This window comes from Lathyrus oleraceus, chromosome 5, assembly GCF_024323335.1.
Source record: "Lathyrus oleraceus cultivar Zhongwan6 chromosome 5, CAAS_Psat_ZW6_1.0, whole genome shotgun sequence".
NCBI classification, from domain to species: Eukaryota; Viridiplantae; Streptophyta; class Magnoliopsida; order Fabales; family Fabaceae; genus Lathyrus; species Lathyrus oleraceus.
The window spans coordinates 371,873,776-371,945,864 of NC_066583.1; the positions used below are offsets into that span (position 1 = coordinate 371,873,776).

Below are 72,089 nucleotides of genomic sequence, written 5' to 3' on the forward strand. Positions count from 1 at the left end.
GCATTGTGGATCCCATTGGTCTCTATTATGATAACAATGGTGCTATCGCACAAGCTAAGGAGCCTAGATCTCACCGACGATCCAAACACATACTTAGGCGTTATCATCTCATTCGAGAGATAATAGATAGAGGAGATGTGAAAATATGAAAAGTACCTACACTTGACAATATAGCTGACCCACTGACAAAGCCTCTTGCGCAACAGAAGCATGATGGTCATACTAGATCAATGGGCATACGGGGTATGCCTGATTGGCTCTAGTGCTAGTGGGAGATTGTTGGTGTAAGCCCTAGAGGCCAATACTTTTTGGTACTTGTATCGAATTATTTATTAATAATAAAAAGCATTTTCTTTATTATGGTTGATTAATAAAATCCCTGGAATAGATAGTCCGTTTAATGTATTAAGTGTGACTTAATCATGAGAACACATTAAACATAAGGACACTATTCTTAAAGTATCCGTAGTCGAGCTTTAGTGTGAAATGGGATAATATTAAAGCATTAAGACTATTATGTTTGTAGACTGATGATCACATCTCATGGATCATGGATAAAGAGTTATCAAGTCTTAAACATAGGTATGAATATTAGGAGTAATATTTATACCGGATTGACCCGCTATGAGAATACTATATAGAAAGTTATGCAAAGTGTCATAAGTTACTCTCATGGTGATAATAGTGTATTCCACTCTTCGACCTGAAACCACTATGGACCCTAGATGTAGAGTGTAACACCGCGATAAAATATGATAATTATTTAATTTAAGTTTAATAGTATATTATGATGATAATATGAATGAGAGGGTATTATTTTTCAAAATAAAAGATAAACCATTCATATATATTATTATTAGTATATTTATTAATTTAATTAAATAATTGGAATATTATTGGATTATTATTATTGGAATAATAAAGTTGGAATTGGAACGATTTTTGGAATCAGTAAAGAGTCCCATTTAGTAAAAAGGTTTTTACACGTGAAAACAGAGAAGCGACTAAAAAGTGGAAAAAGGGCAAAAAGGAAGAGCAAGAGAAAAAGGGTTGAAGAAGGGAAAAGCTTGAAGTTAAAGGATTTTCCGGATTAACTCAGGTAAGGGGGGTTTATCGTCGTTTAATGGGCATTATGGGTTAACATGTAATGGGTAGTAATAAGCCATTGAATTGACTCTAATTAGGTTTTGATAAATACCCTTGAATTGTGATGAATAAATTACGTTAAAACTGTGAATGAATCTATATTGGGGTGAGTCGTAATTTCCTGGACGTGTAGCTTTTTACGGAATCGAAATCGGAGGTCCGGAAGTCCTCCAACGGCGAAAAATGCGGGTAATTCTGCATTCTGTTCGTTGTTAGCGCAGAAACAGCTTTCTGTTTTGCGTTAACCGGTTAACCCAGGGCGTTAACTGGTTAACACTGTTATAATTTGCCAAAAAGCGTATTCTGTCTTGCGTTAACGGGTTAACCCAGGGCGTTAACAGGTTAACACTGTTGAAATACTGTGAGAATTGCATTATGTCTTGCGTTAACAAGTTAACCCAGGGCGTTAACCGGTTAACACTGTTGAAAAACTGTTAAATTTGTATTCTGTCTTGCGTTAACGGGTTAACCCAGGGCGTTAACCGGTTAACACTGTTGAAATACTGTAAAAATTGTATTCTGTCTTGCGTTAACAGGTTAACCAAATGCGTTAACAGGTTAACACTGTTTGAAAAGTGAAAAATTGATATTTAAATATTGTGTATGTTTTGGAATGGAATTATGTGTACATATTTGATGATTGGCCTATATTGGTGAATGATATATTGCATGTATGATATAGTAGGGATCATTTCCCGTTGTTTTGAGCAGTATAGGTATTAGTAGAGTGTGCTAATACTGTGGTTTATTATTTGGCATGACATGATATGATTCTGTGATAAATATGCTGACGATGTATGATGGTATGCATAATGCTGTGAATATATCTATTATGTATGCAATTGTGGATGGACTGTTTATGGCTTAGAGTGTGAGCATATGTCCATTGTGGATTGTTGTTGATGGTTGCATGCTAGGTGATTTAGCGTGCATAGCATAGCCTTTATGGTGGTAGCTAATTCCCATGGTGAGGAATTAGTGAGTGAGTCACTAGGTCTCAAATGAGTGGGACTAGTGAGCTTGGTAGCCGTATCTGGGTTTGATCGGTGAGGTTGAACTATGTGTTCACGAATAGTCGGTACCGCATGCATGGAGTCTCATTTCATAATGTATGTATGGCGTATAATATGAATGGATGTATTCCAATATTATGTGTTTTGTGTTTGTGTTGAGTATGATTATGAGTTGATGTTGCCGTTGCTGAATGTGTGATATGATTAGGGTGATGAATGTGTTAATTTACTTAGCATTACATGATATTTTATAATGCTTATTATATCGATTGAGGAACTCACCCTTACAACTATGTTTCAGGTAACGAGCAGTGATTGAGTAGAAGCTAGTGCTTGGAGTCTAGTGTAGTTCCTTAGTGGGTCATGCTCTGGTATATGTAACATCGGGACGGGATGTTTTACTTTGTTTTCGCTTTTGGTTGTTGAACAATTTTACATGTAATGTGTTACATGGTTTGCATGTTGTTAGAGTTCTATCCGCTGCGAATTGTGCAATGTTTTATTTTGATTAATAAAGGAGCATGACAAGTTATTTTGGTGAATGGTGTGAAGTGTCAAGTGTGACACCCTGAAATTGCATATCTACTCTGATTCATATTTTGTTGTTTTAATTAATTATTGGGGTATTTTAGAAGGGTGTTACATTAGTGGTATCAGAGTATAGTCGGTCGAGTCGAGTCGTAATTATTCTGTTTCCCTGTATGTGATAGGTGTTGTGTAACCCTATCAGTACTTATTGTTTTAGCTTGTTGGGTTTTCAGAATAGAGATGGCTGGAAGAGGTAGAGACGATGCTGCGATTACTGAGGCTCTGGGTATGCTAGCTGGAGTACTTGGAGGGAATCCGAATGTTGTGGGATTGGGAGCTGCTCGTCAACTGAGTGAGTTCCAGAAGAACAATCCTTCAATGTTCAATGGAGCATACGATCCAGATGGTGCTCAGAAGTGGTTGAAGGAGATCGAGAGGATCTTCCGAGTGACTGAGTGTGCCGATAACCAGAAGGTCAGGTTCGGTACGCATATGCTGTCAGAGGAAGCAGATGATTGGTGGGTTGCTGCCCGCATTGAGTTGGAAGCTGCTGGGAGTGCTGAGATCACTTGGGCGGTGTTCAGAGAGAGATTCCTGAGTAAGTACTTTCCAGAGGATGTCAGAGGAAAGAAAGAGATAGAGTTCTTAGAATTGAAGCAGGGCAACCGGTCTGTTACTGAGTATGCTGCTAAGTTCACAGAGCTGTCGAAGTATTACACTCCCTATGATGAGGCTACTGGGGAATTTTCAAAATGTGTGAAGTTTGAGAACGGGTTACGTCCCGAGATCAAGCAGGCTATTGGGTATCAGCGGATTAGAGTGTTTTCTGACTTGGTTGACTATTGCAGGATTTTTGAACAGGATACCAAGGCCAGAGCGGAGAGCTATCAGCAGAGGGTTGATAGGAAAGGCAAGAATCAGAATGATCGTGGGAAGCCGTATGCAGCTGGCAAAGGTTTCCAGAGACAGAGTGGGATGAAGAGACCTAGTGGAGGAGACTCCAGTGCCCCTGCTAAGTGTTACAGATGTGGTCAGGCTGGACATCGTATCCATGAGTGTACCAGTACTGAGAAGAAGTGTTTCAAGTGTGGCAAAGGTGGTCACTTGGCTGCAGAGTGCCGGTTGAAGACTATGACTTGTTTCAACTGTGGAGAGGTGGGTCATATCAGTCCACAGTGTCCTAAGCCGAAGAAAGAGAACCAGTCGGGAGGCAAGGTCTTTGCTTTATCGGGTTCTGAGACTTCTGCAGATGATCGTTTGATCCGAGGTACGTGTTATATTAATGGCTTTCCTCTTGTAGCTATTATTGACACAGGTGCGACTCATTCCTTTATATCTTTGGATTGTGCTGTGAAACTTAAATTAGAGATATCTGAGATGCATGGGAGTATGGTGATTGATACTCCTGCGAAGGGTTCAGTGACTACTACTTCAGTTTGTTTAAATTGCCCTTTGAGTATTTTTGGTAGAGACTTTGGGATGGACCTCGTGTGTCTTCCACTAGTGCAGATTGATGTTATCCTGGGTATGAACTGGTTGGTGTTTAACCGAGTTTATATCAACTGTTTTGATAAGACTGTGATCTTTCCTGAGATTAAGGAAGGAAAGAGTTTGTTTCTATCAGCAAGGCAGGTGAATGAGGCAGTAGCAGATGGGGCAGAGTTGTTTATGCTGTTAGCGACTTTGGAGGCTAAAGATAAACTGGTGATTTGCGATCTAGCCGTGGTGTGTGATTTTCCTGATGTGTTTCCTGAAGAAGTGAATGAATTACCGCCAGAGCGTGAAGTTGAGTTCTCGATTGATTTGGTACCTGGTACTAGGCCGATATCGATGGCTCCGTACCGTATGTCTGCTGTTGAGTTAACTGAATTGAAGAGCCAGCTGGAAGATCTGTTGGATAAGAAATTTATTCGTCCGAGTGTGTCACCGTGGGGCGCACCAGTGTTATTGGTTAAGAAGAAAGAAGGTACTATGAGGTTGTGTGTGGACTACAGGCAACTGAATAAAGTGACGATCAAGAATCGGTATCCTTTGCCGAGGATTGATGATTTGATGGATCAGTTGGTTGGTGTGAGTGTGTTCAGCAAAATAGATTTGAGATTGGGGTATCATCAGATACGTGTGAAAACTGAGGATATTCAGAAGACTGCTTTCAGAACAAGGTATGGACATTTTGAGTATTCTGTAATGCCTTTTGGTGTGACTAATGCGCCTGGGGTATTTATGGAGTATATGAATAGGATTTTCCATCCGTACCTAGACAAGTTTGTTGTGGTGTTTATTGACGATATTTTGGTGTATTCGAAATCTGAAGAAGAGCATGCTGAACATTTGAGAGTGGTTTTAGGAGTTCTACGAGAAAAGAAGTTATTTGCTAAACTGCCCAAGTGTGAATTTTGGTTAGAAGAGGTTAGTTTTCTTGGTCATGTGGTTTCAAGAGGTGGTGTTGCTGTTGATCCTTCTAAGATAGAAGCGGTATCTAAGTGGGAAGCTCCGAAGTCAGTTTCTGAGATAAGGAGTTTTCTTGGACTTGCAGGTTATTATAGGAAATTCATTGAGGGATTTTCTAAGTTGGCGTTACCGTTGACGATGTTGACTAGAAAGGGGCAAGCGTTTGTTTGGGACTCAAAGTGTGAAGAAGGTTTCCAAGAGTTAAAGAGAAGGTTAACTACTGCTCCTATTCTGATATTACCAAGTCCGTCGGAACCATTTGAGGTTTACTGTGATGCTTCATTGTTGGGTTTGGGTGGTGTTTTGATGCAGAATAAGCAGGTTGTAGCTTATGCTTCGAGACAACTGAAGGTTCATGAGAGGAACTATCCGACACACGATTTAGAGTTGGCAGATGTGGTATTTGTTCTGAAGTTATGGAGGCATTACTTGTACGGGTCAAGATTTGAGGTTTTCAGTGACCATAAAATTTTAAAATATTTGTTTGATCAGAAAGAGCTGAATATGAGACAGAGGAGATGGTTAGAGTTTCTGAAGGATTATGACTTTGGTTTGAATTACCATCCGGGTAAAGCAAACGTAGTGGCTGATGCATTGAGTCGGAAATCATTGCATATGTCTATGTTAATGGTTAAGGAATTGGATTTAATTGAGCAGTTTAGAGACTTGAGTTTGGTGTGTGAGAGTACTCACAATAGTGTTAAATTGGGAATGTTGAAGTTAACGAGTGGTATTCTGGATGAGATTAGAGAGGGTCAGAAATCTGATGTGCTTTTGGTTGATAAGTTGACTCTAGTGAATCAAGGTCAAGGTGGTGAATTCAGAGTTGATGAGAATGGTGTTTTGAAATTTGGTAATCGGGTGTGTATTCCGGATGTTACCAAACTTAAGAAGAGTATTCTTGAGGAAGGACATCGTAGTGGCCTGAGTATTCATCCTGGGGCTACGAAGATGTATCATGATTTGAAAAAGTTATTTTGGTGGCCGGGAATGAAAAGAGTAACACTGTTGAAATACTGTGAGAATTGCATTCTGTCTTGCGTTAACAGGTTAACCCAGGGCGTTAACCGGTTAACACTGTTGAAAAACTGTTAAATTTGTATTCTGTCTTGCGTTAACGGGTTAACCCAGGGCGTTAACCGGTTAACACTGTTGAAATACTGTAAAAATTGTATTCTGTCTTGCGTTAACAGGTTAACCAAATGCGTTAACAGGTTAACACTGTTTGAAAAGTGAAAAATTGATATTTAAATATTGTGTACGTTTTGGAATGGAATTATGTGTACATATTTGATGATTGGCCTATATTGGTGAATGATATATTGCATGTATGATATAGTAGGGATCATTTCCCGTTGTTTTGAGCAGTATAGGTATTAGTAGAGTGTGCTAATACTGTGGTTTATTATTTGGCATGACATGATATGATTCTGTGATAAATATGCTGACGATGTATGATGGTATGCATAATGCTGTGAATATATCTATTATGTATGCAATTGTGGATGGACTGTTTATGGCTTAGAGTGTGAGCATATGTCCATTGTGGATTGTTGTTGATGGTTGCATGCTAGGTGATTTAGCGTGCATAGCATAGCCTTTATGGTGGTAGCTAATTCCCATGGTGAGGAATTAGTGAGTGAGTCACTAGGTCTCAAATGAGTGGGACTAGTGAGCTTGGTAGCCGTATCTGGGTTTGATCGGTGAGGTTGAACTATGTGTTCACGAATAGTCGGTACCGCATGCATGGAGTCTCATTTCATAATGTATGTATGGCGTATAATATGAATGGATGTATTCCAATATTATGTGTTTTGTGTTTGTGTTGAGTATGATTATGAGTTGATGTTGCCGTTGCTGAATGTGTGATATGATTAGGGTGATGAATGTGTTAATTTACTTAGCATTACATGATATTTTATAATGCTTATTATATCGATTGAGGAACTCACCCTTACAACTATGTTTCAGGTAACGAGCAGTGATTGAGTAGAAGCTAGTGCTTGGAGTCTAGTGTAGTTCCTTAGTGGGTCATGCTCTGGTATATGTAACATCGGGACGGGATGTTTTACTTTGTTTTCGCTTTTGGTTGTTGAACAATTTTACATGTAATGTGTTACATGGTTTGCATGTTGTTAGAGTTCTATCCGCTGCGAATTGTGCAATGTTTTATTTTGATTAATAAAGGAGCATGACAAGTTATTTTGGTGAATGGTGTGAAGTGTCAAGTGTGACACCCTGAAATTGCATATCTACTCTGATTCATATTTTGTTGTTTTAATTAATTATTGGGGTATTTTAGAAGGGTGTTACATAGAGTCGAGTGCTTTATTGCTGATCCAACGTTGTCCGTAACTGGATAACCATAAAGACAGTTGATGGGTACTCCACGAAGCATGCTGAGGGACATGAGTGACCTAGATGGAATTTGCCCATCCTGCATAACAGGATAAATGTCTATGGGCCCAATATTGAACTGGACAAGGATGACACGGTCTATGCCTTGTGTTCAATATAGACATAAGGGCAAAAGGGTAATTATACACATAATTATTATCACAGATGGTTTTGTCAGATCACATGACATTTTCGTGTCTTGGGTAGCAGTGATGTGTTGCTAGATACCGCTCACTGTTTATTATGTTAAATGCGTGATTTAATATAATTGCCAACGTCACGAAAACCTACAGGGTCACACACAAAGGACGGATTGATGAGAGATAGAGTAACTAAGGAATACCGTAAGGTACGGTGCCCTTAAGTGAGTTATAGAACATCGTAAGGTACGGTGTACTTGAGTAGAATACGAAATATGGTAAGGTACCATGAGCTTAAGTGATTTTGGGCATATTATAAGATATGGGCCAAAATACACTTAGGTGGGCTTTTTAGCTTGAAGCCCACACAAGTGGTTCTATAAATAGAACCCTTATACAAAAGCATAAATGGCGGTTGCATTATTTTCGTTTTCTGTCACTCTCTCTCTCTCACTCAAAGCCTTCATTCGTACCAGCTAGCACTGAGATTGAAGGAACCCGTTCGTGTGGACTGAGTAGAGACGTTGTCATCGTTCAACGTTCGTGATCGCTTCGTGGATCTGCATCAAAGGTTTTGATCGTCACAAGAGATCTGCACGAAAGGTTTCAATCGTCACAAGAGGTAAATATTCTACCACTGATCATGACCATTCGTAAGGATCTCTAAAGGAGAAATTTTAATTTCCGCTGCGTTTTGGACCGCAATTCTCCTTCAGTTTGTCCCAATAGAAGTTTCTCACATCGTGGAAGAATTTCTTCTTGCGGTGGTAGTCAAGATCAGGGGGTACTATATCAGCAACTAGGTAATTAACGAAGTCTGCATACCAGGGTACGTTACTTATTGCTAAGGAATTTTGGGGATGCTCATCAGGGCTTAGGTTATCATCTTCAAGGGTTTCTACTCTAGCTATCAGTCTATCATAGGCGAAATCATCATTTATGGGTACTAGTTCTGGTTTTAGATGTTCTAGCCTAGAAAGGTGATCGGCTACTATATTTTCAGTGCCTTTTTTATCTTTTATGTCTAAATCAAACTCTTGTAGTAATAGAATCCATCGGAGTAACCTGGGCTTGGCATCTTTTTTACTTAATAGGTAACGAATGGCAGCATGATCGGTGTAAACTATAATTTTTGCTCCTACTAGATAAGATCTAAATTTGTCTATAGCAAAAACTACAGCGAGTCATTCTTTTTCAGTTGTTGCATAGTTAAGTTGGGCAGCATCTAGGGTTCTACTGGCATAATAAATTGCATGTAATTTTTTTTCTTTCCTTTGTCCTAGAACGGCTCCAACTGCATAATCACTAGCATCGCACATTATCTCAAAAGGTTCTGACCAATCAGGTGGTTTCATAATAGGTGTTGAGATTAATACTTGCTTTAAAAGATCAAATGCGTCATTACATTTTTCATCAAAAATGAATTCAGCATCTTTCATTAAAAGTCCAGTTAAAGGTTTGGTTATTTTGGAGAAGTCCTTAATAAAACGCCGGTAGAATCCAGCGTGTCCAAGAAAGATTCGGACTTCTCTTATGGTTTTTTGGTGGTTTTAGGTCTTCTATAACTTCTATTTTAGCTTTATCTACCTCTATACCTTTTTCAGAAACTATATGTCCTAAAACTATTCCTTCGGTTACCATGAAATGACATTTTTCCCAGTTTAGCACGAGGTTCACCTCCACGCATCTCTCCAGGATTTTCTCAAGGTTAGCAAGACAATTGTGGAAATAAAATCCGCAAACCGAGAAATCATCCATAAACACTTCCATGATACCATCCAGGTAATCTGCAAAGATTGACATCATGCAACGTTGGAAAGTAGCTGGGGCATTATAGAGGCCGAATGGCATTCGTCTGTAGGCAAAAGTTCCATAAGGGCATGTAAAGGTAGTTTTTTCTTGATCTTCGGGGTGGATAGGTATTTGGAAGAATCCTGAGTATCCATCTAGATAGCAGAAGTAAGAGTGTCTGGCTAGACGCTCCAACATCTGGTCTATAAATGGTAAAGGGAAATGGTCCTTCCTGGTTGCTTTATTTAATTTTCTATAATCTATACACATCCGCCATCCTCCTTCTAATCATTTTGCTACATGTTCGCCTTTGTCGTTTTGCACGACTATGATGCCTCCCTTTTTAGGTACTACATGCACAGGGCTCACCCACTTACTATCCGAGATCTGATAGATTATACCTTCCTCAAGTAACTTAAGAACTTCCTTTTTAACAACATCACTCATTATAGGGTTTATTCTTCTCTGATGTTCCCTGGAGGGTTTTGAATCTTCTTCGAGCGAAATCCGATGCATGCATACGGATGGGCTTATACCTTTCAGGTCAAAGATATTATATCCTAAGGTTGAGGGATATCTTCGTAAGACGTCTAAAAGTTGGTTCGTTTCCTCTTGGCTCAAGGTAGCACTGACTATAACCGGACGGTTCATCTTTTCATCGAGGAACTCATATCTCAGGTTCTTAGGCAATTCCTTAAGTTCTAAGGTTGGTTTCTTAGGGCATGGCATATGATCTGGGGTAAGGGATAAACATTCGTAAAGGTCATCATCGATGTAGGGTTTCTTAATGTCATCATCTTCCCTTATGAGAGTTGATGGTAACTTAATTGTTTTTATAATTTCTTCTTGTTCTAATTCTCTAACACATTCATCAATGATATCTAAGGCATAACACGCGTCTCCCATCACAAGTGCCATAAGAAATTTCGAAAGTATAAATTCTATTTTATCGTCACCTACCTCAAATGTCAACTTTCCTTTCTTGACATCTATTATGGCTCCTGCAGTCGATAAGAATGGTCTACCTAGAAGGATTGGTATATCATTGTCCTCTTTGATGTCCATGACAACAAAATCAGTAGGGATAAATAACTGGTCTATCCTAACAGGAACATCTTCTAAAATGCCTATCGGATATTTAACAAATCTATCGGCTAACTGAAGTGACATCTTAGTGGGATGTAATTCTCCTAAGTTTAACCTCTCACAAACTGCTAAAGGCATTAGGCTCACACTAGCTCCTAAGTCTAGAAAAGCTTTTTCGATGACATGATTACCCAAAAGGCAAGGAATGGAGAAATTTTCAGGATCTTTATCTTTCTTTGCTAATTTATCCTCGGAAATAGCATTACATTCCAAAGGCTTCGGATCCTCAAGTCTACGTTTGTTGGTAAGGATGTCTTTGAGAAACTTTGCATAAGAAGGTATTTGGGTGATGGCTTCTGTGAAAGGGATTTCTACATGAAGTTTTTCTATAACTTTAATAAATTTTTGATATTGTTTATTGATCTGGGTTTGTTTGAGTCTTTGCAGATATGGTATAGGTGGTTTATATGGCGGGGGTGGTACGTAAGTTTTGTCTTTAGGTTCTTCTCCTTTTTCTCGACCTTCCTGGTTTTCAGGTTCCTCTAGTTCCTTTACTTCGTCCGTGGGTTTGGTACATTCCTTAGAAGTTTTGGGTTCACTCAATCTAGGGTTTGGTGGCTCATCATAAGTGTTCCCACTTCGTAGGGTAATGGCATTGGCTTGTCCTCTCGGATTTTGTTGAGGTTGTCTAGGGAATTGTCCTCCAGGTGTAGTCTGAGGGGCTTGGTTTAAAGCGACCTGAGAGATCTGGGTTTCAAGCATCTTAGTATGAGTAACTATTTGGTCAACCTTGGTTCCTAACTGAGTAATCAATTCGTTAACATGAATGTTCTGGTTCATGAACTCCTTGTTTTGTTGGGTTTAAGCGGTGATAAAATTTTCCATAATTTTCTCAAGGCTCGGCTTTGGTGGCACAGGTTGCATAGGTTGATTTGATCTAGGGGCTTGATAACTAGGTCTCGGAGGTGCATTATTTTGGATTGGGTTATTGTTTTTATAGGAGAAGTTCGGGTGATTCCTCCATCCAGGGTTATAGGTATTCGAGTATGGGTTCCCTTGGGTGTAGTTCACTTGCTCAGAGTGGGTTTCATTTAATAGACTGCATTCTGCAGATTGGTGTCCTTTGGTTCCGCATATCTCACAATCCGACGAAACTGCGGCTACAGTATTCGGGTTTATGCACATATGCTCGACTTTAAGGGCTAATGCGTCCATTTTCGCTTGCATCATGTCTATAGAGCTTAGTTCATGCACTCCTCCTTGGGCTTCCTTATTCTCAACTGTCGCTCATTCGATTCCCCATTGTCGCATCCGCGAAAAACAACCGGCGAAGCTCAAATAAAAAATACAACACAGAGCCGCCACTGCGCGTTATTTATCCCAAGATAGGGAAAGGAAACGCTCAGAGAAACCTGGAAAGGAAATGGTCTCGCGACCAAAGAGAAAGGGTAAGGGAGTCGGTTACGCAAGGGGAAGGTATTAGCACCCCTCACGTCCGTCGTACTCGACGGGATCCACGTTCTAAGAAAAGAAAAGGTTGCTAAACATCACACACACACAGGGAACGCAGGTGGGGTTAAGAGAAGGGAGCTCGATAGGACATCGCATCCTATGCCTACATATCTTGTCTGGAACAAGAATCAGAGCCACTGTAGTTCGGCTTACGCACGCCAAACAACACAAAATATACAAACAAGCAAGGGTGGCAAACATGGAGCCCGACAACCACTGGATGGAATTACGTCAGCATCCGAACCCAAAACACGCGCAAAAGGGCAAACGTGGAGCCCGACAGCCAATCACTGGGCTTACGTCGGCATCCGAACCAAAACACACAATCAGATAACAAGTAAACACACGCAAAAAAGAAAAAAAGTTGCCCGGAGTGGTCTCGCACGACCACCTGCCTACATACCTCGTCTGGAACAAGGATCAGGGCGATGTAGTTCCCCTGAAAGGGACTGAATTGCTAGCCAGAAACCAGGGAAAGACACACTACTAGGGAGCTGGACTCGAGCCTAGTGTTGTCATGCATCGTTTACCCTAAGTTCGGTTTTCTATCCTACTTGCATAAGCAAACTACTCCTATCCAGGAAAGAAGCAAGCACACAAGCATACAGAATAATTCAAGCATACATCCAATGAGAACAAGCATCTCAAACAGATATCCACATAACACGCACTATAACCAAACAAGTGGCTCACACAATAGGTTTGACTGCCTCAGCAAGTCGTCTGTACGGGCTGTGTTTGCTCTTAACCTTGCCATTACGAGGCTAAGGTGAAGCAGATGAAAGGATGAAGTGAGGATCAGACCTCACAGCTCTTATCCCTAACCAGGGAGAGCTTCTGACAAATGAGCATGGGTCCAGAATGGGGGAACCCTTCTATACTCAGAGACTCTGACACAATGTGCACTGCACAGGATCTTGGGCTAGGATCTCAATGCTACAACCATGTAATGGGAGCAAAGAGAAGACTCACGGAATAGTGGGGGGTAGACTGCATACCCCTACCTTCCACCAATTGCCTTATTTAAAGGACTTTCACCTGCTTGGCACGAAAAATAAACAACCACAATCATTGCCTCTTAAGGAGGACTTCAGACATTTGCCCGGCCCGGTAACAGCCGGGTCTCCCAGACTACATGAAGTCAAGAGGACCTACCTCAAGCGGTTTACACAACCGAGCAGCGGCTACCAAGCAAGTTCTTAAAAGAACTAGAGCGACTAAAGGTACCTGTACAAAAGCTAACCAGTTAATAACTCAGACAACCAATCAGAAAACAACAAGTTAATCAGTCAAACTATGCAAGCCAAGGCACACAAAGGCAAGCTATGAGCTCAAGCCCAAGCTTCACAACCTACAAAACAATGCTATGTTAGTGTACAAACATCAAACAACATCATTTCAATCAACTTGGATCATTCTCCATGAGCCTTATGCTATTCATCCTGAAAAATCAAGCAAATATTAGCAACTAGACCACTAGGCCAAGCCTAGGGTCCAAAAGCAAGAAAAATTCCTAAACAGCAAGGTATCTCCAACCAAAGTCAAATTAATGTCAAACAAAAGCCAACACAATTAGTCCCATGTCCATATCATTCATCATGTTCCTTTTATGCACAAAACAATCCAAACTAGTTCAAATGGAGCACCAAACATCCAAACAGAACTATTGCATTCAAATCCATATCAAAACAAATCCAAAAAATCTCAAATAAATTACACCTAAACAGGACATCTCCTAGGTCTAGCATGTCAAATTTTAGCTTAATTGGACAAAGGAAACCATGTCAATGAAAATCAACAAAAACAGACACAATTACATGCTCCAAATCACAACATCAACACATGCATTCACTCCAAAAATTCACAACTCAATGAAAACAGTAAAGAAATGAGTGAGACCAAAACAGGGATGTCACATCATGTGTCTACAACATTCATATCAAATTTCATGATCATTCAATACCATATGAGCATTTCACATTAAATCTACCAACATGTATCACATGAGCTTGCACAATTGACCAATCAGAGATGAAAAATAGCAATCAAATTGAAAATGCCACATAAAATTCCACAAAAATTCACATAGCATCTTAACATGTTAATGAACATCCATGCAAAATTTCATATCATTCTAACAAGCCTAAGTCATTCAAATAAATCCAGCAAGTTGACACAATGAGGTGTGACACAAATTGTCACACCTAGATTCCAAAATTCATAACTCAAACACCAGGAATCCAAAATTCATGAAATTTACATGTAAATAAGCATCAACCAGTCCACAATCACCACAAAAATTTTCAAGCATTTATTTTAGAATATGAGAATTTCACATTGGATTTGGCACAAGGTATCAAAATGTAGCACATGTTAAAGAAACCTAAGTCAAACACAAATATTACCATGCACAACTTCAACCAATAGGTCAAAAAAATCCTACAGTCAACAAGGAAGTCAAAGAAAAAATCCACACATTTTTATGATTTTTCTATGATTTTTTATGAATTTTTTAACATGTTTAGGAATTTTTTAGAATTTTTTAGAATTAATATAATTAATTAAATGTTCCAATGGCACAATGGTAATTAGTTAAAGGCGGGGGCGGTAAACACTGTATTCGAAAATTCAAATGGAAATGAAGATCAAACACATAAAATTTCCAGAAACTCGTCTTCTTCAACCCAGACATCTCAAGAACACATGATCCATGAACTTCCACCAAAACGAGCAAATGAATAACCGTTGGACTCGTCTTCTAACCTAGAGTACGAATATGAACCTAATTCGACCTACTTGTTCCTCTATCTCCTGAATCGATCGACCTAGGGTTTGTTCTCACAATTTTGAATCCAGATTTCTTCCTATATAGTCATCCATTTCACAAACCAAGCACATCACTACGATCTACAATCAACACTCTATAGAACGCATGCAACAATTAAGGCATTGGTGTGATTCGAAAAATTGCAAACCTGGAACGGCAGTGTTGAATTTCTGGTTCTTCACGTGTTTTGACCTTAAACAGATGCAGTAGTATCTTGTGGAAGATGAGTAGAATCCTTGAATTCAGTTCATGTTGCTCCTAGTGCATCAAATCGCGATTTACCATGAATGAGTGCATTTTGGACAGTCACGATTTGCACTTCTTTCCTTCCAAACTTCACAAACAGATGGAGAGGATGATGACTAGAGATCAATGCCAAAAGAAATTCGAGAATTGATCAAGGATTGAGGAAGATTTTTGGATTTGAAGGTTTTGTGTTCTTGAGGAATTTGAGAGAATGTGGAAGATTTTTGGATCTGATTTTTGGGAAATGTGATTTTTCTGTTATGATTATTGGATGATTAGGAATATATATGGTACCTTAATCCATGCTTAATTACACACATTAGCCAAATTGCATTTGATTAGTGAAATGTTAATTTTCAAGTAAGGGCAAAAATGTAACTTCCTAAGCCAGCTCATTGCCACCTCATGGACAGCTCACACACTCTCTAAATGACATGTGTGAGCTGTTGCAACTTGTCTCACTCTCATTGGATGTGTATTCTTCATTTTCACCATGTGGTAGCTTATGTTCATTTTCCAAATTCCATTTCAATGGCCAATTTTCAAACCATAAGCCTTGGCCATGTTATGATGATTCCAACAAATTTCAAATGCCATTTATGAGGTGTTGCAAAAATCCCCACTCAAAAATTCCAATTATTTCACAAGTTGGACAATTTTGCCCTTGGTCCATTTTAACTGTCTAGTTGAAAATTGACTTTTTGCCTTGACCACTTTTGAGAAAATCCAATTATGCACCATGAAAGTACATGTCAAATGGAGTTTGTGCATATAAAGAACTTGCAATTTGGACAAACCATGTGGAAATTATGGCCTCCTGATTATGGGTCATTTTTGAAATTCACTGAGCCCTAATTTTCCAACCATACATGGGAATTTCAAGTTCTTGGACATTTTGGAAAGGTGAGAACAAGATCTACAACTTTCATGTTGAACAATTTTTCATTTGAAGCTTCCTTGGACACGTGGCTTTGAGGTCCAAAACTTTCCATTTTTGGAAACTTCCATTACAAGTCACTTTCTATTTTAGGCAGTTTTTGTCCTGACTTGATTTTCTCCATTCTTGAGCTTTGAGATGTCAAATAACACTTGTTCCAACATGAATGAAGTGTATCCAACTCATTTCCACCTCCAAATCCATCAGATCATGTACAGTTGACCACAGTTGACTTTTTCAACTGATAGATGAATCTGGCCAAGCATAGATCAATCTGAGCTCCAATCTTCTGATGAAATGGCTCAAGGATGACACCCTAGCCTCAATAAGCTCAATATAATCATAGAATGAACCCCATAACCATCATAGACCACATCTCCTGATTATGCCCTGATTGGCCCAATGCAACTGATTAGGGTTGACTAGTGGTCAAAACCCTAATCTCAAGAAATCTGATCAATCTTCTGATGATGACAAACCATGATGATGATGTATCATTGTAATCAAGATGGAGACCAATCTTCTTGAGAATCACAAAACCCTAATTTCAACTTCCACATCCTCAGATGATTGATGACCAGTCAATAAAACCTTAGGCTTACACTTTGACTTCCTCATCTTCTGAACAAGACTTGGGAGGATGGCTTGCACAATGTAACCACATGATATGCAATATGTAATGCCTAATGTCCTAACAAATGATATGCAATATGTTATGCTAGTCCCAAGAGAGGAGGGCAAATTTTGAGGTGTTACAGCTGCCCCTATTCAATCCACTGTGAACCTGTCGATATGAATAGCCTCGGCTTTCAGATGACCAGGATGAAGAGTGATTGAATACCAAGAACAGACGAACAATTTGCACTCTGATGGGATATAATTAACAGCGCCTGTCAGCATCGGCGAAGAAACAAACTTGAAGAAAAATCCGTCTGGAACGGAGAAAACTCGTCTTGAAACCCAAAACATAAACGTCGACCTGGATACCAAAATAAATGGTAACACAGGGATAACCCTGGCCTGAACACCACTCATCCGCTCGGGATTATTATTCTCTCTCCTTTTTCATTTTCTTGAACCCCGGAATTTTCTCTTCTTTTTTCATTTTCTTGGCCTGAACACCTCTTCGGTCTGGATACCACTTCGGTCTGGATACCACTTCGGTCTGGATACCGGGAAACTGGCCGGATTGCCGCAAGCTGCATCGATCTAAACATCGTGAGCCTCTTCGATCTGGAAATCGGAAACTGGCCGGAGTGCCACAAGTTCTTCGTCCTGATGGTTGAGAACCTCTTCGATCTGGAAATCGGAAACTGGCCGGAGTGCCACAAGTTCTTCGTCCTGACTGTTGAGAACCTCTTCGATCTGGAAATCGGAAACTGCTTCGATCTGGAAATCGGAAACTTCTTCGATCTGGAAATCGGAAACTGGCCGGATTGCCGCAAGTTCTTCGTCCTGACTGTTGAGAACCTCTTCGATCTGGAAATCGGAAACTGGCCGGAATGCCACAAGTTCTTCGTCCTGATTGTTGAGAACTTCTTCGATCTGGAAATCGGAAACTGGCCGGAGTGCCACAAGTTCTTCGTCCTGATGGTTGAGAACCTCTTCGATCTGGAAATCGGAAACTGGCCGGAGTGCCACAAGTTCTTCGTCCTGATGGTTGAGAATCTCTTCGATCTGGAAATCGGAAACTGGCCGGAATGCCACATCGGTCCATGCTGAGGATGACAAGCCCTGAGCCGACTGCTCTCCATTCAACCCTGGCAGACAAACACTTCGTGTTTAGCTGGGGCTTATCTTCTTTCTTGTTTTTCTTTTTGGACCCCGAAATTGCGCTGATCGCGTAACGTCTTCTGATATTATTTCCATCTCTGTCCGACGGAAGCACTCCCTCCAATATCGCACTACTGGGGAATATCCTTGATTAAAACCATGATGCTAGACTCCTCGGAGTAACACCTTCACTGTCTGATAAAACCAATCCTCAAGCGGTAACCACGGCTTGAATCGCGCTGATCGCGTAACGTCCTTTGATTTTATTTCCATCTCTGTCCGACGGAAACATTTCCTCCAATATCGCACTACTGGGGAACATTGCTGATCTGACGTCATGATGCTAAACTCCACGGAGTAACATCTTCGCTTTCTGGCACAACCACCTCTCAAACGGTAACCACGGCTTGAGACTAGCTCTATGCTTGCAACAATGATGCATGATCTTTTTCTGCGTAATGCTCCATAATTATGGAAATGCTACGCGATTTATTATTTTTCTATGCAATATGCTATGCTTATTTACATGATGAATGCATAAAAAATATCCCCCTCAAGGGACTCTTCTGAGGAGCACGAGACGCTCTGCTGAGGAACTCGTCAATACTCCGATTCCGCCCCGCTGGGGAATACCACTGCTGCTGGGAAAAGGTAACCCTTGCTGGGGAAACACCTCCTTTGCACCCAATCCGCTCGGGAAACTGCTGGGGATAAGCACCACCAACACTCTGTGGGGATACAACAGTTTTTGACTTGCTGGGGATATCAGTCCCGACTCTGCTTTGGGAACCCTCACAGATACCTGACGACTTCACTGGGGAAATGCTCACAGATACTCCGCTGGGGAAAAAGCCACCTTCAGGTCTGGCAACTGGGGAAGCATCGATCTGACACCTGCTGGGGATGACCATCCTGACCCTGCTAGGGAAACGAATGCTACTCCGCTGGGGAACAGCCCATGCAATCCATAGATAGAATCAACCCGGCTGGGGATGCAAAAATTTGTCCGCTACGGGAACTTGTCCAATCCACTGGTAGGATGAACACTGCTGGAGATATATTTCATTGAAACCCGCTCCACTCGGGGATAGCAACCTTCGGGCCTGGCTGCTGAGAAAACACTGTTTTAAACCTGTCGGGGCTAACCATCTTGACTCGACTGGGGAAATCACAGACCTGGAATCTGCTGGGGAGTTTGTCCTCTAATTCTGCTTGGGGACCTCGCTGGGAAATGAGAAAAGTTGGTTCAGAACACCCGTCGACTCGTCGAACCATGGTATCCACCTCCAATCTCGTATCAGCTTTCCACTTTTGAGAATTCCCAGACTCGTCTGGACCTTTTCTGCTCCATCATCTTGTATTCCCAATCGCTCTACGCTCGACGAGACGTACTCCTGGGATGTATACCGAAATTTCAATCTTTTGACTTTGAAGAGTCTTCTTGATTAATTCCAAAGGTCATCGGACGTTTCGACGTCTTCTCATCGCTTCTCTACCCATTAATTCGTCCCTGATCGGACTCTGCGGGGAATTTTACAGACTTTCAAATCTTCCGACTTTGAAGAGTCTTCTTGATTACCATCAAGGATCGTCGTACGTCTCAACGTCTTCGTCATTCTTCATATATTCGTTCCTGAGCGAACTCTCTGGGGAATTTATTACAAAGCGTCCACATCCCAACCTGCAAGTGAGTGAAGAATATCTAACAGTTCCTGCAAAACAGATCATCAGATAAAACCGTGCCCCAGGCGTGTCAAGATTTCAACACTTGGGTCACTCAACCTTCCAAATAAGATTTCAAGCTTTCAATCTCATAAACATGCATTGGAAGGGACCTGTATGTCTTAAAAATGCAAGATTCTTTATCAAAAATATCTGGATGTTTTTGCAATCAAAGCAGTAATGAAAACAAAAACAAAATTATTTGACTGAATATGCATTTTATTGATTGAAAAAGTGTGGCTCAAATTGAGCAATACAAAGGAAGCAATTCCTGAAAAGAGGTAATTGCGCACAAAAGGAAAAACCTATCCTAATGGCAATGTGAAACCCGTGATCTCATCGAGTTCCAACTCGGTTACACCCCATATGTCCTCAGACTCTCCATGCTTTCTGCCTTCTGAACAAGACGTTTCTGATTGATCCCCACCGGGTATTATCCATGATGCTTTAACCAAAGCGCAAACAATCATGCGGGACGCAGTTGTTCGTTTCAATCCCTCTTTTGCCTGGACCGCCCTTTCGGGTTTTCAGCCCACCGGGATACCCCTTTTTTGCCCAAGTCGCCTTTTCAGGTTTTCGACTTGCCGGGTGTACAGTTTTTTCTTTTATCCCTAATTTTTGCCCGAACCTTTCTCTCTGTTTTTGGTTCGCCGGGATGCCCATTTTTGCCTGGACTATTTTATTCTTTTCGTCCAGCGGGTCAATTCATACGAAGTATTTTTTAACTGCGTCCGCATTCACAGGGGATGGAAAATCCTCGCCATCCATGGTCGTTAGCAACAAGGCTCCACCAGAGAAAACCTTCCTGACCACGAATGGACCTTCATAATTGGGTGTCCATTTGCCCCTTCGATCGTTTTGAGGAGGAAGGATCCTTTTTAGCACCATATCACCCACGTGATATACCCGAGGTCGTACCTTCTTGTCAAAAGCACGCTTCATCCTCTGCTGGTACAACTGCCCATGACAGATGGCCGCCAACCTCTTTTCCTCAATCAGGCTCAACTCTTCGTACTGGGTCCTTACCCATTCGGCCTCTTGCAACTTCACGTCCATCAGGACTCTCAAAGAGGGAATCTGAACCTCAACAGGTAATACCGCCTCCATTCCATATACCAATGAGAAAGGAGTTGCCCCAGTAGACACACCGAAGATCAATACCCAGGATACCAGTTTCCTACTCAATCACACCGTCGTTGGTGTATTCAAACGTTATCCGGGCAACAAAATCTTATTCTCCTTAACCTCCCCATCAGACATCAGAATCCGTTCGGATTCAGGGTCAGGCCCCTCCTCCGGGATCGGTTACTCTCAATCTTTCGATTTGAGCACCTCGAGATGTCCTCATCAGGGAACTCAAACCTCCTCGGTTGATAATCCTCCACGGGTTGCTGGGCGATGTAATCAGACAATACACCACTTGATTGCTTTCTGAGAGTATCCCAAATCAGTCAACATTATTTTGCACCCTTGCAACCCGTCCGGTCAATGCTAGATTCTCAAAAATCTACCTGATCAGATCCATCTCGAAAATCCACAAAGTGGCATGAATCAGCATATACTGTCTTAGTCGGCGAGCAGCCTATGCCAAAGTACATCAAGTTTTCTCCGAGCAGTGAATGTATTGTTTCACAGTCGGTAAACTTTTTGCTAAGGTAAATTGCATGCTCTTTTCGACAAGACGCGTCATGCTGACCCAATACACCTCGTAGACCCCTCGAAGGCTGTCAAGTACCAGATTAACAGTTTCTTTCCATAGGAGGTATCAGAATCAGAGGTTCCTGCAACTTATTCTTTTATTTTTCAATGCCCCTTGGCAATCATTATTCCACCTGACCGTTTGATCTTTTTTTTCAACATCTTGAATATAGGTTCGCACGTGGCTGTTAGATAAGATGCGAACCATGACAGGTAGTTCAATCTTTCTAAGAAACCACGAACCTCTTTCTTTACTTTTTCTCGGTTCAGGCATTTCCTTTTATTGTTCTTTTTTTTCTTTTTCTCTTTTTTTTTTTTTTTTTTTTAACAGGATGAACCTCGATTCCTCCCTTACAATGAACCCCAACAGCTTACCGGATCGCACTCTGATAGTGCACTCACTTGAATTCAACCTCAGTTTGAATTGTCTCAACCGGTCAAACGACTTGCCCCGGTCTGCCAGATGCCCCTCTCCTGTTTGGAACTTTGCTATCATGTCATAGCATTCAATTTCATGATGAATCATATCATGAAACAAAGTCACCATGGCTCTCTGATACAGGCACTGGCGTTCTGCTTCTCTAGAGGACAGTCTTCTCTCCATGGTAGCTTGTGCACAACGATATCGGTGTTCGACCCTGGCATATCCTGACATGACCAGGTGAAGGCATCCACATGCTCTTTCAACAAGGCTACCATTCTGCTCTCGACTTGCCTCTGAAGCGGCCCTAATTTCCACTTCCTTCCTAACCTCGGCGGTGGTTGGAATAACAATCTCAACCCGCTCTTCATGCGGCTGAATCACCTTCTCCTCTTGTTTCAACAACCTGGCTAATTCCAGCAGATCGCAATCTTCTTCGTCCTCTTCTTCAGCAAGATAGATCGAATTGTCGAAGTCATATGAGGTGTAACCAAATTGTTATCAACGAGATCCGGAGAATTATTTTGTTTCGATATCGGAACGAGACAGATCAAAAGGGAAAAATGAAAACATTGCCATTTTTATTTGTTTTTTAAAACTGCAAAAATAAATGAAAAACAGGGAACACCGTTTTTTGACTGAAAAACATCCATTTATTAATGATGCAAAAAATGCAAATTTATGAACATGAGGTGGCCCTTACAATGAACCAATACGTGTCGGGCAACACGTATGGCTTTCATGCAAATAAAACTGAAAACAGGAAATATCACTCTTCCAGATGAGTGACAGTGCTGATCTTTCTAAGCCTTCCAGCTTCCTGGTACGCACGGCTTTATCCAACCATCAAACTCGCAATTACTGTCAGTCTCTTCACCCACTGTATAGGCGTGACCCGAATCTTCAGCAATTGCACTCACCATCGCCTGACCATGCGCCGGCATGGGATTAGCATTGACATTCGGAGACGGTGCAAAGTTAATAGCCTTGGAGTCCACCAGGTCTTGGACTACGTGCTTAAAATCTTTGCAGTCCTCTACACTGTGCCCGGGAGCACCCGAATGGAATTCACATTTGACATTTTCATCAAAATTGGCTGGCCTTTGATCAGGTCCCATAGGCGCCAAAGTCCTCAACTGTACCAGCCTCATATCTTTCAACTTTTTCAATAGGACAGAGTATGTCACAGGCGGCCTGTCAAAATGCCGATCACTCATCCTCCTCCTGACTGGATATCTTGCCCTCTGAGACCTCTGCTGAAATGGCTGACGCTGCTGTTGCTGTTGTGCAAGCTGATTGTCAGCAGGAATAGTTACCGCAGCGGTGTGCTGGAAGTAACGATCCCTACTGGGTCCTCTCTGAGCGTAGACCGCACTGGTATTACCCTCATTCTTGCGCTGACCGTTCCCGAATGGCTTCTTCGACCCTGATGACGAAGCATTACCACCTTGTATTTTCCCCATTTTCAGCCAACTTTCGATTCTCTCCCCTGCCACCACAATGTCAGCAAAGTTGGTTACCGGACAGCCCACCATTCTTTCAGCAAAAACCCCTTGCAGGGTACCCATGAAGAGATCAGACATCTCACGATCCACCAGCGGAGGTTGAACTCTGGCAGCCAACTCCCTCCATCTTTGGGCATATTCTTTAAACCCCTCGTTATTTTTCTGAGACATACCCTGCAGCTGGGTACGACTCGGGGCCATATCAGCATTGAACTGATATTGTTTAAAGAATGCATCTCCCAGATCCTGCCAGCTCTTGATGTCAGCAGATTTCAACTTGGTGTACCACTCTAAGGATCCTCCAGACAGACTGTCCTGGAAGAAGTACATCCAGAGCTTTTGATCTGTAGTGTATGCAGAGATCTTTCGGACAAAGGCTTGCAGATGAGTTTCCGGGCAGGAACTCCCATTATATTTGTCAAATGCGGGCGCCTTGAATTTCTGTGGGATCACAATCCCCTCGACCAGCCCCATGTTAGACATATTCACCACCCCAGGCGTGGCATAACTCTCCAAGACCTTGATCTTCTCAGCCAGCAGCTGGATCTCCTTGTTCTGAGGTGGAGCACTATAAGGCACGAAAGGTTCATTCTGCATTGAGAATTGGTCAGCCTCCCTGTCTTCCTCCTGGTCTTCATCAAACCCATAAAACGGAGGCACAAAATTGTCCTTCTGATTCTGACCCGGTTGGCCACCAGCACCACCAAGACCACCAGCATTATTCACGAGACCCACAGTCGTCCTCTTTCCACCGTCTCGGGACCCTTGCCCCTGGTTGGAGACTCCATCCAGGTTAACCCCACTGTTTGCTGCAGAAGCCCGCTCGAGCTTCTCGACTTTGTCAGCCAAAACTTTCTGATCAACTGCAAAACCCTGCATGATGTTGATCAGCTCAGTCATCTTGTCCTTCAGCTCGAGGAGATCAGTACTTGGGAGATCCATCAGTCGAGGAGTGTTGCGCCTGGTGAAGTATCTGTGAGGACGGGTTGAGTGCAAAGGTACAACTCTACGAGCACGAGCAATGATTCCTGCAAAACAGCAAACAGGTTAATATGCATGAATGCAACGTCTATCCATACGAGGAAAATTCTGTCCTTCGATCCTGGTTTCATCGAGACCGATAATATTTCACCAATAACATTTTGACATCCAGATGTCTCTCAACCAGATTCTCAATCCATAATACTCCCCATATGGCTAGACGTAGGTTTAGTGCAGATGAATGCAAACTGAGAATGATGCAGATGAATGAATGCAATGCATTGCCATCCTCCAAGTCATCTGATCATCTGTTGCTCTGAAACCTGGTCTCTGAACTGATCATAACCATCTGAGGAAACAAATAACCACCAATCCGACTTATGGGTTCCGAAATAAACGGAAGATAGATACATCATCATCATCGTCATCATCAATCTCTGAGCAGATACCCATCATCATCTGAATCGGCCCGGGGAATCCTGAAATAAACGGATCCCCACTGATAAATAACACGGCCCGGGGAATCCTGAAATAAACGGATCCCCACTGATAAATATCACGGACAGCATTTCGGCGTCTCGGCAATAAATGGCCATAAATCCGACTCTTAAATAAGACTCTGATCCACAGAACCAAAAGTCACCATCTGAATCCATCTGATCATGCATCTGAAAGAATCACCCTCCCCTCACAGGTAAATTCTAAACAGGTCATCCTAAGGCGGATAATAGTTTCGACAATCGGGCAGAGATACTCAATGGGTTTGCCCTTTCGGGTGTGCCATTGTAGCTCTCTTAAAACCGTCTGAACCAAAGATCCGGGAAATGATCGGTCACCAGAGTCAATAGTTCAAATGAAGTAACTCAACCAAAGTGGAATATTCCCCAATGGAAAGCACTATCAGATGAACCTCGTCCGGCTTGTGGCATGTCACGTTACAACAATATGCTGATTTAGCAAATGAGGAACGTGAGACCACACTAATCCTAGGTGTATACTCGGGCCTGGGTTTTAGCCCCACTCAGAACACCCACCCCACACAGAGGAACCACCTGCAAAGAGGACGGCAACAACATGATAGTATGATGCATGCAAGTATTTATGCAAATATATAGGGTTAGAATAATAAATGCAATAAATAACACATACAAGCAACCTAAACTAATCCTAGAACGCTAGGAAGGACTCGCTTAGGGACGATGGACCAGCATAGGTCTACATCAGTTGTATCCCCAGCAGAGTCGCCAGCTGTCGCATCCGCGAAAAACAACCGGCGAAGCTCAAATAAAAAATACAACACAGAGCCGCCACTGCGCGTTATTTATCCCAAGATAGGGAAAGGAAACGCTCAGAGAAACCTGGAAAGGAAATGGTCTCGCGACCAAAGAGAAAGGGTAAGGGAGTCGGTTACGCAAGGGGAAGGTATTAGCACCCCTCACGTCCGTCGTACTCGACGGGATCCACGTTCTAAGAAAAGAAAAGGTTGCTAAACATCACACACACACAGGGAACGCAGGTGGGGTTAAGAGAAGGGAGCTCGATAGGACATCGCATCCTATGCCTACATATCTTGTCTGGAACAAGAATCAGAGCCACTGTAGTTCGGCTTACGCACGCCAAACAACACAAAACATACAAACAAGCAAGGGTGGCAAACATGGAGCCCGACAACCACTGGATGGAATTACGTCAGCATCCGAACCCAAAACACGCGCAAAAGGGCAAACGTGGAGCCCGACAGCCAATCACTGGGCTTACGTCGGCATCCGAACCAAAACACACAATCAGATAACAAGTAAACACACGCAAAAAAGAAAAAAAGTTGCCCGGAGTGGTCTCGCACGACCACCTGCCTACATACCTCGTCTGGAACAAGGATCAGGGCGATGTAGTTCCCCTGAAAGGGACTGAATTGCTAGCCAGAAACCAGGGAAAGACACACTACTAGGGAGCTGGACTCGAGCCTAGTGTTGTCATGCATCGTTTACCCTAAGTTCGGTTTTCTATCCTACTTGCATAAGCAAACTACTCCTATCCAGGAAAGAAGCAAGCACACAAGCATACAGAATAATTCAAGCATACATCCAATGAGAACAAGCATCTCAAACAGATATCCACATAACACGCACTATAACCAAACAAGTGGCTCACACAATAGGTTTGACTGCCTCAGCAAGTCGTCTGTACGGGCTGTGTTTGCTCTTAACCTTGCCATTACGAGGCTAAGGTGAAGCAGATGAAAGGATGAAGTGAGGATCAGACCTCACAGCTCTTATCCCTAACCAGGGAGAGCTTCTGACAAATGAGCATGGGTCCAGAATGGGGGAACCCTTCTATACTCAGAGACTCTGACACAATGTGCACTGCACAGGATCTTGGGCTAGGATCTCAATGCTACAACCATGTAATGGGAGCAAAGAGAAGACTCACGGAATAGTGGGGGGTAGACTGCATACCCCTACCTTCCACTAATTGCCTTATTTAAAGGACTTTCACCTGCTTGGCACGAAAAATAAACAACCACAATCATTGCCTCTTAAGGAGGACTTCAGACATTTGCCCGGCCCGGTAACAGCCGGGTCTCCCAGACTACATGAAGTCAAGAGGACCTACCTCAAGCGGTTTACACAACCGAGCAGCGGCTACCAAGCAAGTTCTTAAAAGAACTAGAGCGACTAAAGGTACCTGTACAAAAGCTAACCAGTTAATAACTCAGACAACCAATCAGAAAACAACAAGTTAATCAGTCAAACTATGCAAGCCAAGGCACACAAAGGCAAGCTATGAGCTCAAGCCCAAGCTTCACAACCTACAAAACAATGCTATGTTAGTGTACAAACATCAAACAACATCATTTCAATCAACTTGGATCATTCTCCATGAGCCTTATGCTATTCCTCCTGAAAAATCAAGCAAATATTAGCAACTAGACCACTAGGCCAAGCCTAGGGTCCAAAAGCAAGAAAAATTCCTAAACAGCAAGGTATCTCCAACCAAAGTCAAATTAATGTCAAACAAAAGCCAACACAATTAGTCCCATGTCCATATCATTCATCATGTTCCTTTTATGCACAAAACAATCCAAACTAGTTCAAATGGAGCACCAAACATCCAAACAGAACTATTGCATTCAAATCCATATCAAAACAAATCCAAAAAATCTCAAATAAATTACACCTAAACAGGACATCTCCTAGGTCTAGCATGTCAAATTTTAGCTTAATTGGACAAAGGAAACCATGTCAATGAAAATCAACAAAAACAGACACAATTACATGCTCCAAATCACAACATCAACACATGCATTCACTCCAAAAATTCACAACTCAATGAAAACAGTAAAGAAATGAGTGAGACCAAAACAGGGATATCACATCATGTGTCTACAACATTCATATCAAATTTCATGATCATTCAATACCATATGAGCATTTCACATTAAATCTACCAACATGTATCACATGAGCTTGCACAATTGACCAATCAGAGATGAAAAATAGCAATCAAATTGAAAATGCCACATAAAATTCCACAAAAATTCACATAGCATCTTAACATGTTAATGAACATCCATGCAAAATTTCATATCATTCTAACAAGCCTAAGTCATTCAAATAAATCCAGCAAGTTGACACAATGAGGTGTGACACAAATTGTCACACCTAGATTCCAAAATTCATAACTCAAACACCAGGAATCCAAAATTCATGAAATTTACATGTAAATAAGCATCAACCAGTCCACAATCACCACAAAAATTTTCAAGCATTTATTTTAGAATATGAGAATTTCACATTGGATTTGGCACAAGGTATCAAAATGTAGCACATGTTAAAGAAACCTAAGTCAAACACAAATATTACCATGCACAACTTCAACCAATAGGTCAAAAAAATCCTACAGTCAACAAGGAAGTCAAAGAAAAAATCCACACATTTTTATGATTTTTCTATGATTTTTTATGAATTTTTTAACATGTTTAGGAATTTTTTAGAATTTTTTAGAATTAATATAATTAATTAAATGTTCCAATGGCACAATGGTAATTAGTTAAAGGCGGGGGCGGTAAACACTGTATTCGAAAATTCAAATGGAAATGAAGATCAAACACATAAAATTTCCAGAAACTCGTCTTCTTCAACCCAGACATCTCAAGAACACATGATCCATGAACTTCCACCAAAACGAGCAAATGAATAACCGTTGGACTCGTCTTCTAACCTAGAGTACGAATATGAACCTAATTCGACCTACTTGTTCCTCTATCTCCTGAATCGATCGACCTAGGGTTTGTTCTCACAATTTTGAATCCAGATTTCTTCCTATATAGTCATCCATTTCACAAACCAAGCACATCACTACGATCTACAATCAACACTCTATAGAACGCATGCAACAATTAAGGCATTGGTGTGATTCGAAAAATTGCAAACCTGGAACGGCAGTGTTGAATTTCTGGTTCTTCACGTGTTTTGACCTTAAACAGATGCAGTAGTATCTTGTGGAAGATGAGTAGAATCCTTGAATTCAGTTCATGTTGCTCCTAGTGCATCAAATCGCGATTTACCATGAATGAGTGCATTTTGGACAGTCACGATTTGCACTTCTTTCCTTCCAAACTTCACAAACAGATGGAGAGGATGATGACTAGAGATCAATGCCAAAAGAAATTCGAGAATTGATCAAGGATTGAGGAAGATTTTTGGATTTGAAGGTTTTGTGTTCTTGAGGAATTTGAGAGAATGTGGAAGATTTTTGGATCTGATTTTTGGGAAATGTGATTTTTCTGTTATGATTATTGGATGATTAGGAATATATATGGTACCTTAATCCATGCTTAATTACACACATTAGCCAAATTGCATTTGATTAGTGAAATGTTAATTTTCAAGTAAGGGCAAAAATGTAACTTCCTAAGCCAGCTCATTGCCACCTCATGGACAGCTCACACACTCTCTAAATGACATGTGTGAGCTGTTGCAACTTGTCTCACTCTCATTGGATGTGTATTCTTCATTTTCACCATGTGGTAGCTTATGTTCATTTTCCAAATTCCATTTCAATGGCCAATTTTCAAACCATAAGCCTTGGCCATGTTATGATGATTCCAACAAATTTCAAATGCCATTTATGAGGTGTTGCAAAAATCCCCACTCAAAAATTCCAATTATTTCACAAGTTGGACAATTTTGCCCTTGGTCCATTTTAACTGTCCAGTTGAAAATTGACTTTTTGCCTTGACCACTTTTGAGAAAATCCAATTATGCACCATGAAAGTACATGTCAAATGGAGTTTGTGCATATAAAGAACTTGCAATTTGGACAAACCATGTGGAAATTATGGCCTCCTGATTATGGGTCATTTTTGAAATTCACTGAGCCCTAATTTTCCAACCATACATGGGAATTTCAAGTTCTTGGACATTTTGGAAAGGTGAGAACAAGATCTACAACTTTCATGTTGAACAATTTTTCATTTGAAGCTTCCTTGGACACGTGGCTTTGAGGTCCAAAACTTTCCATTTTTGGAAACTTCCATTACAAGTCACTTTCTATTTTAGGCAGTTTTTGTCCTGACTTGATTTTCTCCATTCTTGAGCTTTGAGATGTCAAATAACACTTGTTCCAACATGAATGAAGTGTATCCAACTCATTTCCACCTCCAAATCCATCAGATCATGTACAGTTGACCACAGTTGACTTTTTCAACTGATAGATGAATCTGGCCAAGCATAGATCAATCTGAGCTCCAATCTTCTGATGAAATGGCTCAAGGATGACACCCTAGCCTCAATAAGCTCAATATAATCATAGAATGAACCCCATAACCATCATAGACCACATCTCCTGATTATGCCCTGATTGGCCCAATGCAACTGATTAGGGTTGACCAGTGGTCAAAACCCTAATCTCAAGAAATCTGATCAATCTTCTGATGATGACAAACCATGATGATGATGTATCATTGTAATCAAGATGGAGACCAATCTTCTTGAGAATCACAAAACCCTAATTTCAACTTCCACATCCTCAGATGATTGATGACCAGTCAATAAAACCTTAGGCTTACACTTTGACTTCCTCATCTTCTGAACAAGACTTGGGAGGATGGCTTGCACAATGTAACCACATGATATGCAATATGTAATGCCTAATGTCCTAACAAATGATATGCAATATGTTATGCTAGTCCCAAGAGAGGAGGGCAAATTTTGAGGTGTTACACCCATGATTGATGGTTTTGAGCCATATCTTTAATGAGGGCACTAGCTTCAGGATAAGGTTTGTTCATCAGAGCACCGCCTGCGGCAGCGTCGATGGTCATCTTCGTGTTATAGTGAAGTCCATTATAGAAGGTTTGAATGATTAACTAATTTTCTAAACCATGATGTGGGCATGCTCGTAACAACTCTTTATATCTCTCCCAAGCTTCGAACAGCGATTCTCCTTGGTTTTGGGTAAATCTAGTTATATGGTTTCGAAGAACGGAGGTCTTACTCGGGGGAAAATATCTAGCAAGAAATACTCTTCTAAGGTTATCCCAAGTCGTAATGGAATTCGGTGGAAGGGAATCTAACCATGATAGGGCTTTATCTCTGAGGGAAAAAGGAAATAATCTTAAACGTATTGCCTCAGGAGAAGCTCCATTGGTTTTAAAAGTGTCTGCTAATTGAAGAAATATTTTTAAATGTTGGTTTGGGTTCTCAGTAGCGAGACCTGCAAATTGTCTCTGTTGCACTAGTTGCAACAGGGATGGTTTAAGTTCGAAATTATTAGTTGGGATGGTTGGGTTTACTATACTAGAACTAGGTTCTTCATTGGATGGTTGAGCGAAATCCTTAAGAGGTCTTTGTTCTTGATCTTCGTCCATAGCTCTCTTAATTCTATGAAAGAATAAACGTGCGCGAGCGTAACGTTCAGGTTCCGCCAGAGGGTATACTAAGCTTAAACTTCCGGTGCTGCGAGTTCTTCGCATTGACCGGCGGGAAATAGCCTAAGTCTAAACGATATAACAACAGGAAAATGGAATTGGACGAAATTGGTCCCCGGCAACGGCGCCAAAAACTTGATGCGTGCTTTTCGTAAGTATACGAACGCGTTAGAGTAATATAAAAGATTGTCGAATCCACAGAGACCAAGTGTCAATCTATCGTTATCTATTGTTATGGTGTTTATCAAAGGCAATCAAAATAGGTGTTTTTAGAGTGTGCAATGAAAAGTAAAGTATTGAATAAAGTTTAATTAATAAAGACAGGGTCGAATGTAATTCACATAATCAATTAATAATCCAAGTACTTGCTAATAGAACTACTTATGGGCAATGTTTCCTACTTTGAAAAGAACTAATTTAACGGGAACTGTCGCTTTCGCGTATTCAGAACCGAGTTGTACTCCCTAATCAAACCCTCTTATTGTCACTTATAAAAACGCACGCATTGCGTTAGAGTAGTAAACCTATTTTTAAGAAATATAGTATCTTGACTAAGTTGAAAAGTATTATAACCTGGATTTCTTAACCAAAAGAGGTTCTTACGAACCAGACTCTAAACTTATAAATGCGTCCGAAAATAGTTTTAAAATCTCTTTTCTTCTTAAATTAAAAACTCTCAATGAACTAAACAAAGCGCTTTCGCTGTTTTTGAAATAGTTAAAAACAATTAAGTTTAGATAGACGTTGGACGGCTTTCGATCTTACCCAACGGAATTGAAGTGCGGGAAAACTTAAGTTGAAAGTTAAAATAGCCCTTAAGTGCTTCTACGAACAATTGTACGGATTATCGGTTCAATTATGATCCTTACATTCTAACCTTATAAATTTAGTTAGACATGGTAAAGTAAAAGTGCATTAATTTAAATAAAAGTAGTGCGAGTGTGGAAAGTAAATAAAAGTAAAGCGAGTGCGAGGAAATAAATAAAGTAAAGCGAGTGCGGGAAATAAATAAAAGTAAAGTGCGAGTGCGAGAAATAAATAAAGTAAAGTGAGTGTGAGAAATAAATTAAGTAAAGCGAGTGCGGGAAAATAAATAAAGTAAAGCAAGTGCGAGAAATAAATAAAGTAAAGCGAGTGCGGGAAAATAAATAAGATAAAGAAAAGTAATAAAAACCTGCTCCAATCAGAGGGTTGAGAAAATTGCAAAGCGGAAATGAAAATGGCGGCATGATTAACTTCCTTCCAAAGTGCTCCAAACTCGATTATAGACTTGATTACACAATTGTGGTAACACTCCAATGCGAAGCGATTACCACTTTAAAATACTGAATATATGCCTAAGTGAAACAAAGTTGCTTTGAGTTTGCCTCTGCTCTAAGTTTGGATGGTTGTAAAAGTGATTTCGAGTTTCTATTTATAAGCAAGTAAAAAGATGGAAATGACAAGGATGCCTTTCAACTTGAAAATGGGAGGGAAAACTTTTCCTCTTCTGGCGCCCGCCACAAGGCCAATCTGAGGCGCCTTAGTGGAAGTAGTGGGGAACGTGGCAGTTGAGGGAGGTTGAGTTTGGACACGTCATGGCAGGGTCTATGGCGCCAGCCATGGTGGAAGCCACAAGTACAAAATGCTGAATTTTAGGGTTTTTAACTATTTTTCGCTCCTTTTCTCGATCGGGGCTCTGATTAAAGTAAAAACCTGAAAACAAAGAAAAACATAGTAATAACACAATAAAATAACAATAAAACAACTAGAATGCATGTGAAATCGGAGTCGAAAATACGGTAAATTTCAGTGTTATCATATATTGTTTACTAAAGTGGTATCTTTTTGTGAAAAGCATGGTATTGAGATTCCTGATCTTAATGATGTTCATTCAACAACAAGATTTGGACGCTCCCGTTTGAAGAGAATCAAGTCACAATTCAACATTACTTTAAAGTTGAAATCTTTTTCACTACCATTGACAAACAAATACAAGAGTTGAGTAGCAAATTCAGTGAGCAGGCAATAGATTTGTTAACTCTTTCTTGTTCTTTATCTCCCAAGGATGGATATAAAACTTTTAGCATTGATACTATTTGTTCTGTAGTTGAAAAATATTATCCTATGGATTTTAGTGATCAAGAGAAGAATAATTTACAATTTCACCTCTAACATTTTTTATTTGTTGCTCGTCAAGCATCAAACTTGAATAATTTATCAACTATTCAAGAACTACGTTCATGTTTGGTTGCATCTGGACAGGTTGAAACTTACTTCTTGATTGATAAACTACTTCGTCTTATCACGACTCTTCCCGTTTCTACGGCCACAACTGAGAGGTCTTTTTCAGCAATGAAAATTATTAAGACTAAGTTGAGAAACAAGATTGATGATGGGTTTCTTGGAGATAGCATGATAGTATATATTGAAAGGGAGATTAGTGCAAGCATTAGTTCGGAGTCAATTATTGACGATTTCAAGTCACTCGAAACGCGTAAAGCATTACGTTAAGGTAGTTTTAAGTCATGTAATTTAAATTTTTAGTAATTAACTTTGTATTTATTTTAACTTTAGTGTTTTATTTAAAATACTATTTACATTTTATTTATAATCTTTATTTTACGTTAGCGGTCATCCCAAATTTTTTTATCTGGCTCCGCCACTGCTCTCAAATTCCATCTTCCACCACTATAGGAGAATTAAACTCTCGTGCGTTAACTAAAAGTTTGTTCAATGTATGTAGCTTATTTTATTCGATGTTTGTTCTAATTTTTAACTTGGTTTAACATTTTGTAAAGTACCGTTAAATGTTCTTACCACTGTCAATTGCAAAACTACCATGGTGAAATGATGTTTTAACATTTTGTTAAGTGTTGTTAAATGTTGTTACTGTTGTCAATTAAAAAACTACCGTTGTGAAGTGTTGTTTTAACATCTTGTAAAATGTTGTTAAATGTTGTAAAGTGTTGTTAAATGTTGGTTTAATATGGTGTTATACCATATTGTTTTAACATGGTGTATTATTTCTCCTTTTTATCATAATAGAATTTGAAACTACACAAAGAGCAACTTGCAAAAGAGACAAGGAAGTCTCAACTTGATATTTATTTGGAGTAGGCAAGTGTGTGGATTTAAGTTATCCAAATTTCGATGACTTGAATGTTCTTCAATGGTGGAAGGAGAATTGGAATAGATTTTAAATTTTATTTTTATTGGCTCATGATTTGTTATGCATCCTTATTACTACCATTGCATCTGAATCTACTTTGAGTATTGCTTCAATAGTTCTAAATAAATATAAAAGTCATTTTTTGCCAAAGAATGTAGAGGCATTGATTGTACCATCAATTGGCTTCTTGGTTTTAATAGTTTTGGTGCATAATCAAATATAAAAGTTTCTCTCAATATTGTGATAATTTTAGTAGTTTGTTAATTTAATTACTTACAATTAAATTATTTTATAGGTGTAGTGGGTGATGATGAAGATAATGATGATAGAAGTTTGAATAAAAGTATTAGAACAAAAGTATCATTTGTGAAGATTGATTAGTGAATGATTTATGTTCGTAGAGAATTTGGATATTTTGGTATTAAATTAAACTATTTATGACTTGTTTTATAAGGTTTGTTGACTTGTTTGGTGGTGTAATGTGTTGAACTTTATTGATTTTGTTGTGTTGAATTTATTCAAACATATATTTTATGTTTGTTGAATTTAATTATTGAATCTAGGATAATGATAAAGTGCTTATGTGTTTTGATGCTAGTATGTTTTTACATACAATTTTATTGATGATCTTTTTTTAGAAACTATATCATATGAGCGGAAAAAAGTTTAGCAGGAAAGCCCACATGCCTGCCATTAAATGGGACATGCCATTAATTGAGATCACACTTTTGAATTTGACCTCTCCACCTCATTTTTTTGCGGACATTTGTTGGACATGCCTAAATGTGACGGGAAGGCTTATTTGTCACCCCTAATATTAACCAATAAAAAATTCAAGAAGTCAAAATCATTAGTAAAAAAAAGCACATTCTTTCTAAAATCATCAATAAAATTGAAACATATCAAAATCCAAAATAACAAAATAAAAACATAAAATCGAAAAAATAATCCCAAATCACCGAACACCGAAACTAAATCGATGAAGATCAAAATTAGAATAGATGGAATCAAGATCCATAATGTTGTAACTAAAATTCATTACAGTCACGCCTTTACCACCATTAAACCTAGATCAATGTTTAATGAGATATGAAATCATGTTTACTTTTTTTTTCTATCCATGACAATCTTCAACCCTTGAGAAGAAGAAGATCAAATGGTTTGATTGTTGTAGAGTGAGAAAAAATTATACAAGGGAATTGATAATGAATAGTAAATTAAGAGAAAGAATTAAAAGAAATTGATAGGTTTAAATATAATTTTGCATTTCACGAACCTCATTAATAAAGATGAAAATATATAATTTTTTGTTTTTATAATTACTTTAAATTATTTAAAATTATTTAAGCCTTCATCTCTAAATACTCTTCATATTAATAGCAACAACTTTTGAATAACAGGGAAGTTTTCGCATAAAGCTCTTTATTTTTACCGCTTTCACGTTGTTGTCGCTGATAAAGCCACTGGATGAAGGTGCATATAAGTCTCCTAGACCATCGTTTCGGGATATTCTCATTGAAGGCCAAGCAGTCACTATCGTGAAGGGGAGAGTCGACTTGATTGAAAGGGTACTTATGAAAGTCTCTCTTGAATGAGGAAACAAATTACTACCAAAGTCATGATGGATTAGAAGATTTTTAAGGAGATGTGTAATCCTTGAAAGGAGGCTCTAATCATTAAACTATTTGAGAGAAATATGCATTATCATTTGATGAAGGATATGTTGAAGAAGATGTGGAAACTTACCGGAGGTTTTGAGAATATGGAGTTGACAATGATTTCTTTATGATCAAATGTTAAATGTTCACAGGTAGGGAGAAACTTTTGTTAGAATGCATGTGGATGTTGTTTGACCATTATTTGACAATGTCTTGATGGACTCCAGACTTTGCATCTCCTCTCGCAAAGGTGGAGAAGATTTTGGTTTGGATTTGATTTCCAGAGCTTAACTTATTTTATTGTGATAAAAGTGTCCTTCTTGATTTAGAATATGTTGTGGGTACTCATGTTAAGGTAGATACTAATACCCTTAATGTAGAGAGGGGGAGGTTTGCGATAATTTCGGTGGAGATTGATTTGACTTTGCCGGTTGTCGGAAAGGTCAATGTTAATGGCCACTGATACAACGTGTAGTATGAAGGTCTTCACATTATATGCTCTGATTGTGAATGTTATGGACATCAGACACCTTATTGCAAGAAAACACTTGATAATTTAATGGACTTTGTCATTCCTATGGTGGCCCAAATAAGAGGTCCACCAACAAACGATGTTGCCCATGAGCAAATACTAACGGAACTGCATCAGGAAGTGGGTGATGATAACGCTGAAATTGTAGCAAAAGAATATGGAGAAATAAATGCAGTTCATGGTGATTGGCAGATGGTGCAGAGGAAAAAATGTAATAAAAGAGAAAGTGTGGTCAAGGGAAATATCTATCCAATAATGCGCCTAGAGATATGGGGAGTTCTAAAATAAATGGAATTGATGTTTCCTTAAAAGGAATAAGTGTCGACAGTAAAACTACTGGACCCACTCAACTTAATGCGGTTTCTAAGAAATGGAAATTTGATAAGAGTGGACCTACTCCAGACGCGTGTCAGCCAGCAAGTAGAGCAAACTCACGCGCCAAGGCTAAGTCTTCCATTTTGAAACTACATCTTGCTATTAGTGTGTCTTTGCACAAAACTGGGCCAACTTTTAATTCCTTCCCAGCATAAAAGGGTGTGTCTACCACTGCTAAATGCATTTCCATCGTTCCCATAGTAAATTTGGGTTTGAAGACCATCACACGATACAACATTCCACATTTTGAATTGATAGTAAGTCATGTAGATGGAAATAACTAATGCATTATGGATGAGCGGAGCATCTTCAACTTTGTAGTCGCATGTCCCTAATTCATTCAGGGGAGCATCTATATCCAGTTATTTTGTTGTTTTTCTTATCTATTTCATCTTTGATTTAATTTCAATTTGTTGAGTCTTCTTCATGATTGCACTTCTCAGAATCAAGTTTGAAAAGATTTGTTTTTAGCATGCATAAAGATTTGGTTAGATTTGATCTTGATTATGATGTTTTTTTATCAACTGCATGAGTAAGTGGAATGAAAACCTTTTATGTTTTTTATTTGAGTTTGATTCGAAGTAAAATCTCAAAATGCTTTTAAAACCTTGCAAATTTGAGATTTTATGTGTTTGATTCGAATCATGGCTTTCTAGCACATTTTATGATTCTAATTAAATTGATAGAGGCAAAACTAGAATTTTCAGACCATTTGATTCGAATCAATTCTTATACATGATTCAAATTAATCTCTGATATTCACTTCTATTTGATTTAATTCAAATCAAATTGTGAACTTGATTCGAATCACACTTTTTCAACATTTTCTTTTCAAGGTTGTTGCATTTGATCTGAATCATTTTTTATACATGATTTGAATCATGTGGGTCATGATTTGAAACACACTTTCCTATGATTCGAATCAACTGACATATTTTCAAAAAAAATGTTTTCCTTTTATTCTATTTCACTTGCTCATTTGATTCAAATCATAGATTGCTCTTGATTTGTATCTAACTGACTTTTTCAACCATTTTCTATGCTTAATCTCAAGCACATATAAAACCTTTTTGTCATCATTTCTCAAATAACATCTATCATTCTAATCATTAACTTTGAGTGTGATTTTAGTGGGGGGAAAACAATTTCCTCTGTTTTGAGTGTTCAAAGTCTTGCAACGAAATTCTTGCATCTTCAACTTTATTTTGGTTAAATCTTGATAACAAGAGATTTGTAATTGATTGAAGGAGGCATGTCCTAGAAACTAATTGTTCTTGGAGATCTTGTTGAGTTTTTCAGGTTGTTAGAAAGACTGAGGTGATTGTTAATGGTGGTGACAAATTCCATTAAAAACAAGTAGGTTCTTCTCTCTAGAATTACCTTAGTAGTGACTGTGTGGAAGGCTGCAGATAAGGCGGAGTTCTTCTCAGATCTTCAAAAAATTCATCGCTCAAGGAATCGGTAGGATCAAGGGGTTGATTGCTACACACGAAGGCTTGGAGCAGATTGGTGATATTAGAATATTCAAGAAACGTAATTCAAGTAAAGATTATGTAGAAGTGTTTGGTTGTATGTTGTATACAAGTCAAGATCCAAATAGGAGATTTTATTTTCTCAGATGTACCGTGGATTGGTGATTATAAGAACTCTTGTAAATATTTTTCAAATAACAAGGAACTATGGAGGTTCCAATGGGAAACCATTGAAAAATGCACGTAGGCAAAGCGAGGACGAACGCCAAAGCACTATAAATCTTTGTTCATCTCTCTCTTACTCTTGCATTTAATTTCATAGTATTTGAATGCTTAGGTTTTTCAATTCCATCGTATTATATCATTTATTCTTTGATAGTGATTTATTACATATGCGTTACGTTTTGTTGGAATTGGGTAACTTGTTAAGCTAGATTGGTGTGAGAAACAAATTGACATTAGAATTCCATTCATTGAATCATTGTGTATACACTTCTTGTGAATTACACAATTGAATCAATTCACATCAAGTATTTCATCATATTCATCTTTGATATTTGTGAAAGAATTCGTGTTAACTTGATCAAAATTCAAACAGTATAATTTTCACATTTTCGCATCAAACCTTTCGCTCGTAATTATTTTTGAAAACACTTTGATTTAAAAAATGGAATTTGAATTTTAAATTGGATTGATTCACCCCTATCTAGATTGTCTTCCTACTTGTATGTAACTTGAATTTATGTTAGTCCTGTATACGCTTCTCGTTTGACTTGTGGCTACAACTCATTGACCGGAGGAACACTATTAATGGTCCTTGGATGTTGATTGGAGACTTTAACAACATCATTCATCCGAGTGAACAGAAAGGATGTAATTTTATCATTCCAATGCAGATGCTTTGTTGAATGTCTTTGATAAATGTAATTTAGTTGAAATATAATTGGTTGTAAATTCACTTAGAATAGGCCTTGTACTAGTAATTGAATGGTCTATCACAAGTTGGATAGGGCCTTAGTTGACGTTGTTTCGCGCATGGCTTTCCCTGATGCATATGTTGAGGTGTTGTGTAAATTCCATTTTGATCAAAACCATATTCTCCTTAGGTGTGGCCTTCCTCTCCAAGACCACGAGCCACATTCTTTTATGTTTGAGGTAGCTTGGATCACTCACCAGAAATACTTCTATATAGTTCAGACTTCCTAGGTGAAATTCTTAGATGGCATTGTAACTTGTCTCCAAAATATGCAACATGATTCTATCCATTTTAATAACGAAAATTTTGGCAATATCAGCAAATGAAACCATAACATTGAGAAGAGACTTAAGGGTATCCAACACTCTTTGGAGAGAATAGATTCGGCAAGACTAGTTTATCTCCAATAGGAGCTTGAACAAGAGTATGATGAGATCCTTGTGCAATAGGAGATTCATTGGTATCAAAAAGCTAGAGATGATTGGATTAAATTAGCATATCGTAACACCAAAATTTTGCATACCAAGACAGTAATCAGGCGAAAGATAAATAAATTTCATGGCATTCATCTTCCCAATGGTGTTTGGTGCAATGATGACATTATACTCATAGAAGAAGCACTGAGTTTATTTAAAGATTTATTTTTCCCTATATCTCTTATACCCATTACTAGTATGGGTGGCTCAACTATGACTCCGATCCTTATGAAGAAGCCCAACACTCTTTGACTTAAAAGGTGACGAGGGAAGAAGTTACTTATGTATTGAATCAAATGCACCCTTTCAAGGCTCTGATGTATCCCAAGGTATTTTTTAAAATAGTTTTGGCATAGTTTAAGATGACATAGTCCAACTTATATCAAATACTTTTGTGACAGGTAGCTTTCACTCCTCTCTTTCTGAGACTCTTATCACATTAATTCCTAAGGTAATCTGCCCCTAAAATTTTAAGGAATTCAGGTCCATTAGTTTGTGTAACACTATTTAGAAGCTTATTCTAAAGATTATGGTTAACAAGTTGCACCTTTATCTAAATCAGATAGTTGAACCCTTCCATATTAGTTTTTTTCTTGGTAAAGGGACAACTGATAATGCCATTATCCTCCAAGGAGTAATTCATCCTATGCGTAAATCTAAAGAGAAAAAAGTGGACATGGTGTTCAAAATAGATCTTGAAAATGCATATGATCATGTTAATTGAGATTTATTTAAATTTTATTTGAAGCGAAACGGGTTTCCTCCCATTACTATAAATTTGATAATGCATTGTATAACTAGCTCCTCTATGTATATTCTTTGGAATTTGAGACGACTACCAAATTTTGTTTTGACTAGAGGATTACGACAAGGTGACCCCTTTTCACTCTATCACTTTGTCATCTGCATTGAATTTTTATCGCAAACAATTATCAGGGAAGTTGATGAAAGACAATGGAAACCTGTCAGGTTATATCGTAATGGACCCCCTTTATCGCATTTATTTTTTTGCTGATGATATTCTTCTTTTTGGGAAGGTTTCTAACTCCTAGGCAGGGATCACTTTTGATATCTTGAATTATTTTGCCATGTTTTATGTCCTTATAGTGAATGTTACTAAATGAAAGGTGTTCTTCTCCGTTACCACTAAGAGCAGTAAAATGGATTTAATTTTCTCCACCGCAAGTATCAAGTGAACTCTTACTCTAGATAAATACTTGGGTTTCACTATGTTGCATGGTCGTCTTCAACGCAAGGACTTTGAGTTTATAGAGGACAAAATCAGTCAGAGGTTAGCATCTTGGCAACATAAATTGTTAAGCAAGGTTGGTCGTTTGACTCTACTTAGGTATGTCCTGAACTCGATCTCAAATTATTATATGCAAGTGGCTTGACTACCTCAGTAGACTTGTGATTTTATTGATAGGATGGCGAGGAAATTTTTGTGGAAAGGTAATTATAATCCGGTGCACATCTCGTTGGCTGGAATAAAAATTTACTAAGCCCAAGAAGTCGGGTGGTATTGGGATCCATAAAGCAAGAGAGGTTAATACTTCTATGTTGGGTAAGCTGGTTTAGGGTTTCCACCGGGATTATGATTTCCTATGGGTCCAAGTTTTGAAGCAAAAGTACATCAGTGAGGAAACGTTACTTAATATGAAAAAGAAATTGGGATCTATTACTTGGAATGCAATAATAAAAACTCTCTTTGCTCTTAAAGATGGATTTGAATTTAGATTGGGAGATGGGAACTCCTTGTTTCTGGTTTTCCAATTAGCCTGAGGTAGGAAATTAGCGAAGCAAGTTATCTACGTGGATATCCATGATCTGGAAATGCAAGTCAATGATGTTTACTTGGATGGAAATTGGAACTTCAAATTATTATATACTAATATTCCTTCGGTTGTTTGTGACCATCTGAAAGTGTTTCCCATTTGTTTGAATTCTCTAGTGCTTGATCGGTTAACCTAGAAAGACAATTTAAATGGTATTTATATTGCTCGGGATGGTTATAACTGCCTTAACAGGCTTGAATTTGTTCAGAATACAACAAACAATAACTCTTAGAAATGAGTGTGTCATATTCCTGCTCCTGAGAAGGTGAAACTCTTCCTTTGGACGACTTTAAATAAGTCTCTTCCTACAAGATCGATGTTGTGTCATCGTGGTATGCTCCAAACGAATTTATGTCCTAGATGCAATAAGGACACTGAGCGACTGTGAATTGCTTCTTGGACTCATTATGCGTCCAATGGGATAGTTTATATGATCCGGTTAAACATGGCGTCAATGGTGACTCTATCTTTTTTACTGCTTGCTGGTGGTCGTGACGCTCTAGGAACAAACTGTGTCTTACAATGGAGTGGTGTCTTCCTATTATTTGAAAATCATCACAGTGAATTATGCTAATTTGTTAGATAAACGTTTTCTCAAGCATAATTTGTCTCATCCAACGAGAACGATCACGTGGAATTCACACAAAACTAGTAATACGATTTTGAAAGTTGATGGCAGTAGCCTTGGTAATCCCGACGTCTCGGGTTTTTGTGGATTCATTCAAAATGTTGATGGTGCTTGGGTTCAAGATTTTGCGGGTAATATTGGTTATTCCAACATTCTTCATGCTTAGCTAGTTGCGTTATATCATGGTTTGCGTATGGCATTGCAACTTGGCATCAAAGATCTGATGTGTTATTCTGGCTCCAACTTTGTTATCAAGTTTATCTCAGAGTCTGTTAATGTTTGATATCACTATATTATGATTCTTCATAACATTAAAGAGTTCATTTCTAGAGAATGACGCGTTCACGTATTTCATACTCTTAAGAAACAAAATGATTGTGCTGACTATAACAAAACATGAGATTGGTAATGAAGCGTGAACCTCTTGTTTGAATCATCACTATTCTTCGTACAATTTCCTATTTTTTTTATTTTCTTTTTCCCACTTATACAAAAAAAAATCATCTAAGCCTTAAATAAAAAAAACAAATCAAATCTTTGAATCAAATTATGTTATTTTTGTAATTTACTTTTTTAATAACTCAATTTTTGAATTTATTTATTTTCAACAACTTTTTTAAAAAATAATTTATTTATTTTAGTATTATTTATATTTTTAAATAACTTAATTAAAAAACCTAATGACATGCATGGATACTGATTTAAAATATTAATTTATTTTTATCCGATTCAATAATGACACTTCACTGCCACGTAATTAAAAACAATGGGAACCCAAAAAATTGAGACATGGTAAATAGGACTTAAAAATTAAATTCTAAAATTGAGGACTAATTGTTTTATTTTAAATTAAAATTGAAGCTTCTTTGTCAACATACTAGTAGATTTTAAGTAACTTATATACATGTACTCATTCCTTCGGGAAAAATGCTATAAGCGTTACATAGTCAATATCTTGAACTTGAATAGTTTGTAAAAGCGTTCTCCACAATCAAAGAATGAGACCATAACCAGAATCAAGTTTAAATATTTTTACAAAATGGTTAAAAGAATGAAGAAGCTAAAAGAAGAGCTTCCGTGGGGATGCTTTAGATGCAACTGTAGAGGAAAAGTCTGAGCCTTTGAGGGGAGGGGACGTTTGGTTGCTTTCTTTTCCCACTGGTAATCTGTCAAGAAGCTTTGCAGCCCTTGGATCTGTTAGTAGTATCTTTTGGAAGGATTGTGAGAAGCCGGTTGCGATGATAGTCACATGAATCTCGCCATTGTAGCGATCGTCAACAACAGCTCCAAATATAATATTGGCAGAAGGATCAGCTAAACTTGTCACTACCTACAAAAGGTTCTGGACATGTCAAAAGTTGTTTCCATAGACTCTCGTAAACGGTTTCACAAATGTCTATATCAGTTGATAAGCTCAAATAAACAAATCCAAACAGATATTAGTGCAAAAGGAGTGATGGGATGCTCTTTCAACAAGTGCTGAAAAAATGAAGTACCTGAGACACTCTATTCACTTCCTGCAGAGTTATGTCTTTTCCTCCAGTAATATTATACACTATTCCGGTAGCTGATTGAATAGATGATCCAATTAAAGGTGCCAAAGTAGCCTGTTCTGCAGCTTCTTCTGCACGGTTTTTACCAGACGAAACACCTACTCCAAGCATTGCAGTTCCAGAGTCTTTCATCACAGCTTTTACATCAGCGAAATCCACATTTACAAGACCGGGTATCTGTGAAAAGACAGGATAATTCGTATCGTCACAATAGGAGAACATCAAAATGTACTTGACTTGACAGGACAATTCGTATCGTCACAATAGAGAATTTATTCAACTTTTTAATAACCTAATTCTCTTTGCAATCTACCAATCTACTGTGATAAACTAAACTTTCTCACATTACAGTGACGAGATAGGAAATATCAATAAATTGTTGATCAACTCACTGTTATGATGTCTGATATTCCCTGTACTCCCTGTCGTAGAACATCATCGGCAAGCTGGAAAGCATCCTGAAGAGGCGTCTGCTCATCAGCTAAGTCAAGAAGACGGTCGTTTGGAATCACTATAAGTGTATCCACATTTTGCTGCAGCTTTTCAATGGCTTCTAGTGCCTGAAATGATGACATTGGAATTTCAACCACTCAAAAGTTTCCTCAAAGCACCACAATATCTCGGAAGAAAGAAAATAAACATCAAGCAATTTCTGCAACACATTCAACCATAAGATAACTCATGATTACTGAAGCTGTGTACGGTAGAAAATTACAACAAAAATCAACTTTTTCTTTAGCATACTAGAACAGTGTTAAGTAACTTTTGAAGTGGCTAAGTTTACAGTGTGCTTCCAAGTTTCAACTAAGGAAAGAATTAACACATGCCTGCAAGGATCTTTTGCGTCCTTCGAAACTGAATGGATAGGTAACAACACCTACGGTTAAGTAGCCAGCCTCTTTTGCTATCTGGGCCACAACAGGGGCAGCACCAGACCCTGTACCACCACCCATACCGGCAGTTACAAAAACTAAATCTGAACCTTGAAGAGCATTAGCAATAGTTTCTTTTGACTCCTCAGCAGCTTCTTCCCCCAAAAGTGGATTACCGCCCGTACCTGCATCTCTTTCAAGAAATTTGAATCAAATGCCATATAAGAATTAAAGCCATACACACATACACGGAAATCACATAAAGGACAATGTATACGCAAGTTCCAATTGAGCATAATGCACAAAGGAATCTCCAAGGCATAGAAGGCGAGTGTCCAACCTAATCCACGGGTCAAGAGTTCTCCAATTTGGATAGGATTTTCAGCAGCAGAATGCAAGAGTGCTTGAGCATCAGTATTTATAGCATAAAAGTCCACACCCTGATTAAACACAAAATTTTCAGAATTAAACATCAAAAATAATATAGTTGCAATTCAGTAGCCAAACATCAAGAACAACAACCAAGTCTTATCTTACTAAGTGGGGTTAGCTACATGTCATGGATCAACTTTCGTCATAATGTTCTATCCAAGACCGTGTTTCTATTCAAAAAGTCAATCTGGAGATCTTTCTTAATAACTTCTATTATAATTTTTCTAGGTCTTCCTCTACCTCTTAGTAGCAAAATATCGATAACTTACTGAAAAGCTACACTATCTTCAACATAACAATGTCATGATTCCTAAAATGCAACCATGAGAAACACATCTCTGAAAAACAGAAACAAGAGAACTTCCAGTGCAACCCATTAGTTGAAATTCAAATGAAATTCACTAAATAACTTTCATTCCACATACATTTAATGGAAACCATTTCAATTTTAAGGAAATGAATGGAGAATTTTTTTAGCATTACTTAGATAAGTAAACCCACCAAAATTATCACAATTGCACATGACTCATAAGTAAAAAACAAAGGTTTATCAGCAATTAAAAAGAGAAACAAACCTGTAATCCGCAACCAATCATGCGGTTAACGGCATTGTTGCCACCGCCACCAACACCGACAACCTTAATCTTAGCATTATCAACTAATGAAAATGAGCATGTAACGGGTCTAAAACGACGTCGCAGGGGTTCGGTGTTACTGGTTCTTAGTCTAGGGTTCAGTGAAACAGAGTTTCTGAGAGTGAATGAAGAATGTGAAGAAGAGAGTGCAGTGTGAGAAATTGGAGTGGGAATGGGAGATGATGAGAGAAGCTTGTTGGGGTTTTTTAGGGAAAGCATTGGCATTTTTCTTCTCTTGTGTGTTAAAGGTTTTAGGGTTAATTTGCAAAAGGGAAATGAAATAATAATTGGGAATTCAGGGTTTGAGTTGAGTTTCCATGTCAAAGTTCACTTGAGACGAAGACCACGACATAGAGGCGGCACACTGAGCACAGCAAGGGAGTTCTTTTTTTCTTTTTTGAATGTTTAATTATTTAGATTTTCTTTTCCCAATCCTTCAAATTTTCTAGGGATTAAAAAATTGACTTTAACTTAATTTAATTTAATTTAATGTTAATTTAATGTTTCACTTATGTCTTTTAATTAAAAAAATATTATATGATAATCTTTTAAAAACACTTTTCTTAACTTAAATGATCATTTTTTAAAAATTTTGTGAAAAAAAATGTTAACTAATGTTTTTTTTTTGTTATTTAGAATATATATATATATATATATATATATATATATATGGTTTTTTTACAAAAATAACCCACTTTTTCAAATAAATTTCCAAAATACCCTTGGTTTCAAAAAAATCCCAAACTACCCCACTTTTAGGAGGAGTCGCCAATTGAATTGGAGACTCCTCTTAAAAATTGAATGGAGGCGCCAATTCAATTGGAGACTCTTTCTAAAAGGCAATTTTTTTTTGTAAATGGTATACGTGATAGATAAATTTGATGTAGGACCACTTGATATTAATAAAATTTACCGTTTACACAAAGAAACCTAATGGTGATGATCGGGATCACCTAACCGACCTTCGGTCCCACATCCTCTAGCTACCTTAACCCGTGGCCTTAACCCACGTTGACGATTCTGTACCGGTGATGATCGGGATCACCTAACCGACCTTCGGTCCCACATCCTCTAGCTACCTTAACCCGTGGCCTTAACCCACGTTGACGATTCTGTACCGGTGTTTGAGCATCTGAGGGGCCAGGAGCGTCACTACCAACTACAGGAGAAGGTCTGTTGAGGTAGTCAGACAAGTTGGCATCGTCTTCAGTATGCATCGATGGTGTACCGCCGTAGCTGAGCTCATGACCCATGCCAGAGAAGTTGGGATGTGGTTGACTCATTGATGGGCGACCGGGACGGTTGAAGGGAGACATGGGTGTGAACGATGCGTCGAGGAAAGGTTGGAAAGGTTGTTGGGGTGTTTGGTAGAGATAGGGTTGTTGAATGTTTTGGTTTTGTGAGGTTTGGGCTTCTTAGATACGGTAGGAGGAGGGGCGGTTGGTGTTGAATGATCGTTGGGTGTTCTTGCTTAGGCGACTTTGGTAGGGTGATGGGGTGGGTGCAAAGCGATGTTGAGTCTCAGGTTGATGGTCAATTTGTTGATGGTGGTATGGGGCATGCTCTTGGTATTGGGGTTGGGTGTATGGAATATTTTGGTTGTATGTTTGTGTGTTGGTTGAACGGAACGTTTGACGGATAGGGGGTTGTGTGTATCCGGTCTGACACTATTGTTGGGGGTTTGATGTTGAGGTGTCAGGTGTGTAAGTCATCTGGCGTGGGTCATACAAGTACATATCCTTGGCGATGAACTGAAAACCAACTGATCTGTACCAAGCCATATAAGTACGACTTGGTTTTTCTTCAGTTAACACATGGTCATGACGGTGCTTCCATTTGCGACACTCCAATCTTGCGAAGCTTTACCATGGATTGAAGTTCCATTGATCGTTAACTTTGCGCAAATGCCATTCTCCTAGGCTAGCTGGGGGATCTGGGATATTTTGGGGCATACCGAACTGCAGCTTCACACGATCACTGTTGTGCATCTCCATAATTATGAACCGTATTATCGGTGTGCATGCAGTCCATACGGCCGCGTCTTCAGCGTTGACCTCATGGTCATGATCCAAATTAAGGTATGGACGCCAAATGAACTGAAATGTGAAAGAAGATAGGATTATAGTCAATGTAGAAGAAGTTAACAAAATATAACGAAATAATGAAGTTATTTTTCTTACGTCTGTCGGTCGAAGGTGATCCAACAGGTTGCGATACTGAGTAATACAGTGTCTTGGACATCTGTTGTAACTCATACCACGTGCAGACCATCTACACCAAAAAGTCAAAAAATATTAGTTAGAGGTAATAATCTTTAAAGAAGTAAGTAAAGATATAGCAATTTAAACAACTTACTTTTGTGCATACAGAAATGTGAAAGGGTTGTTATTGACGGGTGCTAGAGACGGTAGTCTTGACCAACCCCATGCTTGTAGCAAAACAGCACATCCAGAAAATGTAGATGTGTCTTTGTGTGAGTTTTTGCACAAGGAGCTATAGAGATAGGCTAGACAAGCAGATCCCCAACTGTAACTTCTTATTTTATCTACATGTCTAAGTAGAGGTAAATACATAATATGCATGCTAGAATCACTATCTTCGGGAAATAAAAACGAGCCAATTAACAGCATAATGCAACACCTAGTTTTTATTATTCGAGCATCTTCGGTAGAATGCTCATCAAAGTATAAACTATTATAGTACGACTTAAGGCATGAGAGTAGTATACCTTGACCTCTTGCATTATCATCTAACAAATCAGTCTCCAAGAGATCCATGCAAATTAAATTTTCATAGTTGGTTTTACCATTAACATCCTTACCTTCAATGGGTAGTCCCAAAAGCATGTAGACGTCTTCTAACGTCACGGTACACTCACCGGTTGGGAACCAAAATATGTGTGTCTCTGGTCTCCATCTTTCGCATAAAGCTAGAATGAATTTGTTATCTATGGACCAAGACAAAATTTTGCTTATATGATCAAAACCGGCGAGTTCAACATAAGGTTGAATCATCGGGTCCATATGGACATATTCGTGGACCCGAGTTCAGAACCTTGATACATCCTATAAAAGAAAGAATAAAAAACTTGACTAAGTTGGTATGTTAAAATAAAAGGGGGTTGGTGAAGATGAAAGATAAAAAGTTAACAAAAGAAAAAACTTACATATGTTACGATGTTTGCAACCGTTCCTCTATGTGATTCGCCCATTGTGAGGATAGACATTTTGTCGGGGGGTTGGTGTAGATGAAACTACAAGAAGTTATTGCAGATGAAATTGTAGAAGAAGTATTGTAGAAGAAGTAGTGAGAGTGATGGTGTGGAAGAAGTGTTAATGGGGTGGATGTATTTATAGGCAAATGGATGAGAGCATGAAAAGTTGTGCTTGCATGGTGTCTCCACTTGAATTTGCGACCATGTACAACCTTTAAGAGGGGTCGCCATTCAAATTGGCGCCTCCATAGGGACATGCATGCAAGACCTAGGTCTGATTGCTTGGTTTCGAGGTCTGAATGCATGTTTTGACAAGGTGTCTCCACTTGAATTGGTGCCCATGTGCAAGGAATGAGTGGGGGCGCCAATTCATTTGGAGTGTGTGTCTGCATGTCTGACACGTGGCTATCTTGTCTCTTACATGCTGAACATGTCACTTCTTAGTAGCTTGCATGGTTGACACATCATTTCGGAGTAGCTTGCATGTGCGACACATCATTTTGGAGTAGCTTGCATGTGCGACACGTCACTTCGAACTAGCTAGCATGTGAGACACTTCACTCCTCTATTTAAGTGTCTTACTATCAACATCCAAGACACTTCACTCACATTCATCTGCAGTAAGAAAATAGTTTTCATCTGCACAATGTCATCTTCATCATTATACAGTGTCAACGTTCACTACAACGGTGAAATATACGAGTCTGAGCTATATGGTTTTTGTTTTCGAAACACCGATACCATTAGACTCATGATCAAGAGAAATGCAACCTTCTTGCATTTGAAAAAAAGAATACAATCCTGTATAGGATCGGGTATTGTGTCAAAGATCACATATCAAAATCCAATATTTTTTTAGAATAGTCAATGCAAGTATTTCCCCTTAAGGTACGAGACGATGAAGATGTTGAATACATGTTTGTTAGTCATGAACATTCAGGCTGCAACTGTATTGAGTTGTACATTACTCTTCAACCATGTATACCATCTCAACAGTCTCAACTAACCGGTCAGGATGAATCTGGTGAAGATGATCCACAATGGTCAGATGAACTCAACCCAGAAGCAGAAGCAGAAGTGGACGTCGTTGATGAAGAAGAAGAGGAGACCGAGATACAGGTTGATCACATGCTGAACAACGATGATGAAGATGATGATCAACCACCACCAATACCTCTTAGTCATGTCTACAATCTGCCTCAACATATGACAAACATGGATCTTTACGACGATGAAACATCCAACAGTGTTTTCTATAATCCGTATCCGAGATCAGAAGGCGAATTAAATGTGGGAAACATGTTTCGTACCAAAGAAGAATGTGTTCTGGCTATCAAAAAATTTCACATGAACAACTTTGATGACTTTACAGTGAAACGCACTGATTCTAGAAGGTATGTTATTGAATGTCGTAACATGCTTTGTAAGTTTCATTTGGATGCGTCTTACAAGAAGAAAAACGACTCTTGGGAGATCGCTTCAATAGACCCACCTCACAGTTGCATTGCAACTAACGTTGAACAAGATCACCGTAAACTAAGCGCAACGTTGATATGTCAAGACATTCTGTCGTTGGTTAATAAAGACCCATCAGTGAAGGTGAGTATAATTATATCCCATATCAGAACAACATATAATTATACTCCATCTTACAAGTAAGCCTGGATTGCGAGGACAAAGGCTGTTGAACACGTTTTCGGCAACTGGGAGGATTCATACAAGGAATTGCCACGGTTTTTATGGGCACTAAAAACATATGTCCCAAGAACTATGGCAATTATGGAGACATTGTCAGCGATGATGCCAAACGAAACATGTGCTACAGGTAATAGAATCTTTCACCGTCTCTCTTGGGCATTTGACCTGTGCATCAAAGGTTTCGCATTCTGCAAACCTATTGTTCAAATTGATGGCACTTGGTTATACAGAAAATACAAGGGTACTTTGCTCATGGCGGTTGCACAAGACGGCAACAACAATGTCTTTCCCATTGCCTTTGCTCTTGTTGAAGGTGAAACGGCTGGTGGATGGGGTTTCTTTCTTCGATATCTCAGAACGCATGTGGCTCCACAAGCCAAACTCTGTTTGATTTCTGATAAACATGCTTCCATTGAGAGTGCCTACAACAACCATGACAACGGATGGCATGACCCTCCTTCTACCCATGTCTACTGCATCAGACACATTGCACAAAACTTCATGCGTGCTATAAAAGATAAGAACCTTCACAAGAAGGTAGTGAATGTTGGGTATGCTCTAACTCAGTCGTCATTTCAATATTATCGTGATGAAATTAGACTGTCTAATGAAGATGCAAAGAGATGGCTAAATAACATACCAGTAGAGCAGTGGACAAGGGCATTTGACAAAGGTTGTCGATGGGGCCATATGACAACAAACATTGTGGAATGCATGAACGGGGTATTCAAAGGAATTCGAAATCTGCCGATAACCGCCTTGGTAAGATCAATCTATTATAGGTTAGCTTCTATGTTCGCAACCAGAGGTGAAAGATGGAGTGCGGTGTTAATGTCCGAGTAAGTATTCAGTGAGTGTTGCATGAAGGTCATGAAAGAGGAGAGCATCAAAGCTAGCACACACGCTGTAACAGTCTTTGACCGTCATAGGCAAAATTTCAGCGTCCAGGAAACAATGGACCACAACGAGGGGAGACCAACCAGGACACAACAAGAACAATTGTCCCAATCGAGGAGCATCATCTAGGTCTTAAGCTTTTTGTAACATTGTATTTCTGTAACCTTCAATCATTATATATCATTAAGTTTTTGTTACAACGAGGTTCACAACAAACATCAATACAAAATGAGCTATTTGAAAACATAAATATTTCTAACTGATTACAACAATCAAATTGATGTCGTCTCGACCGAACATCATTTCCCTAGCATCCTTATCAGTCTTCATTCACACCCAACCAAAGATACTGTCAAGTCTCTTAATACTTCTAATTTTGTCCCCTTTTGGTATTTTCCAATCTAACCAACGAACCAGCTCCCGCTTCAGTTGATCAAACATAGTGATGTTCCAGAACAGCATCAGCATATGAGGTTCGTCTCTCGCATAAATCACCTTACCGTATCGGCGACGAACACCAAACATGATTGCCAAATGATTGTATAGAGAGAGAGAGAGAGAGAGAGAGAGAGAGAGAGAGAGACCTTAACTTTCCCAAAAGACGGATACGGTTGAAGAGAAACGAAAATATCAGAATTTATTTGAAGAGTAATAGAGACGATGACAAGCAGTGAAAACAAATAAGAGGTGTAAACCCTAGCTTTCTCAAAACACAAAGACGTTTGAAGAGAGACGAAAATCTCATAACACTCACCTTCATTTTTCATTTCCATTCTTCAAAAGGCATGTATACTCGTCTATAGCATGTTAAAAATTATAGCTTTTTGTTTTCTGCATCTTCTTCATTGATTTTGTATACATTATTTAGCTTGAATATGTAATGGTACTACTACGGATAACATATTCCACTATGGTTGAAAAAGAGATATAACCACGGTTGATGGTCCCTGGTAAAGTAGTGTGTGCTTGTAAGTGAGCTATTTACAACCATGGTCTTTTGACCGTGGTAAAAATACAATAGCACGTAACATACCACTACGGTTGTTTAAAACAACCGTAGTAAAAGGTTGAGGTCAAAGATTTGATACCCAACGCCTAAATTTTTACAGATTTTAATACATTTTACCATGGTTATAGAGTCCAACCATAGTGAAAGACTTAGCGCACAACATTTAACCACGATCATTGATTCCAACTGTGGTAATATGCTTACTTGAGTTTACTATAACGTATGTGAAATGCTTATTTTACCAACTGCTCACTAAACATATAACCTTTCAATCTTATTTAGAAATCAATAATATGAAAAATTAAGTTATATTAGAAAACAACTTACACTTATCATTGTTTTACGAGCTTTCTGCAGCTGATTATCCGCATTTTTTTCTTTTTAACGGTTAGAACTTGTTTCAATACTTCTAGTTCTTAAACGAAACTTTCTTTCACCTCTAGTTTATTTTGCAAAATATTATTCACTTTGCATATAAAATTAGAGGTGAATGAAGGGGTTGTTGAAGAACTAGAAACATTGAACCAAGTTTTAACCGTCATAGAGAAAAATGCAAATAATGGGCTGCAGAAAGCTCGTAAAACAATGATAAGTGTAAATTGTTTTCTAATATAACTTAATGTCTCATATTATAATTTTCTAATTCAATTATAAAGGATACATATTCGGTAATGGGTTGGAAAAACACTCAAATCACATACGATATAATAAACTCATCTTCTAGGACATGTTGAACGAATAACATGATAGCTGCAATGTCCAAGTAATAACATTATCAATATCATAAACAATAACATACCTTAAGCAATATACAAATTTTATAAACAACATAGAATTTTTATCAACAATAACATACCTTAAAGAACATACAACTTTTATCAACGAAAATAAAATCATCAACAACATACAACGTTTATCAACAACAACATACCTTAGACAACATGCAAATTTTATCAACAAAAATAAAATCATCAATAACAACATACAACTTTTATCAACAAAAAACAAAATCATCAACAACATACAAATTTTATCAACAACAATATACCTTAAACAACATGCAACTTTTATCAACAAGAATAAAATCATTAACAACATGGAACTTTTATCAACAATAGCATACTTTAAACAACATACAACATAGCTCAACAAAAAAAAAATCATCACCAACATAAAATTTTTGTCAACGACAACATACCTTAAATAATATAGAACTTTTATCAACAAAAATAAAATCATTATCAACATAGCTCAAGAAAAACATTAACATATCATAACAAAAACATCAAAAATATCACTACTCATAACATAAAAGGAGTAAATGTCTACATACCTGAAATATGAAGAGGAAGTAAAAGAAATGAGTTTTGCGTAACATATTTCTTTGATCCATAAGAGTTGGATAAGATATGTTAAAGTTTTGTGAAGAAGTGTTATGCAACCGTTCATGGAGTAGGGATAAGGCGTTAGAGAGTTTAGGGTTTTGTTAAGAGAGAGACAATTGTTCTATCTTGAAAAGGTGAACTTTTGCTTGAATATAAGTTATACTTTTCACCAAAATCACTAAAAACGATCGTGATTAAATGTAGGCACATTTCACAACAACTTCTATTTGAGACTGTGGTGAAAGGTATTTTAACTTTAATATAAATATTAAGATTATAAGTGACACTCCCATTTTGTAACCAAAAAAAGGAAAACTGATGGAGCTAGGATTCGAAGCCCGTAAGCCTAACATATCACTACGGTTATTAACATGGACCGTAGTGAAATGTCTTTTAATAAAAGAAATAAAAATGCAGGTGCTTATATAAAAGTTATTACTTCAGTTAGCTTAACAGCTGAGGTAATAAAATATTATTTTAGGTGTATTTTATAATAGGTTTGAGTGTATTGTACATCATGGGGGTGAATTTATTGAGTTTACGAAACTAGGTTAGAAGAGGTTATAAAAGGTTTGGAAATGTGACCCTGATTTCTGGAGTTACTTTAAAGTATTGAGTGGTTTGAAATACTTAGGGTGCTCAAAAGTGGAGAGCATGTGGTATCATAATGCATTTGACATTAATGAGATTGTTCTGCTGAAAGATGACATGGGTACCAAGAGGATGAATACCATTGCATTTATTAATGGGAATATGCATTTATACGTTCTTCATCCATTGTCACAACTTGATATAATTGAAGAGACAATACTTTCAATTGAGCATAATGTTGTAGGACCTAATAAAAAGAAGAAGAAAATGTTGTATTCGGAAATGACATCTGTGAGGTAGGAGATGATGTGCAAAAAGAAAAGTTGGAGGAATTGAATAATGGATTTAAAGACAGGTTGGGTGGGACCATTGAATTGGATAAAGTGAGTAATGTAGTAAAAGACATATTGAAGCAATTGAATAATAGAGTAAAAGACAAGTTGGATTGGACCGTTGAAGTAGTGTGACAATTTACTTAGGACGGGACCATTGCTCCAGAAGTTGTAGAAGAAGATTCTATTATTGATATGACCACTTAGTTGAACCAGGGAGTGGATGAGAGATTTAACTACAACCTGCAAGAAGATGAGGGACTTGATTGTATCCGTGAGGAATATGTTTGAATTAACTTTAACCATGAATTGGACGAGGGACTTAACTACAATTAGAAAGAAGGTGAAGGATCGGATTATAACCAGGAAGAAGATGTCGGAATTAACTTCAATCAGGGAGTGGAAATGGATGAGGGACTTGAATGCAACCATCAACTTGATGAGGAACTTGAATGTAACCAGGAGGAAGATGTTAGTTTTGTCTTGAATCAGGGAGTGGATGAAGGACTTCACTACAACCAGCAACAAGATGAACAAATTAATTATAACCAAGAAAATGGTAGTGCTAGTGAAGATATTGCTTTGGAAGTAAACTATGAGGATTTAAAGGATGGTATTGGTATTATTTAAGATATTTCAATTGAAGAAGTGTTAGAAGAGGAAATTGGTGAGGATTGAGGCAAAAAAATGGGGAAAGCAAAAGGTAAATCTCAAGGGAAACGAAAGTGTAAGGGAAAAGCTAAAGGAAGGGGAAGAAAAATATAAAGGGAAAGAGAAAAGGAATGTAGGGAGACCAAGTACAAAAAGTAGTCATGATGAAGATAATGGTGAATGGAGTGGTTTTCATGATAGTATGAATATAGATGATGTGCCAAAGGAGAATTTAAATGGATTGAGTGACATTGATGAGTATGACAGTGATGAGATACCTAATGAATATGACTGTGAGGATGAATATATTTCAAAGGCTGATTTTTAAACCTTCAAAATTCCCAAAAGAATGTAAGATTACAAGTGGTAAGTAGGCACCTATTTTCTACATAGGGGGATTTAAAAAATGGATGAGAACATATGTTATTCATTCTGGTAGGAATCTGAAATTTAAGAAAAATTATAACAAGAGGATGAGAATGATATGTAAGGCAAGATTTCCATGGGAGAACTACTGTGTAAGAATACCACAAGAAGAAACTTGGCAATTGAGAAAAATAGTTGACAAGCATACATGTAATAGAGATTATAAGGATATGTTCCCTGCTTCCAAGTGGTTAGGTAAAAAGATACAAACTAATGTAATAGAAAATCCAAGTCTGAAGTTGATAGATATAATGGAGAAGACTCATCAAAAGTGGAATATTGGTATAAATAAGACAATTTCATATAGAGCCAAGACATTAAAAGTGGAATGAAGGTTGTAACTGCTAGTTAAGTAAATGCTTGGGAAAAGACCATGCTTGAAATTAAGAATGTTAATGAGGAGGAATTGAAGCACGAAATAAATATTCCACCAAGGTACTAGAGTAAATCAAGGTTAAATACAACTCCAAGGTCTGATACTTTGGTGAACAACATGTCAGAGACATTCAAATCAGTGTATGTAAGGGCAAAAGCCAAGCCTATTGTCACTATGATTGAAGAAATAAGAGTTTATCTTATGCTTAGATGGGAGTCAAATAGGAAGAATATTTAAAAGTATGAAGGTAAAAATCTACCAAATATCAAAAAGAGGTTAGCAAATGAGTCACAAAAAAATAAACCATTGGATTGTTAGGTAAATGTTGAATTGTAAAGCTTTATAACTTATGTACTAATTTACAATTGGACTGTGAGTTCATTTGTGGTTTCAACATGTTTTACAAACGTGCATGTGAATATGACTATGAGGTTAGGTATATATCACATAATGGAGAAAAAATACATAGTTAATCTGTCAAGAAATGAATGCTTTTGTAGAAATGGACGTTGACAAGGCTGGCATGTTGTCATGCAATTTCATGCATGAAGGATCATCACTTTGAAATTGATGATTTTTGTGCCTGATTGTTATAAAAAGGAATGTTATGATGCTTGTTATGCACCAGTGCTTTATCCATTCAATGGGAAAACTTTAAGGCCCAAAACAGAGTTTGTTGATCTCCAGCCACCACCCATGAAAAGACAACCTGGTAGGCCCAAGTAGAAAAGGAATATGGAGGTTGGATAAATGGTGAAAGATGATTCACAACTGAAGTGGGAAATATTTGGAATCAAATGTTGTAGCTTCCATATGGATGGTCACAACACGACTACATGCAAACTACCAATTACAGCACGAAGTGACTCTACACCCCTAAATCAATCAACACTAGTTGATTATACACCTTATAGTTATAAAGCACTAGCACCTGTCGCAACCCGAAAAATACGGTATGCGAAAAGACAACCGGCGAAAGAAAAATGACAGAAGAGTCGCCACCGTGCGTTATTTATCCCAAAGGAGGGAAAGGAAACGCTCGAAGTAAACCTGGAGAAAGGAAAGGAAAAGACAAGGTCTCGCAACCAAATCTTGGGTTCGGGAGTCGATTATGCGAAGGGAAGGTATTAGCACCCCTACGCATCCGTAGTACTCTACGGGATCCACTCTTGTTGTTTCTTGTCTAAAGGGTGTAGGTTTATCTAATGTACTATTTACTAGAAGAAAGGGTCAAAGAAAATGACTCGCACGGATGTCGCATCCACTGCATACGTATCTCATCTGAATATGAGAATCAGAGTCTTCGTAGCTCGGCTACCTAGGGGTTAAGGATAAGTGTGCTCGCTAAGACATCGTGTCTTATGCCTACGTATCTCATCGGGAATGAGAATCAGAGCAAAACGTAGTTCAGCTAACTACGGGAACAAAGGTCTCGATTGCAACTAGGGCAAGAGAAGGGGAAGGTCTCGATCGCAACGAGGGCGAGAGAAAGGATCGCAACGAGGGCGAAAGGAAACAAGGATTAGTTGTTAGTCGTTAGTCAAACTCGGCAAGACATCGCGTCTTGTGCCTACGTATCTCATCTGAACATGAGAATCAGAGTTGCCGTAGTTCGGCTACACGCACACAAACAAACACAGGCAAAGGCAAACGTGGAGCCTGACTGCCAATCACTGGACTTACATTAGCATCCGAACCAAACACACACAAAGGGGCAAACGTGGAGCCCGACTGCCAATCACTGGACTTACATCAGCATCCGAACCCAACAAACACACACTGGAACCCGAATGCCACTTGATGGACTTACATCAGCTTCCAAGCACACAACAACCAAACAAGTTAATAGGGAGTCGGGAACTCGAGCCTATAACTGTCAAGCACACACAAAAAGAAAAAAAAGAAAGGTGCCCGGAGTGGTCTCGCACGACCACCTGCCTACATACCTCGTCTGGAACAAGGATCAGGGCGATGTAGTTCCCCTCATAGGGGTTGCCATCTGAACATGGACTTAGAGAAGGAGGACACCAGTTGTGTCAAAAGAGAGTGGGCAATGTGTTCACGCCCTAGCAGTAGGTGTCGCAGCTCGCTGAATCGAGTCTTAGGCAGTTACCTCTTTGCAATAGAACGGACTACATGCCACAGGATCGGAGACGCTCGGAAAGGTCTAAAGGAAATGGGGAAGCTCTGCCCTAGAGTTGTCATGCGATGTGTACTTAAGTGTTAGGATTTACAAATGGGAATATCTACCTAATGTTAGCATGCAAAGAAATGGGAAAACTACCTATGTTATCATACACATGGTTCTATCTAATGGGTGCTACCTAATCGGAACAAGAATCGACGAATGGAGCAAGGAGAAGTGTTAGGGATAAGGGTAGATAGCGATGCATGAAGCAATCGACTTACAAGGTTGATGGCGATGCATAAAACAATCGACTTACAAAAGGGTGGATGAATACGTGCTGGTTCTGTTAGGTTTTGAAAAAAATGATTACTCGACGTTGGATCGAGGTTTTGGTCTTGTTTTGAAATGGTTATCGGGTGTTCATTTTATTTCTTGTATTAACAGATGAATAAAGAATGAAAGAATATTATACATTTCATGGGAGAGGGGTACATTTGTTATGAATGGGGGTTGACATGGCAATCAAACAATATAAGTATATGCCTCATACACCATACAAGTAGGCCACAGTTAATCACACAAGTAAAATATTTAAACAAACATGTGATCAAATCAAATAATCAAAGAAAAGAAATAAATGAGCATTAAACAACGTGTAAGTGTAAGGGAACCGGCTCATTGTAAGAAAGCCCAAGAGTAAGCTATGTGAGGTTGATGGCGATGCTTAAAAGCAATCGACTTACAAGGGTGTAAAAAATGGGCTCGATATTAAATCGAGAAAAGTATGATTTTTATAGTTTGAAAAAATGGTTTTTTTGAACTAAATTCAAATACAATAACTATGCATTATTAACAAATGAAATTATGAGTGTAATAAACATAAAAAAGATATTAATCAACATACTAAAAGAAAAAAAAAAATGCTAAAGGAAGATAAAATCAAATAAAAAGCAAAAAGTACCACACATGAGTATTGAACCCTCCCCACCTAATATTATGCAACTACCATCTCTCCACTAGGCCATTCAACACTATCTGCTATTGAGATACTACCATAAATATATGAACTGGGCTAACAGATTTAAAATAAATAAAAATAAAAAATAAAAAAATAAAAAAAAAAAAACAAAACAAACATTTTTATGGGTTTTTATTATCTCTGTTAAAAACAAATTAAGCTAAACAATAAATAAATAATAATAATAAAAGAAAATAAGAACACATATATTTTTCTGATTTTTTGTGTTAAAAATGAAATAAATAAAATAATAAAAGAAATAATTAAAAAAAAAAGGAAAAAAAAAAGAAAATGGAAACAGCAGAAGCTCTTCCCTACTGCTATCGTCTCCCTCACTCTCTCTCACCTTACGAGCTACGACTCTCCTTCCTCATCGCTCAAACCTCAAAATTTCTCTCTCTCTCTCAAACGCTATCCCTCAACCTTTACTCTCAAAGTCTCTCAAACGCAACCAACCCTCTCTCTCTCAAAATCGCTCAATCGCAGCTCAACAAAAACTCTCACAAATATTTTCAGACAACAAGCGTAAAGAGAAAGACAAAGAGAAAGAAAGAGAGGTCCTTACAAAGTGTCACTGCGGTGGTGGTGAAGGATGCGAAGCTGGCCTCCAGGTAATCAATCTTGGGATTTTTAGGGTTTTCTTTGCTTGAGATTTTTGCTTCCAGGTTTCTCTGTGAACAGTGGCCGCTAATGTTCTCTAGGGTTTTCTTTCTTACTGATTCCTCCCTTTTTATAATCCCATTGCTAGGGTTTGGATGAGATCAAAAAAGCATGGAATTGGAATTGCTTTCTTTTTTGTGCTGCTCTGTTGTCTATCCCATTTTGGTGCTTGCTCTGAAAAAGGTAACATGTACCTTGTACTTCTTCTGTGAAAATGTTTCATTTTTGTTGCTTGTGAATTTTTACCACCTTACTGAGTTATTTTGATTTTTTTACTGCAGTGAATTGGTGAGCTAATGAATTTCAATTTTGGTTCTTCAGCTGATGGTGGAGGAGCAACTCAAGTTTGGCTCAGCTCAGGCAAATTTGTGGTGATTGACCTTTCAGCAGGGCCCTGTACTTATGGTAAGATTGAAGCTGAAGAGGGAAGTGTCAGTTCTAGAACCCTGCCAAGATCACGGAATGTTGTTCGTCTAAGTACCACTGCTTCTTATCGATCTAGCAACGATATTTTTCTTGGACCGCTTGCTTCTTTGGTATCAACCACGGTGGAATTTTCCGATGTTAGACTTGAAACTGTTGATCTTACTTCAAGATTGCTTGTACCAATAATTGTCTTGCAAAATCACAATCGATACAGTATTGTGCAAAAGGGCCACAATTACAGTATAAACATCAACGAAATCAAGGCAGAGGTGGAAAAAAATTGTTTCATGATGAACAAGAAGTAGTAATTATTGGGGGCACTCATTCACTACATCACCATGAGAAGCTGTCAATCGCAGTTTCAAAAGCCATGCGTGGACATTCATTGCAGAACTGATCCTGAGGTTTTCCATCACTGATACCTTCATATGAATCTTTTTGTGATGCCACTTTCTCTTCTTGTTGCTCCTGGTTATGTTCTTCATTCTGAACATTCTGCAGAGATATTTCAAGGTGTTTCTTAGCATCTAACTCTTGCATCTGCTTCTGAGGAGGATTCTTCACCGTTATAGAATCAAGCTTTTCCTGCAAAGTCACAAACTCTCCTGCCAGAGACTTTCTGATATGTCACCGCCATGTGCTGCAATGTTTGGTAACTCTGGTTTATCAGAAATAATCTTCTCTGATGGTGGCCTAGGTACTTCATTTGAGATACTGACACAACTCAAAACCACATTATCATCATTTTTGCTAATTGCATGGCTGCTTGTTTCGTTCTCCTCAACTTCTAGCATATTAGGATCCAATTGACATAGACTCTGACCTTCAGGAGGACAGCTGCTAATAGATTCCCACTTCTCCAGATTCACTAACTCCTTACTTTTATCATGTTCAAAAGTGAATCCCTGAGATTTGCTGGAATGATGCTTAAAGGAAAGGTTGGAGATACCATCATTAATATTAAGCAAATTTTGGTCTTTTGGTGGTGTCACGCTAAAGCATTGTTCAGATATAGTGGCATGCAGTTGAGTAAAGCCATTGTGGTTGGTAGCTTCAGTGACGATCTTAGCACAGTTAACATCCATCATTACTGAACAAGGATCAGTCTTTGATTCACTCAAGCACTCGTCTTTTGAAGAAATTGCAGCCTTCTCGGAATGTGCCTGAACACAGGATTCAGATGAGCACTCATGGACCATTTTTTTGTCTCCAATTGCATTGGCAATTCAGAGAAGTCTTGGGAAGATGTCAATTCTGGAGGGTCGCAATGAGTTAACATATTGACAGGATTAACCACAACGCTGTTTGCCAAAGCATTAGGGTCAACTTTGTCTTGCATTGAGCCACTGACTGCCATTTGTATGTTAATAGAAGCTTCTTCACTTTGAGATGGCAAAGGAAGCTCCTTTGCATACAAACCTGAGTCTTGAGCCTGGTTACCAAATTTTGATGTACCTGAGGTTTTGATCAGCTTCCCATTCAAATAAGGTCTGTGCACATGTTTATTCCTAAGAGGCCTATTCCTCTTGTCAGCTTTGGGGCACACATCCTTCGACATGCTCTCTGTTTGGTCTACATTGAGCATTGAAAAATCATATAACTCAGGGTCATGGGTCGCTGGTATAGAATCATCATTCAAAACACCAAGCTGCTCTGAGACACAACTACTGTGATTAGTAGCTCTAGCATTACCAACATCTCTAGCACCAAGAAAACCTGCAGCTGGATCCGCCTTTAAATTACTCACACATTCATCATCCTTGGATGGCCCAGATAAACATTCACCATTAACTTTAGCAATATCTAATTGCATTGGTGAGGATGTCAGCTTTGGCCCATTAGTATCAAGCATGGTGAGAAGGGTCTTATTGAGTTGTTTCTTCCTTGCTTAGACCAAAGCCCTAATGAATCTCGCAATTCCTTTGCGAATGATTTGATGAAACAGTTCGCTAACATTGAATGAAGAGCTTATTGAAGATAGACTTGTGAACCGTTCATTGGAAAAAGGTTTGCTTTTGGAATTCAAGAAAGATTCTGATAGAATATTGTCAGCAGTTGCTCAAAACCTGATGGCAAGAAGAACTGGATGGTTTTAGATCAGAATGGCGTCACTAGTTCCATCAAGCGGCAATAAGTGACATATATTATTCCTGGTATATCCAATTTTGAACAAGCAGAGATCGCAGCCTTTGTTCAGAAAGCTCAGGACAACATGGACCCATCACTTCTTGAATTTGCTTGGTCTGAGCTACTGGAAAAGAATAAGTCTGTGACTTCGGAGTTGTCACGAACAGTATATGGAAAAAACATCTTCAGGAGGCAAAACAGCAAGAAGAGCTTTTTTTTTAGCAAGTGTACCGTGACCAACTTCACGCCTATTTAGACCTCCACATTTACCGACTTCATTTATGCAGAATGGTGGAAAACTATAGTGAAGCATAAACCGCTTTAACGAAGGTCTGTCTCTTTCTTTTCTGGTCTGTCTCTTTTTCTCTTCTGTAACTGCATATCTACTTGAACAATTCCAGAAGTTACTGGAGATATTAATGCAGCCGGTGACTTAACTAAAGTCGTTCTTTTTGGTCGTCCGCGGCCACGTTTTGCTGGTGGTGCTATCTCTTTAACATGCTGTACGGGCAAAGTCGCAACAAATGGCAAAATCGGGGCCAGTGGAGGAACAGCAGCAGTTTGTGGGGCAGTACCAGCAGGTTGTGTGATAGTATCAGATGCAACAGAGCTGGAAGCATTGGTTTGATGGCTCATAAATTGGTGTTGACTTGGTCTTACCACTTGGCAATGTGACATGGTTCTGATGAAGTAGGTTAGTATACCTTGCACCTTATGTTGTTCTGAATCATGCTAGCATGTGTTTCTTGATCAATGTTTGGATGGTTGTGCAGACTGGTGGTTTTTTGACATGTCAAGACTGACTTTGTTGTTATGTTATGTTGGACTGTAGGATGGTTTCAAGGTACTGCAGCAGGTGTGTTGTAGCAGGCTAGCATGATGACGATGGTATGGTGCTGTTGCAAAGCAGTATGTAACATGATTGTGGCAGCAGCATTGGCTAGACCATTTGCATCCATGATTTTGTCGCACAAGTGTGAGGTTCTTGTTGTAGTCTTGTTTGGCACAATGAATGGCCTATGGCAGACCTTGCAAACTCTAGGTTGCAGCAAGTGCATGTATACCAGCTTTATTTGTTACATGTTGTGTGGTGTTGGATTATGTGGTAACAGATTTTTTGTTGTAAAATGGTACAGGTTAGGAATGACCATTGAAAATTCATGGTTTTGGAGTTTTGAATTGGTTTGTTCAATGGGACTTACTTGCAAATGAAGTAAACAAGAAAAATCATCAACAAACATTGAGATTGGATGACACAATGAAACAAAGGGCCAGGCCAAGTTTGGATAGTCAAGAGCAAGTGAGGGTTGACTTTGGTCAAAGTTGACCAAAAAGTCAACCATTGACCAAAGTCAACAAATGGTCAAAAATGCATTTTTTTGTATTTTCTTTGTAAATAAAAAATGAATTATTGGTTAGGGTGAAATTTTGGGTTTGTGGATTTTGGGTTGACTTTGGTCAAAGTTGACCAAAAAGTCAACTGTTGACCAAAGTCAACAATTGGTCAAAGTGTCAATTTTTGTGTATTTTTGTATGGAATCAAATGTAATGAAATAAAATTGAAATGGATTAATAAAAAAGGTTTGAAGTTGGTTTCACAATTGGTTTAATCATGACTTGAATGTTTGACTTTTGGAAAGAAAATAACTTGACTGATAATGTGTATGAACAAAAACATGAAATGAGACCATAAGGTTAGGGTTTTGGCATAGTATCCATGAACCAATAACATGACTAGTAAGTGGCTTGAAACACAAGAAACTTGGTTGTTCAGATGACCCAGACCATAGATGTATCCACAATCACAACATCATGAATTTGGATCAAAAACCAATCCTCATGTAAAACCAAAGTTAGGTTAGGCCAAGCATGCCAAACAAACATAAAAAATTCAGGAGCAAAATCGGGGTATGACAGTTGCCCCTATTTAAGCGTCTTCAACTAGAGAAAATGAAGCAGGACGTCCTTCATATGATCATAGTGGGAGATGATTAAATACTAAGAAGACCCGGATTTTGATCCTGAATCCCCATGAAATAGTTAACAATGTCTGTCAGAATCGGCAAAGAAGCAATCTCGAAAGAAGAGTCCGTCTGGTACGGTGAAAATCGGCCTGAGTACCGAAACAGAAAGTTGACCTGGATACCAAAATAAATGGTAACACAGGAATACCCATGGCCTGAACGCCGCACATTAGTCTGAACACTAAGCATTGGAATATGAGAGTATCAATGTTGGTCTGATCACCGGAAATCTGGTCTGAACACCACTTCGGTCTGGATACCGGAAACTGGCCTGAATGCCACAAGTTGCATCGACTTGACCGTCAGAAACTTCTTCGATCTGAAAATCGGAAACTGGCCTGAACGCCACTTCAGTCTGGATACCGGGAACTGGCCTGAATGCCACTTCGGTCTGGATACCGCCTCGGTCTGAACACCGGAATACTGGTCTGAATACCATAAGTTCTTCGTCCTGATTGTTGAGAACTTCTTCGATCTGGAAATCGGAAACCTGGCCTGAACGCCACTTCGGTCTGGATACCGGGAAACCTGGCCTGAACGCCACTTCGGTCTGGATACCGGGAAAACTGGCCTGAACGCCACTTCGGTCTGGATACCGGGAAAATTGGCCTGAATGCCACAAGTTCTTCGTCCTGACTGTTGAGAACTTCTTCGATCTGGAAATCGGAAACCTGGCCTGAACGCCACTTCGGTCTGGATACCGGGAAAACTGGCCTGAATGCCACAAGTTCTTCGTCCTGATTGTTGAGAACTTCTTCGATCTGGAAATCGGAAACTGGCCTGAATGCCACTTCGGTCTGGATACCGGGAAAACTGGCCTGAATGCCACAAGTTCTTCGTCCTGATTGTTGAGAACTTCTTCGATCTGGAAATCGGAAACTGGCCTGAATGCCACTTCGGTCTGGATACCGGGAAAACTGGTTTGAACACCACAAGTTCTTCGTCCTGATTGTTGAGAACTTCTTCGATCTGGAAATCGGAAACTGGCCTGAATGCCACTTCGGTCTGGATACCGGGAAAACTGGCCTGAATGCCACTTCGGTCTGGATACCGGGAAAACTGGTCTGAACACCACAAGTTCTTCGTCCTGATTGTTGAGAACTTCTTCGATCTGGAAATCGGAAAAACTGGTCTGAACACCACTTCGGTCTGGATACCGGGAACTTCATGTCTATCAGCATCGGCGAAGATAACAAAACAGTGATACGTGAGCCGGCACGCATGCCAAAGACCTATGCTGGGGATAACAATCGAAAGATTGACCAAAGAGTGCATGAGATATATTATCTATAGCCGTCAAAACGTAGATAATACACTCGCATGGAAGATTATCCATAACCGGGTTGCAGGTTGTTAAATGGATAAACGACCGAAAAGAAAGGCAACGGGGTACCAGGACCAGGCATGCAAAAGATGACCAATCAAAAGAGGATAAAGTTGCTAACTCAGAGCAAATACCCAAAAGAAAGGGGAAGACCCACTGGGGACAATACTGCTTGATCCGGGCAAGTATCCAAAGGGGAAAAGAGTATCAATACCGCAAGCCGGATACTGATAACTGCAAAGAGGGGATTACATCTACCGGTTTGTAGGCAGAAAACCACGGAAAAAGTAACCGTCATCAATCAGGATGAGCACACAGGGTTAACTCTGCCAATGGGATGAAAGTGGGATTTTACAACTACCAGCTAGTAGGTAGAAAACCACAAAGATAGGACTTACAACTACCAGTTTGTAGGTAGAAGCCAAAAAATTCCGCTGAGGATGAGATGAATGAGTGCCGGTTAGTGAGCAACCATTCATTTATGCCCCAGAGAAGTACAAGAGACAGCGAACAAGAAGCCAATTTAGGATCGATCCAAAAAGGCAGACTGAAACAAGACTCATCCTAATGAGGAAAGAACTCAATAGGGAAAACCCATCCCGTTAGGGAGGGAACGGAAACAACCGTCATCCACGAGGATGTATCTCAGTGGGGAAATGGCAGGAAAGGATATACACTTTCTGCTTAAGGGGTTGGCTCTACATGGAGAGATCAGACACACCCACATCCGCTAGGGAAACAGACCCAAGCTGGCAAGACGCTAACAATTGGGGAGTAACACTGCTGGGGATACCCACTCGACTAAGGAGTCACTTGTTGGGAAAACACCAACTTCTCAACCATGCTGATGAACCCAATTCTGAAGCCGATCCAATGGCGCGATGCTAAACTCTTTCCAACAACCCAATCTCGGCTGGTCACCACGGTCTAGGGCTAATGGATATGTTTGCGATGTTGATGTATGAGTTTTTTTCGTTTTACACAATGCCCCATGATCATGGAAATGCTATGCACTAATGATGCAATATGCTATGCTTATCTAAATGATGAATGCATAAACACACGTCTCCTCCAGAGACAACACCGGGGAACTCCAGGAACTGTGCTGAGGATCCTATAACCATGTCAACTTCCACCCTGCTGGGGAAGGACAAACCTTGCTGAGGATGCACTCCATCGAACCCGAACTGCTTGGAGATTACCCTGCTAGGGGAGGCAACCCATTCTTATCTCTACTGGGGATGATTTTCTCCAAACCTGATCCGCTTGGGGATAATAAGTCATGAACAAACTTCAGTCTGAGCACTGGAAACAAACTTCCGGCTTGTCACTTGGGATACCGAGAATGTTTTATGCTTGCATGCGTATGTTTGAATTTTACGATGGCGTAATGCTCCGTGAAAACGGAAATGCTACGCGATTTGGGAGGATGCAATGCAATATGATTCTACATGCAGGGATGCGAAATGCTGGGGAAAATGCCAAGCTGAAGCAAGGAATCCCGTTGGGGAAATGATTATAATCTTCCGGACCCTAGCACTACTGTTGGAGATGCACTGCATAATGAACTATGTGGGGAGATGACCGGCCGCGCGGTGTTCTAGTAATGGCGAGATACCGAGGCTCTGACTGGGGAGAGAACGGCGTTGTAAACCTGTTGTCGGGGAATCAATAGTGGTTCTGGCAACCAAAATCTACGAGAGATGACTCAGCAGGGGGAGGCAAACACCGATATGGTACCGAGGTTATGCTTCCAGGAAAGAGATCATCGACTCGGGATTGAAAACATCGATCTGGCATCGAACTCTGAGGAGCAGCTGCTTCTGCTGGGAAGATACAGTCTGGTACTGTCAACTTCACTGGGGATACACAGTCTGGCACTGTTAACTCTGCTGGGGAGTGTATAGTCTGAAACACATGCTTGGGAAGCACCGTAGTGAGAAACTGCTAAGGATCTTAAGGAAATGCCCCGAGTGTACCTGTTCTGAATAGACGATCCAAAGCACTCAAAATTTATAACAATTTTGAATGTTTATTGAGCATGTACCTGTAAAGCCCTTATGTGTCATGATGCAATGTTTATCAAAAATTCGGACGCCATTTTTGCAAACAAAACAGTAAAATGAAAATGAACACATAGATGTACTGAATAACATGACTTTATTGATTGAATGGCCTCTGAATAGGCATTTACATCAGGAAGCAATCCCTGGAAAGAGGTAATTGCACAAAAGATAACATATAAATTAATCTAATGGCAATGTAAAATGGATTTCTATTGGGTTCCAATTCTGCTATGACTCGCTTATCTTCAAGATCCTCCAGATGATCGGCCTTCTGAAAAAGTGATTAGACTGTTTCCTACCCTTTGAAAGTTTCCAGTCGTCGACATGAGATGAGATTCAAAACTAACTCAGAACGCAGTCATTCGCTTAATCCCTAACTTTTGCCTGGATCGCCCTTTCGGGTTTTCAATCCACCGGGATACCCATTTTTGCCTAAGTTGCCTTTTCAGGTTTTCAACTTACCGGGTGTACAATCTTTTCATTTCTAATCCTTAACTTTTGCCCGAACCTTTTCATTTTCTTGGTTCGTCAGGATGCCCATTTTTTGCCTGGACTGTTCTTTTTACCGTCCAGCGGGTCTATTTCATGCGAAGTATTTTTTAACTGCGTCTGAGTTTACCGGGGAAGTGAAGTCTTCACCATCCATCGTTGCAAGCATTAAGGCCCCGCCATCGAAAACCTTGGTGACGATATACGGTCCCTCATAGTTAGGAGTCCACTTGCCCCTGTGATCCGTCTGAGGAGGAAGGATCCTTTTCAACACCAAATCTCCGACTTGGAAACATCGAGGACGCACTTTCTGATCAAAGGCTCTCTTCATCCGACTCTGATACAACTGCCCATGACAAATGGCTGCCATTCGCTTCTCTTCGATAAGACTCAACTCATTGAACCTTGTCCGAATCCATTCAGCTTCATCTAGCTTGACATCCAACAGGACTCTTAGAGAAGGAATCTCCACTTCAACAGGTAGGACTGCTTCCATACCATACACAAGGGAGTAAGGGGTTGCCCCGGTCGATGTACGTACTGAAGTGCGGTACCCATGCAAGGCGAAGGGTAGCATCTCATGCCAATCTCTGTACGTAACGACCATCTTCTGCACAATCTTCTTTATGTTCTTATTTGCTGCCTCAACAGCACCATTCATCTTAGGACGGTAAGGGGAAGAATTGTGATGCTGAATGCTGAAGTTCTGGCACAACTCCTTCATCATTTTGTTATTGAGATTGGAACCATTATCCGTAATGATTCTCTCGGGAATCCCATAGCGACAAATGATTTCCTTCTTAATGAAACGGGCAACCACATGTCTGGTGACATTCGCGAATGATGCTGCTTCGACCCATTTGGTGAAATAGTCGATGGCAACGAGGATGAAGCGATGCCCATTGGAAGCAGTTGGCTCAATCTTTCCAATCATGTCAATGCCCCACATAGCAAACGGCCACGGCGAAGACATCACATTCAGAGGATTCGGCGGTACATGCACCTTATCAGCATAAATCTGGCATTTATGACACTTCCGAGCATACTTGAAACAATCTGATTCCATGGTCATCCAGTAATAACCCGCCCTTAACAATTTCTTAGCCATTGCATGTCCGCCGGCATGAGTACCGAAGGAACCTTCATGAACTTCCTGCATTAACATGTCCGCCTCGTGTCTGTCCACGCATCTGAGCAAAACCATGTCGAAGTTCCTCTTATACAGCACATCGTCTTTGTTCAAGAAGAAACTGCCTGCCAATCTTCTCAAAGTCTTTCTGTCATTGTTGGATGCCCCTGCAGGGTACTCTTGATTCTTCAGAAAGCATTTGATGTCGTGATACCAGGGCTTATCATCAACTACCAGTTCAGCAGCAAACACATACGCGGCCCTGTCAAGGCGCATAACATCAATCCTAGGAGCATGGTTCCACCGAACCACCTTAATCATGGAGGATAGAGTAGCAAGAGCATCTGCCATCTGGTTCTCATCACGAGGTATATGATACAGCTTTACTGTTGTGAAGAAAGTCAACAGTCTTCTTGTGTAATCTCTGTAGGGGACCAGAGTGGGCTGGAGCGTATTCCAATCACCATTCACTTGATTAATCACCAGAGCTGAATCTCCGAAGATGTCCAGAGTCTTGATTCTCAAATCAATGGCTTGCTCAATACCCAAGATACAGGCCTCGTACTCAGCTTCATTATTGGTGCACTCGAAAGTCAGACGAGCGGTGAAAGGCATGTGGGCACCTTTCGGAGTTGTAATGACAGCACCAATTCCACTTCCTCTGGCGTTGACGGCCCCATCGAACATTAAAGTCCACTTTTCATCTGGATCAGGTCCCTCCCCAACAACTGGCTCTTCACAGTCTTTCATCTTGAGGAACATGATGTCTTCATCTGGAAAATCAAACTTCATCGGCTCATAGTCTTCAATCGGTTGTTGAGCAAGATAGTCTGACAGAATACTCCCCTTGATGGCTTTCTGGGATGTATACTGGATATCATACTCTGTCAGTACCATTTGCCAACGAGCAACTCTTCCGGTGAGAGCTGGCTTCTCGAATATATACTTGACTGGATCCATCTTGGAGATCAGTAAGGTTGTGTGAGTCAGCATGTATTGTCTCAATCGCTTAGCAGCCCATGCAAGTGCACAACATGTCTTCTCAAGCATTGAGTATCTCGACTCGCAATCTGTGAATTTCTTACTCAAGTAGTAGATGGCATGTTCTTTCCTACCTGTCTCGTCGTGTTGACCGAGAACACAACCCATGGAATTGTCGAGTACTGTCAAGTACATAATCAGCGGTCTCCCTGGGACTGGAGGCATAAGGATAGGAGGATTCTGCAAATACTCTTTTATCTTTTCAAAAGCCCTTTGACAATCGTCATTCCACCTGATAGCCTGATCTTTCCTCAGCAATTTGAAAATTGGCTCACACGTGGCCGTTAGGTGAGAGATGAACCTTGCAATATAGTTCAACCTTCCTAAGAAACCACGAACTTGCTTCTCCGTTCTTGGCTCAGGCATTTCCTGTATTGCTTTCACTTTGTCAGGATCCACCTCAATCCCTTTTCCGCTAACGATAAAACCCAACAGCTTCCCAGATCTCACCCCAAAAGTGCACTTGTTCGGATTAAGCCTCAGCTTGAATTTCCTTAACCGCTCAAACAGCTTCTGCAGATTCACCAAATGTTCTTCTTCTGTCTGAGATTTGGCAATCATATCGTCCACATAAACCTCGATTTCATGATGAATCATATCATGGAATAGAGTCACCATAGCTCGTTGATATGTTGTCCCAGCGTTTTTCAGACCAAACGGCATCACCTTGTAGCAGAAGGTCCCCCATGGGGTTATGAAAGTTGTCTTCTCCATGTCTTCTGGTGCCATCTTGATTTGGTTAGAACCAGAAAAGCCATCCATGAAGGAGAATACCGAGAACTGAGCTGTGTTATCCACCAAAACGTCGATGTGAGGTAATGGGAAATCATCTTTAGGACTGGCTCTGTTCAGATCCCGGTAGTCGACACACATCCGTACCTTTCCATCCTTCTTAGGTACTGGAACGATGTTTGCGACCCATGGCGGATAATTGGTAACCGCTAGGAACCCTGCATCCAACTGTTTCTGCACTTCTTCCTTTATCTTTACAGCCATCTCTGGTCTTGTTCTTCTGAGCTTCTGCTTGACCGGAGGACAACCTTCTTTGAGAGGCAAGCGGTGTACCACAATGTCTGTGTCAAGCCCTGGCATATCCTGATAAGACCAAGCGAAAACGTCGACATACTCTTGCAACAGTTCAATCAACCCCTTCTTCACATCATCTTCCAAAGCAGCCCCTATCTTGATTTCTTTCTTGACGTCCTCGGTGCCAAGATTAATCACTTCAGTAGACTCTTGATGCGGTTGAATAACCCTTTCCTCCTGTTTTAACAGCCTGGCAAGTTCTTCAGGGAGTTCGCAGTCTTCATCACCCTCTTCTTCAGCTTGGAAGATTGGATTTTCGAAGTCGAAGCGAGCCATAGCAGAAGTGTTATCA

The 72,089-nt window shown here is 39.4% G+C and overlaps 1 protein-coding gene and 1 non-coding gene across 2 annotated transcripts; one reads left to right on the top strand and one right to left on the bottom strand.

The window, feature by feature from the left end:
* Positions 1-30,554: 30,554 nt before the first annotated feature.
* LOC127088796 (small nucleolar RNA R71) lies at positions 30,555-30,661 on the top strand. The gene has a single exon (XR_007790612.1). It is a non-coding gene; the product is annotated as a small nucleolar RNA R71 (small nucleolar RNA).
* Positions 30,662-43,076: 12,415 nt separating this feature from the next.
* On the bottom strand, positions 43,077-46,108 carry LOC127084839 (cell division protein FtsZ homolog 1, chloroplastic). Its single transcript, XM_051025361.1, has 6 exons — positions 45,641-46,108; positions 44,974-45,073; positions 44,589-44,818; positions 44,154-44,321; positions 43,705-43,938; positions 43,077-43,538 (listed from the first exon to the last, which is right to left on the bottom strand). The coding sequence occupies exons 1-6, from the start codon at positions 45,923-45,925 to the stop codon at positions 43,269-43,271; spliced, it is 1,287 nt and encodes a 428-aa protein (XP_050881318.1). The 5' UTR covers positions 45,926-46,108; the 3' UTR covers positions 43,077-43,268.
* Positions 46,109-72,089: the final 25,981 nt, after the last annotated feature.

Bases quoted from the DNA above. Each gene is read 5' to 3' on its own strand.
- LOC127084839 (XM_051025361.1), bottom strand. From the start codon at position 45,925: ATGCCAATGCTTTCCCTAAAAAACCCCAACAAGCTTCTCTCATCATCT. The intron at 45,074-45,640 runs GTTTGTTTCTCT...GTGTTTAATCAG, and splicing joins TGATTGGTTGCGGATTACAG to GGTGTGGACTTTTATGCTAT. The intron at 43,539-43,704 runs GTACTTCATTTT...AACCTTTTGTAG, and splicing joins AAGTGAATAGAGTGTCTCAG to GTAGTGACAAGTTTAGCTGA.